At 40.0% G+C, this 72,089-nt stretch overlaps 1 protein-coding gene and 1 pseudogene across 1 annotated transcript; one reads left to right on the plus strand and one right to left on the minus strand.

Annotated features, from left to right (window-relative positions):
• Positions 1 to 4,908: 4,908 nt before the first annotated feature.
• LOC143638988 (small ribosomal subunit protein uS8 pseudogene) lies at positions 4,909 to 5,313 on the plus strand (annotated as a pseudogene).
• Positions 5,314 to 9,379: 4,066 nt separating this feature from the next.
• On the minus strand, positions 9,380 to 52,735 carry Dipk2b (divergent protein kinase domain 2B). The gene is made up of 5 exons (XM_077107685.1): positions 52,351 to 52,735; positions 43,861 to 44,125; positions 20,915 to 21,088; positions 17,940 to 18,228; positions 9,380 to 16,740 (listed from the first exon to the last, which is right to left on the minus strand). The coding sequence occupies exons 1-5, from the start codon at positions 52,584 to 52,586 to the stop codon at positions 16,400 to 16,402; spliced, it is 1,305 nt and encodes a 434-aa protein (XP_076963800.1). The 5' UTR covers positions 52,587 to 52,735; the 3' UTR covers positions 9,380 to 16,399.
• Between the last annotated feature and the right edge of the window lie 19,354 nt (positions 52,736 to 72,089).

Consider the following 72,089-nt stretch of genomic DNA (forward strand, 5'->3'; position numbering starts at 1 on the left):
GGTGTCCTGATCTTGGACATTCAGCCTCTAACACTGTCAGAAAATAAATTTCTGTTGTATAAATCAGTCTATGATGTATTGTTACTGTAGCCTGATCTAAAACACTTCTCTAAGTGTTAACTTCCTCACTACAAAAAGAATATAACATTTGCTTTCAAGGGCTTATGTGATGAGTAAATGGAGGCAAAAGAGAAAATAATCAAATGCCAGAACAGTTTCTGGTGGTGCTCAACAAATCTGTTAGGGGAAGTGAGGAAGAGTTCCAAGGACTAGAAATGAAAAGGCAGGGCAAATACCCAGGCACCACTATGACTGAAGGTACCCTCTTCAGCAACACAGATTCTGCAAAGTAGATCATTGCTCTCCTTAGTTTCCATGGTAAAGGGAGTAATCCGTTGTCCTTACTCCATACCCATCACAAAGACCCCACCTCAGGGCAGGTGAGAGATGAATGGATAAGGCAAAGTCATCCATGAAGGGGTTGGTTCAAATCCCACAGATGAAGTCCAAGTCATTCACACTAGACTTGTCAAGTGAGAGCCTGAACAATTTAAGGCAAAAACAAAGTTTTTAAAATAAAACTTAAACCCAATTGAAGCTCCCATTATCATTGAATTTCACTGCCATCTAATTTCATTGTGGGGGGGGGTGCTGGGGTTGTGGCTCAGTGGCAGAGCACTTGCCTAGCACGTGTGAGACCCTGGGTTCAATCCTTACCACCACATAACAATAAACAAATAAAATAAAGGTATTGTGTCCAACTACAACTAAAAAATAGATATTTAAAACAAAATTTCCTTGTCATTGGACCCAGCTACCTCTGGACTGTTAAAAGCATTGGATAGCTTACTTTATTGGGGCAAAGCAAAGCAGCTTCTATCTATGAGCTGGGCCTCTGGAGATAAGGCCATTCCCCCAAAGTCCTGGTGCTCTTGAGGAAGGTCTTAGACTCAAAATTAACTGCCTCAGTCTCCCCCAGGAGAAATGGAGTTTTCAGTAAAATAAGGTATGCTTATTTCACACCAAGACCTGTACAAGAGCATTTGTAACAGCTTTATTCATTATAGTTCCAAACTGACGACAACCCAAAAGTCCCTCAGTGGATGACTGGATAGATGATCTCTCCATACATCGGAATTTTACTCAGCAATAGAAATGAAGTACAGATACACACAACTGGGATAAACCTAAAAAACATGCTAAATGAAAGAAGCAAGATCCCAAAGAGCAAACAATGTATGATGCCATTTTATGTGAAGTCAAGAACAGGCAAAACTAATCTGTGGTAGGACAATCCAGAATTATAGGTTACAGGTTGTTGCAGGTGGGACGAGGCATGACATTCATTAGGAAGTTGCACAGAGAACACTCCTTGAGGAATAAAATGTTCTATATTTTGATGGTACCCATGTGTATACATACATACATGTATAATATATACATACACATATATCTATGAAAAATTCATCAGACGGTACACTGAAGATGTGTGCCTTGTATGCTAAATTATATTACAATTAAAGAAGAATAAAAGAAAGAACAGGAGTAAGAAGTGGGGAATGAAGTCATCAACGAACCCAACAAAGCACAAAATGAGGCCAGCAGGATCTGCCATGCAGGCATGTCCTTTGCAGAGGGGAGGTGGGCAGCTGCAGCATGGTACCCCTGTGAATGAAGCCAGTGTTCTGGCCCAGAGGCCCTGCCAGGCTGTAGTCTGCTGATGCCTGCTATGGAGTTCGTCCAATGTTGAGGGGGAGGGAGGTTTGACTTGATCTTAGGGCAGTGATTGGCTCTACCCGGCCACAGGCTCCTCATCCTCCAGAAATGCTTATTACACAGCCTTTCTGGGAAGACAGATAATTTTGTAAAAATGACATGAGCTTTTGCCAACTCCATTTCAGCCTCTTAACCTCTTGGCAGCTGCTTCAGGAGCATCACAGAGCTGGCTGAAACAGTTTCCAGAGCATAAGAGAGTGGGCATTGATCCCACAGATTGGCTGCCAAATAGGAAAGAAAAATGGCAGCTTCAATAAAGGCAAAGACATAGTAGGTGGAGGCTGAGACTGCTTTAATGATGAGCCAAAGTGTCTTCCAAAGCTGGGACTGAGTTCCATGTTGGGTGCAGTGTCCTCCTATCTCCAGAGGACTGGGTTCTTCTGGCATTCTAAACCACAGAGTGAAGAAAAACTGATTGTGAACACAGTTCCTGCTCTTTCTCCACTCACCCATCCCTCCACATTCCTAGCTCCCACCAACTGTGGCTTTACTTGGTTGTTCAGTCTACACTGAGCTGCATTTGCAATAAGCACAGGTCATTAGTTCCCTTTCCCTCAGCTTAGAATTATCCCAGTTTCTTTTGACTCATTCTGTTGGTCCTAACAGAGTCATGGCAAGCTGGATATCTCTTTCCCTCTCCCTCTTTCTTTCCCTCCTCTCCCATTTCATGCTTTCAATATGTGTTTTTCTATCCATGAAATCTATTTTGGGCATCTGGACAGACAATTACTCTTAATATAACAGTAAATCAATATTAAGTATGTGTAACCTAGACAAAAATTATCTTTAAAATTTTTTTAGATGGTCACAATATCTTTGTGTATTTATTTTTATGTGGTGCTGAGGATTGAACCCAGTGCCTCACATGTGTGAGGCAAGTGCTCTTCTATTGAGCCACAATCCCAGCCCCTAGACAAAAATTATTTATGAAGAAATATTGTCAGTCTTTCCCATCCCCCCATTTTAAAAAAGTAATTTTTAGTTGTCAATGGACCTTTACTTTATTTATCTATATGTTGTGCTGAGAATCGAACTCAGTGCTCCACACATGCTAGGTAAGGGCTTACCACTGAGCCACAACCCCAGCCCTCCCCCTCCCTATTTTTATATGTGTACATGAAGGCAATATAAGTTGTGGTTCCCCAAACAAATTATGAGCCTGAGAAGCCATATACTATCAAATAGAAACCCAAGCAAAACAGGCTGCAGATTGAGAACTGAAGCAAAAATAAAAAGAAATGATAAATGTGCAAATCATTATTTCCAACATTCAGTGTTTAGCCACCCAGCTTCTGAAATTTTGTGTTGGTTTTCTTAGTTCCTACCACTTAACTTGAATATAAATGATGACACTGGTGCATATTTTTAAAAACATATTTAGCCATCATGAAGGCATGCAAAACCATTCTATTGAGTTTTATTATTATTGAAAAAAATGATGCAGACTGTCTCAAACTTAAAACTAGGGATCAGGAATCTTGGCCAAGGTTCCAGTTGGCCACACTATCACACTGATGCTCACTCCCAGGCTGCTGGGCATACATAAGGGAGACATTCCCACATGTGGAAAATGCCTGCATTTTTTCATAATAAAAACAATACATCCATATGACTTTTATTTTCTTCTTAGTTCATGTTAAAAGATTCAATTTTTCTATAATGAACACAATATTATAAAAATATTTTTATTTTTATTATTTATTGGTACTGGGGATTTGAACCCAGAGGTGCTTTACCACTGAGCTACATAATCAGTCTTTTTATTTTTTATTTTGAGACAGGGTCTCTCTAAGTTGCTGAGGTTGGCCTTGAACTTGTGATCCTCCTGCCTCAGCCTCCTGAGTCACTGGGATTACAGGCATTCACCACCTCACTGGGCTCAAAAATATTTTTAAAGTTCCAAAAGAATACTTTTAAATATAGAAAAGTAAAAACTTTTTAAAAATTTTAATTTATATATGACAGCAGAATGCATTACAATTCTTATTACACATATAGAGCACAATTTTTCATATCTCTGGTTGTATAAATAGTATATTCATACCAATTTGTATCTTCATACATGTACTTTGGATAATAATGTCCATTTCATTCCACCATCATTAATAACCCCATGCCCCCTCCATTCCCCTCCAACCCTCTGCCCTATCTAGAGTTTGTCTATTCCTCCCTTACTCCTTCTCCCCATCCCACTATGAATCAGCCTCTTTATATCAAAGAAAACATTCAGCATTTGGTTTTGGGGGATTGGCTAATTTCACTTTGCATTATCTTCTCCAACTCCATCCATTTACCTGCAAATGCCATGATTTTATTCTCTTTTATATAATATTCCATTATATATATATGCCACAGTTTCTGTATCCATTCATCTATTGAAGGGCATCTAAGTTGGCTCCACAGTTTAGCTATTGTGGATTGTGCTGCTATAAACATTGATGTGGCTGTGTCCCTGTAGTATGCTGTTTTAAAGTCCTTTGGGTATACACCGAGGAGAGGGATAGCTGGGTCAAATGGTGGTTCCATTCCCAATTTTCCAAGAAATCTCCATACTGCTTTCCATATTGGCTGTACCAATTTGCAGTCCCACCAGCAATGTACAAGTGTACCTTTTCCCCCACATCCTCACCAACACTTATTGTTGTTTGTCTTCATAATAGCTGCCATTCTGACTGGAGTGAGATGATATCTTAGAATAGTTTTGATTTGTATTTCTCTAATTGTTAGTGATGATGAGCATTTTTTCATGTATTTGTTGACTGATTGTATATCCTCTTCTGAGAAGTATCTGTTCAGGTCCTTGACCCATTTATTGATTGGGTTATTTGTTTTTTTAGTATTTAACTTTTTAAGTTCTTTATATACCCTAGATGTGTGAGGGATAAAGATTTGCTCCCAGGATGTAGGCTCTCTGTTCACCTCACAGATTGTTTCTTTTGCTGAGAAGAAACTTTTTAGTTTGAGTCCATCCCATTTATTGAGTCTTGATTTTAATTCTTGTACCACAAGAATCTTATTAAGGAAATTGGCACCTAATCCCACATGATGGAGATTAAGGCCTACTTTAGAAAGGTAAAAATATTTTTAAAGAATATGAATCTGCTCTTTCTGACATCTTTCAGTGTCGCCAGAATGGTGCATGTGAATATCCTGGCTGATGTTCTAAAGAGCATCAACAATGCTGAAAATAGGCAAACACCAGGTCCTTATTAGACCGTGCTCCAAAATTATTGACCAGTTTCTAACTGTGATGATGAAGCATAGTTACATTGGCAAATTTTAAATCATTGATGATCACAGAGCTGGATAAATAGTTGTGAACCTCACAGGCAGGTTAAAAAAGTGTGGAGTGATCAACCCCAGATTGGATGTGCAGCTCAAAGACCTAGGAAAATGGCAGAATACTCTGCTCCCCTCCCAGGGTCAGTTTGGTTTCATTGTATTGACAATCTCAGCTGGCATCATGGACCATGAGGAAGCAAGATGAAAACATATGGGGGTGGGGGTGGGGGCAGAATCCTGCGATTCTTTTTCTAGGAATGTAAAACATACATACAAAGAATACCTCAATGGGGGAAAAACAATCTGAAACTGCATGATCTTAAACTGACTGTTAATATTTTATTCTTTACAGTCTTATTTCTATGCAAAACTTTATTAAAAAAGAAAAATAGCCAAACACAAGAAACAAAACAAAGTTCAACAAATATAGAATCTTTTATGACCTGTTAGTTTCCCTTAGCATTGGATCATGTTTTCTTATTGCCTTATAACTTCTAAACAGAATTTTGATTTTAGTTGCATATATAATCATGTGGGTATGAACCAAATTACTTAGCCATTTCTCTTGTGTATTTAAACAATTCTCTGATATTTAGAAGAATGTTGTGATTATCATTTCAATGAATAAACCTTATGTTTCTTTCAGTTAAATTTCTAGCATTGCATTTTTAAAAACAAAATTATAGAATATATATACATATATGTAAATATACATGAATATGCATATATGAAAATATATGTATATACATATTTGCAAATATATGTATATGCATATATGTAAATATATGTGTATATACATATATGCAAATATATGTGTAATTGTATATGAATATACATATATGTAACTATATATGTAATTGTATATGTATATACATATATGTAACTATAATGTATATACATATATGTATATGTACATATAATCTGGAAAGTCATATAGCTCTTCAGGGTTTGTTATAAGAATCAGCCTCCTCCTTCTCTTTCCCTCCATTTGCTTTGCTACACAGACAATGACATCATTTAACTAATTCTTTTGCCTACTTACTGCCACTTCTTTAAATAACACGTTCAAATGAAAACTTGTTGATTTTCTTTGTTTAGGCATTATGTATTGAATCTTCACCAAAATGATGATTCATTTTGCTTTTCTTCTCCCCAGCCCACTCTTCCCATGTATACTCTTCTTATACTCCCAATAAAGATATATAGTTATTTTGGTTAAATCAATATTTTGTGTCTCAATTACTATGGCTTTGTAAATGCCATTCAAAGTCATGAGGTATACAATGCCCACTTTTCTTCCTCTGCATAACTTTTTGTTTTCTCTGAAGTGAATTGTGTTAATGCCTTTGCTTGGTTTTCTATGTATTTATATTTAATTCAAATCCAAATTATTCACCAGTTTTCTAAATCTTCTCCCAAAACATTCAGACACATCAGGTTTGTGTTTCATATTCTGAAGGAATAGCTTCTGAAACCTTCTGACTTGTCCTCCTGTAGACTGGGTGAGTCTATTGGTGTCACTTGGAACCCCACTTCTACCAGCATCTTGGGATTTCTTTCCCCTTTCTGTTGTGCCCTTAAGAAGAAGATATCCTCCAAGAACTTTCTACCACAGGGTGCTTGGAAAAAAATTTGAGAACTTGAATATCTGAAGTTATTTTGCTTAGTTTGAATAGAAACAAAATTGACTGATTATTTGGATAATGAATTCAAGGTTGGAAGTAATTTCCCTTCAGAATTTGGAAGTCACCACCACCTCTGAAAAATTGTGAGCTTTTCCAACCTTTATCCCTAGGATTCTGAACTTTCATCTATTTGCAATGAGCACTGCAAAAGTCCTAATTGAAACACGAATGGACTTTAATTCTTGGAATGTTAATCTTTGTGTTGATGATTGCCTCCTGTGTGCAAGCATATGTTTATTTGCATGTTTGTGTCTCTGTCTGGCTATGTGTCTTTGAACTGCATGTCTTTGTGTGTGCTCCTATGTTACTATATGGTGCCTGCATTTATGTACTTTATCTGGGTCTCTGTGTGTCTGTCAACCTGTGTGTATGTACTCTTTGGAACTCTTATTTTTGGATATTGGACCTGCTGGACTAATTCTGTAATTCACTTTTTATTTCATAGTTTTTAATCTGACTTTTTGCTCTACTTCCTGGGAGTTTTCCCACTGGCCAAACATGGGAAAATTCAAAGCATCAAAATAAATATTAAATTATAACCCATTGAATGAGATAAGACTAACTCATACTTATACAAACATATTAATAAAACAGTAATTGGGGGAAAGAAAAAGTTCTTTTTTATAATAGGCTGGCAACTAATAAATGTAGAAGGAACAACAGAATTAGAAATCATCATTTAGCAACCATCAGAATAAAAGTTGATTCAGGCAAGAACCATCAATTGAAGTTAAATTGAGTAGGTAGAAGCTTGATGAATAGAGAATATTTATGTTGTCTAAAAGTATTTCCTCTTCAATTTTGTCTTAACTTTTAAATTGGAGGTTTACTAATAGACCCTATCTTAACCAAATGAATATCACTAGTAAGGGAACAAACTGACCTCATATGTCTTCAGATAGTCTATAGTGAAGAAGGTACAGCATCACCCAAAGTGAAAAGCCTAAATCACATCATAAGGAAACATCAGACAAACCCAGATTGAAGAACATTCTACAGAATAACTGGCTGTTCCACTTTGAAGACATCAAAATGATAAAATACACGCACATACACATATACATGCAAGGACTGAGAAACTATTCCAAATTGAAAAAGACCAGAGAGATACAACAGCTCAATGCAATATGTAGTCTTGGATTGGGTCCTGAGATGGGTTAAAAAAAAGTTTATTTGAAGGATATTTTTGGAGAAATTGACAAAATTTGAATAAGGGCTATAGTTAGACAATAGTGCTGTATCAATATTAGTCTCCTGATTTTGAGCATCATACTGTGGTTATGTAAGCCTTTATTTGTTTTTAGAATATAAATTCAAGTATTTAGAGGCACATCTGTAACTTTTCTAAAATGGCTTAGAAAAAAAGGGGGATGGAGAAGTGGGAAGAACAAGAGGCATTGGAGCAATAGAAGGAGGGAGGGAGAAAAATGGTATAGCAAATGTGAGAAAAAAAGGCAAACAAGTGGGAATACAGATGCAGGGCATATGGAAATTATTTGCACTTTTCTTTCAGCTTTTCTGAAGGCCTGAAATAATTTCAAAATAATGTAATGGGGAAAAATGAAAATAAAATGAGTAGGGAACTCAAACAGATGGATGAGTGCTCTGGAGAGCCAGTGGGGTTGGCCCAATGTGACCTTCACTCTGTGAACATGGCTGGTTTGGGGTGGCTGAGGAGCTTCTGATGTCAAGTCTTTTGGTCTTTTCCCATGGGGGTTCCCTCATCATTCTTCTGCCTGGAGGTGAAGGCCAGACTTCCAGTGCAGCAAAGGGTGGGGAGCTCACAACTACTGTGACCTTGATCCTTTGGTTTTCAGTGTGACCTACCACCCTAGTCTCTGCATGCTGCCCCTGAAGAACCTTTAATGGATTTTCAGGGAAGGGGCCTCTGATACTTGTTGGTCTTGGAGGGCCATTATTTGGCTGTACAGAGTGGGGGAGACTGACTGCTTCTGAAAATAGTCCTTCAAACCTTATCCATGTTTTAGCCACCTTGTCCCCCCTCACTTCCTGAACAATCTAAGGCCTCCAATTCCTCAACCTTTTGAGGGAGTTTGTGGTATAAATTGGGTTGGTTCTCAGCATTCTCTGCTGCCAGTTTAGGATTCAGTTCTTCTGGTCCTAAGTTATTTGCTTTCCAGCTTTCAAAACTGTGTTTCTATTTTTCTCCTCTCTCATTTCCCCCTGTCTTGTAGTTTATGCCTATTAAAAATTCCACTTACTCTTGTTCAGTGGGGGGTTACAAATGTTCAATCCATGATTTTTAACAACCAGTCTGTGCATAAATCTCTCTGCATTCTTGATTACTTCCTTTGGATACTGTCCCAGAAGTGGAATTACTGGGTAGAGTGTGCCATCCTTTCAGAGGCTCTTGATGAACTTTGCCAAATTGCTTTGCAATAGGATTATATTCTCACCAAGTTCCATGACTTGTCTCTTTTCCTGAAATTTTTCATGCTTTGGGTAGGATCATTAAAAAGATAAAATATTAAAATATTTGCTATTTTGACAAGTGAAATATGAACTCACTTTTGGCACGATTCCCTTAAAGAGTGATTTTTTGCAAGGAAGCTTCAGGTATGAGCAGGAGGCAGAAAGATTAATTTGGCTCAATGGTGGCAGGTGGGGATAGCAAGGTAGGGAGGTGGGGAGTGGTGGGTTTCCACTGGTGCTCCATGCCCCCTCTGTAAGAGGCACCATGGTTTGTGTGAGGAAGGAGGAAATCACAGGTAAGTATGAGGAAACTCTGGGTCTCTGCTGCCTTCCTGTGTAGATAAGGGCAGCCTTGGTCCAAGCATGGGCACATTCACCTAAGCAAATTAAATAAAAGAAAGGGAGAGAAAACATGGGAATAATGGAAATAATAATAATGGAAATGCTTCTACTCAGTGAACAGGACCCTAAAGTGCACCTCAAATGGGAGACCTGGATCTTCCTTTGAATCCAACTCAGTTTCCTTGTGTTTTTAGTTGGGACTGTCTTGTCACATAGGCAATATTTTGATGTTTTGAGATACTTATTTTTTTTATACAATATATTCCAAATATGCAGGCCAACCCCTGCAAATTAGTGCTGAACTAATTTTTGAGTTTTTTCTTTGTTTTAAAACTTTTTATTTTGGAATAATTTTATACTTACCAAAAAGTTCCAAAATTGTATACAGATTTCCTCTACACCCTTCACCCAACTTCTTCTCATGTTAGCACTGTATATAACCATAACACAATTATCGACACTAAGGAATTAACATTAATAAAATGCTATTTGCCAATATATAGACCTTACTTGAATTTTACCCACTGAGTTGCCCAACTGAGAAAGAGAACAGCACCTACAATATCTGGAAACTGGCATGGCATTATCAGTTAGGACTTGCCCTCAGTGTTGCTCATAGCTGACCTGGCCCTCACAGCTCAGCCTTCTTGTTCTCTTATAAACAATTTCTGAGATTGCCAGCATCAAAAAAGGCCACTCTGTGACCAAGAAGGATCAAGACTAAATAAGGGCACTCATATCTGAACACAAACAAAAACATGAACATCAAACAAAAATGACCGAACGTTCCAAAATATGGGATGTTCGCTGTCTTGCGAATTGTAGCTTTAGCCATGCCTCATTCCTTCTGAACTACCTTTAAGATTTCTTGAGATATGCAATCATAAAATTATCCACACTTCCTGAAAGCATCTAATTCAGAACATCAGAAGTGAACAGGAAAATAAATGTTTTTTTTTTTTAATCCCCTTCTTTCCTACATGAAAGGCAACATCCTGGAAATACCGTTTTGTGCTTTGCTTCTTTCCTATTTAGCACTGTATCCTGTGAATAACTCCATATCAGTTCATAGAGTGCTTCCTCATTCATTTATACAGCTACATCACACTCCATGGTGTACATGGACTAGTTCTTTCAAACCTATGTCCTATGTACAGAGATTTAGATTTTTTCCAATTTTTAAAATTACAATGAATAACTTTGCATATACATTGCAAATTTTTTGCTTATTCATTACTCAACTGCAGTGAACTCCATTGCTGCAATGAATAACTTGGATGCACTGACTTTTGACAGAGAGGCTGGTGCAGTATCCAAAGATGGACACATCTCCCTCTGTGATGCCACACTGGCCCTAGGGTCAAAGTCTAGGTTTGAGGCAATTCTCTGGTCACTCAAGTAGGTCAGGAGTGCTCTAGTCTCCTTATCTGTCTCTCTAAAGAGCTCTAGTGGGTGGGGGGCATACACAGGTTGCCTAAGCCCACCTTTGCTGGCTAGTTTCTCTGAGCTGCTTTCTTGGAGGGCCATTATGTCTGCAAATACAAGGGTTCTTGCCTGTGTGTTGGCCCTCCCACATGGCCTAAAACTAGTCTTAATATGCTGAAGAGCTGCAGACAGATCAGTGAGTATCCTTGTGTACATGCAAGCTCATATGTGCCAATATATGTGATGACAGGCTCAAAGTGGGGAAAAAAGCCATATCACCATGAACCGGTAGTGAGGCCAGAGCTTTCAATGGGTCAAGATGTGTTCCTCATTTCTCTTCCTACAGTAAGCATGGATAGACTTCTTCAAGCTCCCAATATTATCTGATGGAGGAGAATTCCCTTCTGAGCTTGGTGGAGGGCCAGGTTGGGGAGGTATGTATAATGGAGGTATGTATAATGGTATGTATAATGTATAATGGCTACCCACCTGCCTTTGATGATTGATGTGGGAAGTGAAAAAATGCAGTCTGATTATTGAGTATCCTGAGGCATCCTGGGGGCTTCTGGGGGCTGGGGCAGGGATCAGGGTCCTTTTCTTTTGCTTCTATGTTTGTGTTGGCTGCATAAGGAACCCTTCTGCTGGGAGACCCTTGGCTTTTGAGCTACATTTGCCTTCAAATATAGGATCTTGAGAGACATCACACTATTTAAACAAGGCAATGTCCCTGGAGTAAATATTTTTCTCCTCATTTTATAGATGTAGAAAGTAAGGCTCAGAAAGGTTCAGTAACCTGCCAAAGGTTACACAGTAACTACCATAGTCATGGGTTGATACTAGGTCTGTCTGATTCCAGAGCTCTAGATCTTCCCCAAAAGAACACAAATCCAACAAAATATTTATTTTAATTCTAGAGGAAATGTTCAGGTTTGTGGAATTGCTTATAGGCAGAAGTCAGATGCTATAGGAGAGGACTGGGAAAGCAAGAGACCTAAAAATTGTCACTTTTAGCAAATCACTGAAACTAGTTTCTTCCTGTGGAAAGAAGGACTTGCCCCTGGGCCTGTGGTTAAACCTTCCTGATGGTGGCAGCCATAGGTCTTTGCCATGGCAGTTGTTACATATTTATACATCATCCCTGGTCCCACCCCTGCTCCCCTTGGGTGTAGAAATCAAATGAGCTCCCAGAAAATGCCAAGAGCATTCAATGCCAAGTGTAATTCTGCAAACTGTACAGTTGTAGAGGGTCTGAGTTTAACTTCATGCTCTATTGTCTCATCTTGCAATTCTTATTTTTGAATAGGAGACCTTGCATTTTCATTTTCCTCTGGGTCCAACAAATCATGTAACCTGTTCTGTAGGCTAAAAGGTATTGACTGATCTAACTCAGAAATATACTCTAATGCCTCCAGTAAAATTCCAGGGGACTGAGAATACATGATGATATTTTTGTTCTGGCTGAAGTCACTTGAGTGTTGACTCACCTGTCTCCTAGCTGTTGAGGGGAAGGCACTGTTCCTGGGGAAGGGGCTCTGTCCTATATATAGCCAGTATGATGTATGAACACCACCAAGAAAATAGGGCAGAAGAACACAGTCATTGTCCTCAGTAGGGACATTTTCTCAGCATCTTCTGTGTCTAGCCTTGTGTTGCTATGAGGAATATGAAGTGCCCCACATTGCCACCATGCTCAGGAAGTTTCCAGGTGGATGGGAGGGTGAGACACAGATCTTTCTGGTATACTCTTGGGATTAGTCCCAAGTGGGACACAGAACTGTGGTCTAGGAGTTGAGATAAAGTTCAGAAAGTGACCTGTCAGGGCTGGTATGTAAGAAAAAGATTTGGGTCAAGAAAGCACCCACACGGGGTCTTCAGTGAACATTTGAACTTTGTAAGTTGGAGAAGGTCACCGTCAACCCTGAGTATGAAGGCATCACATACTTCTCCAGAATTTCCTTATGCTTGACATTGAGTGTTCTTGGCTTGCTTTTGAATCAATTACACTAGATTGGAGTTGATGTGTGTCATAAGATGGGTTCTCTAGAAGCAGATACTAAGATGGATTTAGGGGTTTATGTTGGTTTCCTGTGGGTGCTATAACAAATTACTGCAAAGTGGGTGGCTCAAAAAAATTTATTCTCTCACAATTCTAGAGGCCAGAAATCTGAAGTCAGTTTCACTGATCTGAAATCAATATGTCAGCAGGACCTCACTCTCTCTGGAGACTCTGGAGGTGAATCTATTCCTTGCCTTTTCTAGCTTCTGGTGGCTGCCAGAGTTCCTTGGCTTGTGGTCACATTGCCCTAGACTTGGCCTCAGTTTTCACATTTCCCCTCTTCAGTCTCAAAACTCTCTTTGTCTTTCTCTTATAATGGGATGGTGTTTAGGGTCTAACTGGATAATCCTAGATAATCCCCTCCATTCAAGATCTTTTACTTAATCATATCTTTTCCATGTAAAGTCACCATCACAGGTTCTCAGGATTAGGAATGTGGACATATTTTTCTGGGGGCCACCATTCAACTCACTACAGGGTACAAGATGTTTAAGAGGGACAGATATCTGTAAAAAGAATACAGGGGAAGTGGGATGGGCAGAGGGAAGTTAGACTGTGATATAGATTCCTGACCAGCTCAGTGGGGAGTTCTGGAATGAGAATTGCCTGTCAGAGTTGTTACTCAGTGAACCAATATGGCTGGGCTATCACACCTCACCAAACCCAGTCACTGGACATGAATATGCCCTAGGAAGGGTGTAACTCTGAAGCTGCAGGGTAGCTGAGGCAGAGCCAAAAGGGGTCAACAGCTAGGCAGACAGTTGTTCCCTGAAGTAGGGAAGGGATCCAGACAACTCTGCTCTGTTTCTGCCATAGGGAGGGAGTGGCAGAGATGGTCTGTAGATTGTATGGGGTGTGGGTGGGACACATCTCCTGAAGGCAATGCCTGAGTGGGGCCTGTGATTTTTAGGCCTGTTGACAAGAGTGACACATCTGCTCTGTCCTGAAAGCATATGAGAAAAGGGACTCTGTGACCTCCTGAACCTGCAAAAATTAATTGTTGGAGAATCATTTCTAGGCCATTCCAAAGCATACATAGCTTCTGCCTAACATCTATCTGTCCTGCCTTCATTAGCTCTTGGCCTGTACTGCGGATGTGAGCACAGCTGCACAAATACAGAACTTGATTATAATTTGCACTAAAAACAATCTCTCAATAGCCCCCTGAGGGTGCTTGGGCGGTTTGGTTCTTTGCTCTCTCCTGGGACTCAGTCAAGTAGGGCACCAAGATCTCTTTCTCCTAATTCAGGAGGGATCTGAGTCTGTATTTCCTGCCTAACAGTCAGCAGCTCCAGGGATTATGTGATGGTTTTGAAGGAACATTTCTCAGAGTCTCAAGAGACTGGTCTGAAGGAAGGGTCTGGAGGTCTGTGCAGGTGGGCAGAATTGTGATAGAAGGGTTAGAGGAAGGTTTCTTCATCCCCATGAAAGGGTCCATTTCTGTACTCCCTGGGGACCTCACTCAAAGTCACTCATCATATGGAACAATCTTGCAATGGAAAAACACCTGCAACTAGAGAGATGGGCTGAGTGTTGGAGGGTCTCTGTGACCACCCTTATTCTTCAGTGGAATTCTGGAAAGTCTAGAGGCTGTGACTTTTCTCTGGACTCTGGACAGGATAATGTCCAGGCTAGGAGGACACAGTGCATTCAGGTCAGCAGGGAGAGGGGTGGCTGTGCAGGTGGGAAGGGTGGTCAGACTTCACCTTCCAGAACAAGCTGGAAGGCAGTTTCAGATTCTCAGGCAACTGAAGCTTGCTATTCCACAAGCTTGGCCTGTCATCCTCACTATCATGGTTGCCATGGGGCTGTGTCTGGAGCAGTCAAAAGCAAACCCAAAGGGCAACATAGCACATGACAAAAAATAAGACTTTTGGGGGCCCATCGTTAAATGTAAGTGAAAGGACTAGATTTGAATAGCACAGGGTGAGAGTCAGAAGCTGATGGGGAAGACAAGAGGAGCATGGGTTGGTAGCATGGGTTCTGGAACTATCCCAGCAAATCATTCTCCAACCCTGGGCCTCAGTTTCTCCATCTTCATAGTGAGTCATGTTAAGCCAAGTGTTCTGACCTTAAAGGTGCTGATTTAGAGGTAGAAAAGAAGAGGTAGACTGAAAGGTCCCTGGGGAAAGAGGGTTGACAGGAGACTGGGAGAAGATCTAGAAGAACCCCACTACTGTTGCATACATGGAGGTTCACATCTCATGTGGCTAAATATTTAATTTAAAAGGTATAAAGCAGACTGACTGTTAACTAAACTGTGTTCTAATGACTGACTTTGAAAAATATAATTTTGTAATGGCCTGTGAAGCCAAGTTTGAATGAAAACTCTGACTCTTTAGAGTTGTACTCTGGAGCACACGGTATGGAGAGAGCCCACCCTGGTTCCCAGTTGTGGCTACATTAAAAATGTTCTAGAAAGCAGTAGCTACTTGGTACCCCAGCTGCTGTGCTGTGAAGTCCATCTTTGTGATTGGACTGAGGTTACACTTTCATAGCCTGCTTTTGCCAATGACTGAGTACAGCAGAGATAATAAGAGAGGTCCACTGTGGGAGACATGGGATTTGTCTGGTGGCTGGCTTTGTTTTTGCTCTCAGCTCTTTGCTTCCTCCTCTTTGCCTTTCCCATAGGCACTTTCCCTAAGAAAATTCTCACCCATAGAATCTTGTCCCGGCACCCACTTCTTAGAGGAATGAAACTAACACACTGACTCTGGCTGTCCCCTTCTCTTCTTAGTCCTAGTTTCTCCCCACACTACGAGGTGCCTCAAATGTAGAAGTAGGGAGTTCCAGGTACCTGAAGTGTGGCTCAGGAGCAGACAATGGTGGGTATGTCCCCTTGGCCTGCAGTCTGCTCCCCCACAGTGGTGTGAGAAGCATGGAAGGAAGAACAGGGAACAGGAAGTTGGTCTCTTTGTCTGAATCTAAAATTCCAGTAGTCCAGAGATTCACTTTCACCCTGCCTTCCCTCTACACCAGCCTTGTGACCTGCATGGCTCTTTCTCAGCCCACCTGTGTGTGCTTCTGGAACATGCTTTGTTACCACCTGGACTGGGGCTAGTGAGCATGTGTCCCAGATCTCTTACATCTCTGTATTCTTTCACCTTTATGAAACTCTGGTGGAGAAGAGAAGAAACCAAGGCTCAAACACATTGAGTGAGTGTCCATACCCAGGTTCGCTGATGCCCATCCCTGGGCTCTGCCATGACATCTCAGTTCTGCCATGACATTGCCAGGAGGGGCAATCACATGATTTGTTACAACTGTCCTCCTTAGTTTGCGTGTTCTTGAGCCCCTGGGAAGTGAATATGCATTTCTACTAATGTTTAACATAGAGATGCTTTGTTCGACCTGGCAGCCAAGTGTGTCATCCCTTCTAAGTCAGCTGGGATCCAGCTCCTCAGAACTTATCATTGTACTTGCAGTCTGGGTAGCGGTAGGCAAATCTGGGGTCACAGGTTCTCAGGGGCCTCAAGATGTCCTTCAGCCGGGTGGCAGCCCCAAGGACTTCTAGATCTGGGCTGGCCTCCTCGCCACACTGAACAAGAGCAGTGTCTATCTCCTCTTGTACTGGGGAGGGGAACCTCCCCTGGAGAAGTCGAGGCAGCAACTGCTGACAGACCAGCACAAGGCTCTGCTTCTCAGGAACCATATTGCAGGAGGGCAGCTGGGCCTGGCAGCCAGAAACCAGGCAGCTAAAAATGTCTTGATCTTCTCCTGCCCTGGTGGCTACTTGGCTACCTAGAAAAGAGAAGGGGAAGATCACACACTCTACAGCCTGTTCTCCTTGATGGAGGACACCACTAATTATAATTTCTGGGTGAAGTGGTTTGCTCTCCCAGCAATTCCCTGTCACCAGGAATTTAAAGCTCAGGGATACAATGGCCTCTTTTGAAAACAACATGGGAGGAACTCTCTCTGTTACAATAGGTTGAGACCTGAACATGAAAATCCCACTTATCCCTACCAGAAGTTGGGATAGGCTCTATTTCTGGTAGGGATAAGGGGTCATATCCATATTGTTATTTTTCCATTACTACTGAACTAGGGAACTCAAGAAATTATTAGGACTGCTTTCACTTGCCTTTTTAAGATACAAAGTTAGGATAAAAAACAGGTAATCCAAAATATGAATTCAACAGGTTGTAATGGGGTGGATACCAGTCCAGTGATTTATGTATCTTGAATATTCTAGAATCAGCCTTGTTTCGATTTTTACCAATAAAGGCACATCAGAAAATGAGTAAGTCTGTTTAAATTTTTCTATCTTTGTAGACTTCCTCATATAAACAAAATCAGAAGTTGGAAAAGAAAATTTTTGTTCTATTATTGGATTCAAAAAATGTGGTCACCATGGGAAATTGGGATGTTTAAAGGGCTCTAGACTGCTGGATGAGCCTTTGCACATAGTGAAGAACATGAGTCACTCATACACCTCATTCAGTTCCATGCTTTTTAATTTGAAAACTTTATAAAAAGCAGATGTGCCAATATGGATTGCCAAATGCGCCAGTGAACCAGCCAGATATTTAAGTTTTAGATAAAGGCTAAAAGCATCTGCTAAAAAGGGCTCTGAGAGGAAGATGAGCCCTGGAAGTCTATGTGTGAGGAGGGCAGGGCAGGTTGCTGGGCTTCATAAACCCAATTGGACGATAGCACTGCCCTGGAAGGGTGCAGTTGGGGCTGAGCTACTGTGGACAATGCCCCTTGTGGACAAGGTCAAATTCATTTCCGCTTTGGAGCTGGAGCTAGAGGCAAAATCTGAACGGGGTTAAGGGACATTTTACACAACATCTAATATGCCCCAAACTTGGCTTGCTCTCACTGTGACACATGGACACTGGAAAGGCCCAATTGTGTGACCCCAGGTCACCCCTCCTTAGCTTCTGTCACCCTGACATCCCCCTTGACAGCTGCTCAGCCAGGCCCATGCTGGGTACCTTCCTGCTTGTCGATGACGCCCAGTGCTCTGGCATCCCGGATGAACAGATGCCCGTTGTTAAAGATGCCAAACATGCCTGCATCAACATGGGTGAAGTAGAAGAAATAGTTCAAATCATTGCTTCTCAGGGACTCCAGGACACCAAGGAGCTGGTAGGCGAGGTCAGCTGCCTGGTCTGGGGGTGCACCATAGAATTCCTGCAGTGGCCTGGTGCTGGTGCTGACAAGGAATCTGCCACAGGAGCCCAGGTACTTGGGCAGCGGCCATCCCTCCGCCCCAGGGAAGATCTGCCAAGCCGGAAGGAACAGGCATTAGAGAATGAGAGAAAAATCTCATGGAGACAGCTCTCTACCTCTCACTGAGAGAACACAGAAAAATCAGCCTCACACAGGCATCCCTGGTCTCAAAATACACCAGCAAAGGGTTTCTTCATCATTTTTATATTTCTTGGAACATGGCAATACCCCTACACTCCCCGCTCCAACTGGCCACCCCTTTTATATTCTGTCATTGAAGGGAAGACTTTAGAAGGAGGGTCTTCTCATTTCTGTGCAGTGGATTGTATTTTAACTGTGTCTTCCGAGCAGGGTATGAGAATGCTAATGGACCTGCAAAATTTTTTGATGGTATCCAGGATTCAGAGAAATATGTCTAACAGTTGTATTGTTGGAAAAATATGGGTAGGACTTGAGATTTCACAAGGACTTGAGATATCACTACTTACGAAGAGACTGTGGGAAAACAATGAAGGGTGAACTTAAAGCTGATTCAAAGAAAAATATTTTTTAAAATATCAGTGCAAGCTGGGTTTGACAACAGTTTAGAACCTGTCATCCCAGCTACTTGGGAGGCTGAGGCAGGAGGATCACGTGAGCTTAAGAGTTTGAGGTCAGCCTGGCAAGAGTGAGATATCTAAAAAATAAATAAAAATAACAGTGCAGGACAAAAATCATGATTGTAGCCCTTGGGAAATTCAGATTTGGGGAACCCTTGCACTGACCTTAACTTTCTTTCCAGACAGCCCTGGGTGAATCTGCCTAGCTGAGGTAACTACATACTCACAGATGCTTCTCAACTAACTGGACCCTTATAGATATCCTAACACTGGCCTAAGGAAGCATAGCACAGCCTGACTCCTGTTAAGAACTCCCAACTTGCACATTTGTGAGGTGAAAAAGAGGGGAGGGAGTCCTAGCTTGTTTTTTTCTTGACAGTTTATTAAAGCAGCTATATTTAGAAGGGTGTTTCTTTAAACTATGGAATAAATAACAAAAAAACCACCTTTTCCTTCTTTAAAAAAAAAAAAAAGTTGGGCTGGGGGTGCAGCTCAGTTGGTAGAGTGCTTGCCTAGCATGCACAAGGCCCTGGGTTTGATCCCCAGCTCTAAACAAAACAAAACAAAAAAACTCAAACAAACAACAATCATCCTCAGTGTCATAATTTTCTGTCCCTTTTGCTCATTTTATTTCATGTTATGAAAATCCCATGCCCATTTACTCTTTGAGTTTCACCTGACTGGAGGGGACCTTTCTCACTATGTGCTTTTTTTTAAAGAATTTTTTTTAGTGGTGCTGAGAATCAAACCCAGTGCCTCACACATGCCAGGCAAGTGCTCTACTGCTGAGCCACAATCCCAGCCTTCACTATGTGCTTTTGTAGGAGGTCCTGGGCCTACTGTCATTGTTTAATGTGCAGCCACAAACGCATTATTAGTTCCATGCTCTGCTCTTTCTTGGAGGAGCTCAGGGTTGAGTAGAAAGTCCTAGTCCCCATGGTCTTAGCCAGGCCTCTCAGAAGCCAAGCCCAGGTATAGACAGGGTCTGCTGCTGTCACCAACCAAGATTAGAACAATGGGATAAAAGAGCGCAGGACAGCCAGCAATTCCTTCTCTGCCCCTAATATTTTTAAATGCCAATGTTACCAGGCAGGTTTTAGCAGAAAAGGCATGGCCTCTGACATCAGAGAGTTCTGGGTTTGGATTCCATTGATGACACTGTCTAAGTGACTTTGCCAAATCACTTCATATCTCTGGGACTCACTTAACCTCATCTAGAAAAGGAGACAATAAAGAAATTCTTGGAAGGTTGTTGTGAGCATCAACTGACTTAATTATATCAAACATTCAACACGATGCCTGGCAAAGTTGGGCTGGGGGTGCAGCTCAGTGATAGAGTAGTGATCAGTAAAGCAGGTACTCAATAAAGGAGAGTCATTATTAGGTATTCAGATATCCATCATTCCTTTGGCCAATATTTATGAACTGTCTTTGCTGTAGTGCCTTTCTCCTCTACCTGTATTTTCTCCCCCTCCTCTTCCTTCATGTCTTCTCTCTCTTTCTTTTCTCTTTCTCTGTCTTTTATTCTTCTTCCTCCTTTTCCTCCTCTTCCTCCTTCCTAGTTTCCTCTCTGTTCATTATGCAACTTCTATATCCTGACTTTTGGGGTCAGGGAGATTGGGCTCCACATGTTCTGTGGGTGTTTGTTTACAGTTAAGTGTTTGTCTTTGCCATTAGATTAGAAGTTCCCAAAGGCAAGAGCCACCATACCTGTCTCTTTAACCAGTGTATCCCCAGGCCCTAATGCATCCTTATTTATTTGAGTATCCTCCTAATTGATGGAAGTTAGTTTACTTTCATTTATTTCTCCTTTCTAAGCTTAGCTGCAGGGGTAAGCCACACTTTGACTATTTCCCAACCCTCTGTGTTTGCTCAAATTTTACTGATATTTGCAGCACAGGTCAAAGTTTCTCTCTTTCACAAAACCCTTCATGGCTGCCTCAAGCAGCAAAGATGCCTACAATCACCTCCTCCTCACAATGCCAGCCTTGCACTCCCACACCTCTTTCCTCTACAGCAGCTGCAGCACTTTTACACTCAGAAGCCAAACAGTAATTACCAAATGTCACAAAAGGACTAACATGGGCTGGTGGCCCCAAAGCAGGCTATAAAGGGGGTTGAACATCAACCTAGCATACCTGTAGGAGGATGGGGTGAGCGTTGACAGAGAGTGTGTAGAGCAGACGCAGCTTGTCACGGTCGGTAAAGTGGTCCATGAAGATGCTGCCAGCATCAGCTACCTCAGCATAGCGCCGGACCACACGGTCTAGGAGTCTCTGTGAAGGGCATCGCAGGAAGGGGCTGGGTAGTCCCTGCAGGTATGTGGGAGAGAGAAGTAAAAGGATTCTGAATGCTTCTAGGGCACAGGCAGGTTCTGCTGGTCCAGGAGACCTTGGGGTTGATTGGCTGGGCTGATGGTGGGGTAGAGATCCCCAGGACATAGGAGAGGGTGCTGAGCAGAAGGAGGACAGGGTGACCTCTGGGATGGGGGTTAAGGTACAGGGGAAAGAGTACTCCTGGGGGAGCTGGTGGGAGAGGGATGAGCAGGCTACACAGGATTGTGGAGGCTTGGAGGTCAGGAGTAAAAGATGGCATATATAGAGGCCAGAATGTGACAGAAAGAGTCCAGACTTTGGAGTTGACCACTTGTTGTTGCAGCATATTGTACAAAGGTATCTCACTGCCAGTAGTCCTGTATGTTGGTGAGTCTGTAGAGTAGCATTGGAACTGTGTGTAGAGGGCTGGTGCAAAAGCTTCTTATTATGGTTTGGATCTGAAAATGCCCTCCAAAGAGATCAATACAGGAAAGTTCAGAATGTTCAGATTAGATTATGAGAAACTGTAACCTCATCAGTGGCTTAATTCATTTGATGGATTAATAATTTGAATTGACTATTGGGTGGTAACTGTAGGCATGTGGGGTGGGGCATGGCTAGAGGAAGAAGATCACTGGGCGTGTGGCAAAGTGACCTGGACTATATCTGTCCATGACCCCTTTCTCTCTCTCTCTCTCTCTCTCTCTCCCTCCCTCCCTCCCTCCCTCCCTCCTGGATGCTACAAGCTGAGCAGTGTTCCTCTGCCATGATGTTCTGCCTCATCTTGGCCTCACAGCAATGGATCTGGCCTTCTATGGACTGAACCTCCAAAACTGTGAACTCAAGTAAATTTTTTCTTCTCTAAGTTGTCCTTGTCAGGTATTTTGGTCACAGGGATGCATAGAAGAATAGCACAACTCTGTAGGGATTGCCATTTGAAAACATGGTTGGCATGACACAGTTGGGAGAAGAATGCTAATACCTTCTGGAAGTTCTCATTATTAGGCCCTGTGCTAGGCCTCTTCACAGGTGTTATCTCAGTAAACACAAGAACTCAAGAGCCTTTTGTGCTCTCTTGCCCTGGTGACTCTCCTGGAAGTTTACAGTGGTTGATTGGAAAAAGGCTTCAAAAAATGTGTTGAAAACATTGTGACATTAATTTTCATAGTTCATACTGACAAATGCAAATGGTAGACTGCATTATCAAATGATCTAGTAGAACACTCCCATTTTCCAGATGAGAATAAAGACCAGGAAAGGGACGTGGCTTAGTAAAGATTATGCTGCTTATTGGTGCCCAGGCTTCCTTTCATACCCAAACCCTGGTAGGCAGAGAGAGGGGAAAAAATCAGTGATTTTGGAATGGGCAGTATGTCCCAAAGCTAACCGATGGTTGAAGCCTTCAGAGTATATAAAAACAAAGATTGTGGGGCTGGGGAAGTGGCTCAGTGGTAGAGCATTTGTCTAGCACATTCGAGGCCCTGGGTTCAATCTGCAGCATCATATAAAACAATAAATAAATAAAATAAAGGTAAAAATACAGATCACTAGGCCCTTGTGTAAAAATTTTGGATAAATAGGTCTGGCAGGGGTGTAGGACTCTATATTTTGACAGGTGTCCTGGGTTTTGCTATTAGGCACATCTGAGGAACACAAACAGGGAGCATAGAGATAAAGAATTAAATGTGATTCAGCCTGCCTGTATTAGGAACCTTGGAAGAAGTCTCTGGACAGACCTCTCCCATTACCTTGGATGCAAATACAAATGGTTGTGCAATCTTGATAGTAGAGTAAGGATACTTGGTGATAGCTTCCTCATCATTCCTCAAACAGCTGTCATCTTTCCCTGGAAGGGTTTGGCTAACAAAACTCAATGAGTTATCTTTTAAAAGGGGATATGCACACTATAATAATGTTGATCTAGAAACCTAGGTAACCTTCAAAATCTAGGAACAGCTGGCATGGTAGGGCACACATGTAGTCCCAGCTACTTGGGAGGCTGTGGCAGGAAGATCACTTGAGGCCAGGAGTTCCAAGGACAGCCTGGGAAACACAGTGAGATACCATTTAAAATAATAAAATAAAATAAAATCTCAGGGCAGGGAGGGGACATGGGGGTAGGAAAGATGGTGGAATGAGATGGACATCGTTACCCTAAGTACATGTATGAAGACACAAATGCGGTGACTCTACTTTGTGTACAACCAGGGATATGAAAAATTGTGCTCTATGTGTGTAATATGAATTATAATGCATCCTTCTGTAATACATAACAAATTAGAATAATAAATTAAAAAATTTTAAAAAATAAGATAAAATCTCTCAGGAGGGAATCATAGATGCTTAGAGGAGAGATGGAATTACTGACACTCAAATCACACCAAGGAGCCAGCTCTGCCTTCTCAGAGGTTTGAAGCTCTATTCCAGACAGCAATGATGCCTTCAAGAAGAATCAGTGCCAGGTTGCCTCTGGACAGGCATTGACCACCCAAGGCTTATCTATATATTGAATCCATTTAACCATTATCCCAATACTGCATCTCAGGGTGACAAGAACAAAAGAGAGCTGGAATCCTATATGACTCCCTTTAGGACTTCATATGTTGGGAAGGGATGGGGAAAGATATTAGGATTATCCTTTTGGTGATTTTGACTAGGAAAAGATGTGAGAAGTTACACTAATGAATAGTTCACTTTAAAATGTGGAAGGACAGAAGTTGTTAGAATTCTCTACTACTGCCTATCTTGCTATCTCTTTGAGACTTGAACACAGACTCAGTTTTTAAGCCTTATGTGTACAGAAAGCTTGGCATGGTGAGAGTCATGTGCTCTGCACTCAATATATGGCACATATCATTGTCACCATCATGGTCATCAGCATGAGCACCATCACTGCCATGTTATAGATGAATCATCCATAACCAGCTATGCCACTCTCCATGCCCTTCTAGCTGAAGCTCCCCTCCCATAACCACCTGCTTGGGTGAGGTCATTTTTGATGAATAGGAAGTACCTGATATGAAAGACTCTAACTAATGGTCTATTGGTAAAGAGTTAAGTCAATTATTTTGACTCCTTTTTGGAATTTAGATTTGAGATCCATCTGGGAAAAGATAGAGATATGGAAAGAAGTAGAGATGCCATGAGCCAAGTGACTGTGGTCCATGAAAGAGGGGCTGAAGCAACAGATACTTGGTTGCTAATGCCAAAGCTCAGGAAGCTGGCATGCCTGGAAGCTTCTGTGCCAGATTTTGGGCTAGGGATGGTGCTAGGGTTTGGATATATCCCTCAAAAGTTTGTAGTTAAAAACTTAACCCTCAAATTCATTTGGAGGTGGGCCTTTGGAAGGGATTAGGATTTGATAATGTCATGAGATTGGGACCCTATGATGGCATTATTCTTATAAAGAGGAAGAGAGACCTGATCTATCTATCACACTTGCTCTGTCTCACCACGTGATATCTCCCACCATGTCATGTTGAGGCATGGAGGCCCTCACCAGATGCTAGTACCATGCTCTTGGATTTCCCAACTTCCATAACTGTGAACTAAATAAATCTCCATTCTTTTTAAATTGGTCTATGATATTTAGATATAACAACAGAAAACAGGCCAGGATAGATGGTATTATCACAGATTCCTTTTCCAGATAGTAGGCTCTCTTGTTTTTCAAGAAGCCACCAGCCCAGAGAAATGTGATTTTATCAAGTCATGGAGAAGGGCAGTGGGTTAGGATTACAAGTCCTGAACCAACTGAAATTCAACTTCTGTCTCTGTAAAAGGGGAATGATGGTGCTTCCCCCGCCCCCCACTTCACAGGAATAGTAGGGAAGATAATGTGTATGAACCTTCTTTTAAAGCATTCAATATTCTGGGCCTCTGTATAGTCACATTATGCTCAAGCTCATTTCCCAAATTAATCATTTGAACTTGGTTGTTTTCAAAAGCAGATATTCAAAAAAGAGAGATTCATCACCATTGAACATATTTGAATATTTGCTCCTTTGGAAATAAATGTGTGGAAGGAAAGAATAAAACTGCTATTAAGAAATCAAAAATTAGAAGGATGGTTTTGCCCTCTAAGACAGGAAGTCAGCTCTTCTCCGTAGGAAGATCATCTTCACTGACTAGATTTGGAAAGCCAAGGGAAATCTCAAACAAAGTTTTACTTTGAGTGAGCTGAACTGTTCTCAAGCTCTCCTAGTAACCAGGGAGAAGAAGAGAAAGTTCTAGTGCTAATAAAACTACTTTCCGATTACAAGCCTGAACACTTTTTTGCATGATTTAGTTGTTAAATATGCTGTGAGACAGAGCTGAGGTTAATCATGTATCATAATTAATCATCATGCCGTAATTAAAACAATGACAGTTCAATAACTGTCTCAGTTGTTATGGATAATTAAACCAAAAGTTACTGAACATTTCTACAAGCTGTGTTGTATTCAAAATTTCAAAAACTCCCATTTTGTGTGATATTAAGGGGAAGATCTTATAGTTCTTTTTCCTATTCCAATAGAAGATATTTTCCTTTTATGAAAGTACTTTTTGATTATTTTTTCCTCTGAAACTCAGACACAACGTGAGGTGTTTTGGTGTGTTAAATTCCATTCTACAAGTGTCTGCCCACCACAGTGATTATTTTGGAGAAACCACGTGGATGATTTAGATAGTTTAGACATCCAAAAATGTCTTTGCAACTCTCAGTCATGTTATTTTGCAAGCAGAGCTCACTTATTAAGCCCACTGTTTCAGGTACTCAAGGAGGGAGGGGAAGCTGTAAAGTAGACAGTTCCTAAATCATTTCAATTTTGCATGGAAGTCTTTAAGATCTGGCAAGTTTATGATAGGTCCCCGCCAAGGAAGTTTTTCAGTGCTACCATTTACCTGGGTTGATCAATTTGAGTTCCCTGATACTCAAGTATTCAGTCAACAATGGAAAGTCAAGTGCAAAGAAAGAGTAGAAGCAGAGAGAGAGAGGGGGAATGAGCCAGGAGTGAATGTAGAATTTGGAATTTGCCTCAGATCATGTCAGAGTGCATAGCATACTCAGGAGTGTTGAATAGATGTCAAAACCACTTAAAATTAAAAACTAAACATCTCTTGTGGGGTGAGAGATATGGAAAGTTTCCCTTGCACTGGAAGTTCCATTTCTCACAGAGTTCATTTCTGTGTATGAAAGATTCTCTAACTTTGGGTGACATCCTTTCTATTTGTATAGATTCTGGGTGCTCTGCCAAGGTTCTGGGTGAGCCCTGATGGAATGGTCTCTCAGGAACAGAGGTGTTGAGAGAAGTTTTTTTTTGTAATAGCTGGGGAGGGTTCCCAGGAGAGGAATAATGAAGAGCCACCCTGAATGTGTGGAGTTCCATATGTGGCCTTATCCATTCTCCTGCGTCTATGAGTACCTTCTGGCACAGCTCTGTGTTTTACTTCTCCAAGAGGATTGCCTGCTTCCCTTCATTCTGCCTTGTATTGTGTTGGCCTGGATGGGTGGATAGCCCTCACCCCTGATTTCAAAGGCAAAACATTGGTTTTCACACCAGCTTCAGGAGGCAGTATGATGAAGTAGTTACAAGCACATCCTTTACCAATCAAGCTGCCTGGGTTCAAATCCTATCCCTGTCACTTGACAACTGAATGTCTGGGGGTAAGTTTAATTTTTCTGTGCCTCAGTTTCCTTATGTGCATTTGAAGGATAATAATTAAGGGGACCCTATGGCTCATCTTCTGAACCAGAATATTTTTGAAAGGGAAACAGGTGATTTTTAAAAAAAACATTTATTTTTTAGTTGTAGTTGGACACAATACCTTTATTCTGTTTATTTATTTTTATGTGGTGCTGAGGATCAAACCCAGGGCCTCGCACATGCTAGGCAAGTGCTCTACTGCTGAGCCACAACCCCAGCCCCTGAAACAGGTGATTTTTAATAATTAAATCAGCACAGCAGGCCTAGGGCCCACGTTAGGCAAACCTGAACAGATTGTCACCTTAATAATTGTGATCCTTACTCATGAGAGTGTTGAGAGGGTCAAATGTGTGAAGAGATGACTTTTGACACAATGATAATAAAACAATAGCTAATATTACTGCATGCTTGCTCTGGGCATGGTGCTCTGTGCCTGGTGTATGTTGCCATGTTAATTTTCACTTTCATGGGGGGAGGCACTGTGACAGCCCACAGTGAGGATTCTGATTGCCAAGGAGTTGAGGAACACATTCAGGGTTATTTATATAGTGGTGGAGCCAGCACTCAAACTCAGGCCCTACTACCTCCTTACCTTGAACATGCAACATCCTTATTGGGCTTTCTCTCTCCAATACTGACAGGTAGTCCATGCCTCAAGTGCAGGAATTGGATCCTATGGACCTTACTCTTATATCTCCAGGAAACCTGAGCAGTGTCTGGATTATGGCAGATGCCATATCTCTTGGATGAGTCCTCCTCAATCTGTTTTCTCCATCAGCCTGTGTGGGTGTGGCCCTGCCCTACTTTTGCCACCAAACCTCCCTGATCCCTCTCTGGATCTTTGTCTGTCCACTTTTAAGCCCATATGTAGAAAGGTCCACTCTCCTCAAGTCACTTTTTTTTTTTTTTAAGAAATACAAATTCTCAGACCCTGTCCCAAACCTATTGAATGAGATCTTCTGGGGCTGGGGTCCAGTGATGTGTGGGTTAAGAATCTCCCCAGGGGATTCTGATACATGCTCAAGCTTGAGAACCACTGTTTTATAGAATGAAGTTTGGACCCCCATCCCCAGCCCCAGTCCTGCCATTGCAACTTTTACCCAGTGTTCTCTGACGCTATAATGAATGGTCATGACATTCACTACTTCCCACAATCATACCATGTTCTCACTTCCACATCTTTGCCCTGCCTATGGAAATCTGCGATTGACACTTTCCCAATCCTATCCTCTTCAGGGTCAGGCCGCACCTCCTCCAAGCAGCTTTCCTGGCCCTCCCATTTCTTATTTTCTTCCCTTTCCTACAATCTGTGATATACAGGCCTCATGCTCTATGCACATCAGATCTGTCCTTAGCTGTTCAGTGCCTTGTGGACAGGAACTTTGAGTAATTACATTTTAACCTTCACAGCAATTAGTAGGTAGTGGCATCTAAGAGGTCTCTAAGAATCAAACTGTTAAACACAGATTGATTGATATGTTGCAGCATTCTTAATTGGGGTGTCTGTCCCAACCCCCAATTCCTGAGAAGCTGAGTAAGGGAGCTGCTGTTTGGTCCAGGAACCTGTAACTTCAGGTAATGTTGGAATAGCAAGGAGCATGACTAACAGAGAGATCCAGTCTTCCCAGAGGTAATGGAGCAGACTTCCAGATAGGAGTAGAGCTGGGAAGCAATGTGGCTCTGGAGTTGGAGGTGGACTGATGAGGTGCCTTGCAATTTCCTACTCCCCAGGAGTCCTGGATGAATGTACTTCCAGCACAATAACCCCCCTTTTTTACTTTAATTGATCTGAGGAGGTTTCTGATCCTTGTAACTACTGAGTCTTAATTATTAGAAAGTGGTTGCTTTGGAGACATGTCTTGCCATGGTTAAGTAGGGGGCCCCTCAGTGTTATACATGGCGTCTGTGTAGCAGTATCTCTGGTCAGGGTTATTTTCCCTTGTTTTCCTGTACCCGTGCTTGCCAAACCTTTGACATCCAGAGGCTCACATGGTAGTGATCATGGCCACCTCTTCCATGGAAGTGGTAGTTGTCTTTCCCCTCCTATTGGAGGCTCTATCTTTCCTCCCACCTCCAACTTTAATCTCTGTCTTCTCCCATTCCTGGGCCCCTGGGGTTTTGCCACTGAAGCATTTGTGGGATGCTCAAAGATTTTCACCCTGGTAGATGAAATAATCATTGTGGCAGGCAATTCAGCTGACAGTTGGGGTAGGCAGGGCAGTTGATGCAGAGTAAAACAAATTATTTCATGGCCTGTCATTTTGATTCAGGTATGCTAAAGCTGGTCATAATTCTCCAATGGGCTAGTTCTTTCTATGGGCTGCTGGTTTTCCCTTTTGTTTTTCTAATCAAAAGCTAAGAAGCCAAGTGCTTCTGACAACATATTTGTGCATCCAAGCTTGCAAAACCATCCATAGGAGCTCAGCGACTTCTGCTGTGCAAAGGTCCTGGAGTCCAGGAGGCTCAGAGAGAATTTTGATTGCCAGGAAAACCCTCCTGCTGGCCTGGGAGAGAAGCTTCTAGGCTTCTTCATTCCCCTGACTCTTTTGTTGAGGTAGCACCGCCTGTATTAGTCAGATTTCAATCAGAGAAGTAGAATCACCAGATCTTTTTTTTGTGTGTGTGGTGCTGGAGGTGGAATCCAGGGCCTCGCTTATGCTAAGCACATACTCTACCACTGAACTACACCTCCAGCCCCCAACATCATCATCATTATAATTATCATCATTATTTTTCAGTGCTGGGGATTAAACCTAGGTTTTCACACATGCTAAGCATATGTTCTACCACTGAGTTACACCCCCAGCCCAGGATATTTAAAAATTTTGTACAGGGTTTTGACTTTATGCCAGCCTTGGGAACTAGTTAAGCAGTCTCTATAAGGCTGCTCTCCTCCTGATGCTGGAGGCTTGAAGTTCACAGGGCAGACAGCAGGAAAAGGAATGTGGAAAAAATGTAGGGGAAGATCAAGGACAAGATTGAACCCATAAACACAAGCCAGAGTGTATAAGAACTGACGGAAACCCATGTCAGTTCTTATTGCTCCTGACCTTGATGGTGCAGTATCCTGCTGAACATGGGCTTCTCCAGTATGGAGCTAACCCTGGCCTAGGAGTCAAAAAAGTTGGAGGAGCCAGGTGTGTGGGAATTATCAAAGGACCCATTGTTCCATTTCTGCCCTCCCCAATTCCCAACAGAATCTCTCTGTGGCCCACCCAGACAGAAAGCACAGAAGAGAATTTGGGGAAATGAAGTTCAACCTGACCATGCCTTTGGCTTTCTTTACATCTTTCATTTCTTTTCTTTGACCTGACTGAGATATCTCACTGGGGTAAAACCTCTCTGAGAGTATATTTGGGGCATGGAATTTCACTGTCTTGAGACAAGCTTGGACCAAAGAATAGACTTGGGTAGGTGGCTTCTGTGTTAGAATCATAGGTGCAGAGATCTTTAGCAGGGAGATAGTGTAGATGAAACTCAGAGAGGAGCCAGTAATGCATTCTCTGGATACCTGGTGGGCTAACTTTCTCTTCCTTTATCTCTCCTCCTCCCTTTCTTCTTTCTGTGCTGGGAATTGAACCCAGGACTTTGTGCACACTCTGTGGGCATTCTACCACTGAGCTACATCCCCAGCCCCTGTAACTTCTTTCTATTTGCCACTCCAACATTTGTTCTGCCCTGCTTCACTTCGTTTATTTCCCTGAACCCTGGGTGGCTATCTACCAGGTCCTTTCTGTGGTGACAATAAGGGTCAACAGAGACAGAAAAGCAGGCAATTTCTTGGGTGGGAGAAAGTAGCACCAGAGGCACTGGAGAGAGAGAGAGAGAGAGAGAGAGAGAGAGAGAGAGAGAGAGAGAGAGAGGTCACAAAGCCCTGAATGGCATAAGCTGGATTTTTTCCCTGAGGAAGAAATGCTAGCAGTTCGAATTCAGGTCTGCCATTCGGCTCAATAGCCCTTTTGGACGTCTTTGCAGGGAAAACCAAAAAGAATTTGAGAACTCTTTCCCCAACCCAAATATACTTCTGCAAATGTGAACCTGAGCTGGGAAACTTGTAGAAGCTCCCCCTGAAGTTGTTGCAAGTCATTTATTCAACAAAAGTTAGTCAAAATTTATATCAAGTGTCTTATATAAAGTTAAGGTCACAAAGATAAATAAGAGAGGGGCCCTAATTCCAAGGAAATGGCCCTCTTGTGAGCCAGAGTGACATAATATATGTCACCACATAGTATTTACACAGAACCTACACACTTTCTCTTTTAAATTTTAATAATCTCTAGATGATGTATAATACCTAATTAAATATAATTGCTACTTGCATGGTTGTTATGCTATATTGCTCAGGCAATAATGACAAGAAAAGATACTGTTTTAGGGGAGGGTAGCAGGTGGCCAAGTAGAGGACGTGTTTGATAAAGGAAAGGTGAGAGGCAAGGAGACAGGTCACAAGGCTCTTTGAAGTAGGCTAATAATGGTGGCTTTCTACCTTGCAATGAATGAGACAATACCAAGGATGCTGTGTAGGAGGAGTGTTTGGTTAGGAGAATTCCTCATGTACAGTCAGGAGGTGCAATCAGAGGAAAATAGGTCTGTAATGGGGACTGAGAGGAGATATATATATATATATAATATATATACCTGAGAAGAACTTCGTTATGGTTTGGATGTGAGGTGTCCCCCAAAAGCTCACATGTGAGATAATGCAAGAAGGTTTGGAGGAGAAATGATTGGGTTATAGCCTTAACCCAATCAGTGAAATAATCCCTGATGGGATTAACTGAGTTGTAGCTGGGGGCAGGTGGGGTGTGACTGGAGAAAGTGGCTCATTGGGGGGCGTGGCTATAGGGTAATATATTTTGTATCTGAAGAGTGGAGTCTCTCTCTGCTTTCTAATCATCATGTGAGCTGCTTCCTTCTGCCACATTCTTCCACCATAATGTCCAGCCTCACCTTGAGCCCTGAGGAATGAAGCCTGCTGTCAATGGATTGAGACCTGTGAAACTGTGAGCCCCCAAATAAATTTTTCCTCCTCTATAATTGTTCTGTTTTGGTCTTTTAGTCACAGCAGCAAAATAGCTAACTAAAACAAACTTATATCCAGAAGATGAGTATAACTTGTACAAATCAATAATATAGAAGGCAACCCAATAAAAAATGGACAAAAGAAAGCCAGCACTTTACCAAAGATGAGATAAAAGAAACTAATATACATGAAAAGGAACCTGTAACAAAGATTTCAGAAAAATGAGAATGAGACTACACAAGATACTGCTAAACACCCACCAAAATAACAAAATTTATAACTAACAATGGTAATTGTTGAAGAAGATAGGAAACAACAGAATTTTCTCTTTCATTGCATATAGGAGAAAATTAGTACAAAAACTTTAAAAAACTGTTTGGTAGTAATTACTAAATCTGTCAATTTGTATATGCTATGACCCAGAATTTCCACTTCTGTGAGCTTATGTTCAACAATAGACATATACAATAATGTTGGTAGTAATTTAAATTCATAATAATTCAAACTAAATGCAATCTAAATATACAAAAACAATAGGGTACATAAATTATGGTATCATCATATACTAGAATATTATATTGTGATGAAAAAGAAAACAAACTACAGATTTATGCAGCAGCAAGGATAGATAGCATGACTTGTTGATAATATGGTATGATTCCACTTAAATGAAATTCAAAACTAGGTAAAACTAATCCATGGTGATTTATTCTAGAATAATTGTTACCATCAGGAGGGTATAGGGTGACTTACTGCTTTGGTTGGCCTTGGACTGAGAGGTTTCCTTGGATGGGATTTTCAGTGATAAAATCAGGATATTCCCAATTAAACTGGGATGGTTGTTCCCCTAGGAGGGGGATGAACCCCCTTTTTAGGAAGGGACATAAAAAAAACCTTCTGAAGAGCCAGAATCTTGCTATAGGTGGTATCCAGTATCTTGCTATAGGTGGTGACTATAAATGAACACATATGTGAAATTTTTATCTGCCTATACACTTAAGATTTATGTATATAATTTATAATTTTATAAATCCTTAAAAATAGCTATATTTCACAAAGCAGAGATCACAAAGAAAGCAGACTTGTTGAATAGGGTCATGGGGAGAACTTTGATGGGTAACAAAGTAAAGGCCCAATTTTCATTTCTAATATTTGCTTGTGGTCTTTGTCAGGTGTTGGAGTTTGATCTGAAAAGAGTGAGGCAAAATGTGGCAAACAGGAATGGAAAGCAAGATAGAAAAAGGAAGACGTTATTGTTCTGAGTTCTTCAGCCTGAAGGATTCACAGAGACCTTGCAAACAATGTTGGTGAATCACAGGCAGTGAATGCAGAGGACAGAAAAGACATGAAAGTCCATTTCAGATATTTGAAAGGGGCAAGGGGGCAGATTTGACAAATTGGTGATTCGTGGGATCATAACAAATAGTCTGAAACAGGTTATTAGCAGAATGATTTGTAAGCCTCTAGAAGGAGGAAGCGATGATCCTACGGAGCCACTGAGGATTCTTTTAATCAAGTCATCCCACACTAACCGCATTTTTCTTTGACCTGGTAATTTGATTTTTAAATCAGAGAAATGAAATAGACTGAGAATACATGAACTTCAGAGAGGCATTCAACAGTGATTCTCATAATAACACTGTAAAGGAGACTAGGGAAGCAAGACTTTGGTTGCTAGGAAATTAAAGTATTTAAAAATTGATGAACTGAGTTTGCTTAACAATTAATGTATTACCGAGGCTTTTTCTTTGGTCCTATTCATATATATATATTATATATATATAATATATATTATATATATTTTTTAATTTTAATTTTTATTTATTTATTTTTCTTGTACCAGGGATTGAACTCAGGGGCACTCGACCACTGAGCCACATCCCCAGCCCTATGTTTTATTTTATTTAGAGACAGGGTTTCACTGAGTTGCTTAGCACCTGCTTTTGCTGTGTCTAGCTTTGAACTTGCAATCCTCCTGCCTCAGCCTCTTGAGCTGCTGGGATTACAGTACAGGCATCTGCCACTGTGCCTGGCTCCATTGAATATTTTTATTAACAACAAAGGGCAGAGATTAAATTTGTGTTCATTGAAACTGAAGATGATTCATACTTGGGGTTATAGAGGCTATGAAAAGTATCAGCACAGCATTAAGCTAACAGGCTGGAGTAAGATTTAATCTAAGGCCATATTTTTTTCCATTTTTATTTTTTTAATTTGTTTTAATTAGTTACACATGACAGTACAATGACCTTGACATATCATACATTTGAATCAGATGGGATATAATATCTCATTTTTCTGAGTATTTAATGGGATAAATAAAATATTCTGTTTTTATAAACTAAAATCTAGCCACATATAGGGTTTTAATTGACATAGTGTTTAATATGCTTAAATATGAAGGGAATGACCATATGGGAAAGAAAATTGGGGATGTTTAGACTGAGGAAGACAGGATTTAGGAGGCAAAGGTATGAGAGGCAGAAATGTCATGTGTAATCTGTACAACTTCAAGGGGTAAAAGTAATTTAAAGGAATGAAAGTTACAAGAAGGCAGATTTGAAGCCAGATGTGATGGTTCACACCAATAATCCCAACTACTCTGGAGGCTGAGTCAGGAGGATTGTGAGTTTGAGAACTGACTGGGCAGCAAAGAGTCCACTTCTAAATAAATAAACAAACAAACAAGCAAGCAAACAAATAACTAAATAAAAATAAATAGATAAAAATAAAAAAAAGACAGATTTGAGATGAATTTTCTAAAGAGCTCATCTGTCCAAAGAAGGCAAAAGCTCTTTCTGAAGGTAGTGAGTTTCTGGTCACTCTATGGTCATATATTATTTATTTTATACAAAGGATGCGAATATTTTGAAAGTTTGAGCTGGCAAGATTTCAAGTTATTTCAGAAATCTATGAAGTATATGGTTCAGTGAGTAGAGATTTATTTTTAAGTGTTTTATTGCTGCATTATAGTTATACATTATAGTGGGGTAGAAATCTATTTTTATCTTTAACAAATTGGTATATTGCTCTATATTCTGCTCTCATATATAAAGCAGGAATAAATATTCTTATTAATCCACATAAAAGGTTTACAAATCATGCTTTCCATAGAACTCTTGATAATCCTTAGAGAGAAGAGCCAACACAATTGGAAAAATTATGACTGCTTTAAGTGGCCCTGAGTAGGACCAAATTAACATAAATTTTTATATTTTTTTATTATTTCTCCACATTAATGACCAATCTTGTATTGACAGCTGCCTAACAAAATACTAGATTGATTTCTAATTTCCTCTAAGCAATGTTTTGGCAAAGGCTAAATCATAGATTTGGGGAATATAGAGTTTTCTTCATTTTGATTTTCTTGATATTATTACAACTTATTTGCTCTATGATTCAAAAGATAATCTTTTAAAATTCCTGATTTAGTAAGTTTTTTCTTTGTCTTTTTGTTATTGATAATATCTAATGTTATTGCCTTTTGATTACAGACTGTTCTTTACAGTTTATACTTTAAAAAACTATTGAGTGGTTTTGTGGTCTAATATTTTTGGAACTTAACATTTTCTCATTAATTCTTCCAAGTGAATTTTTTTATAGATACATTTTATATAATTATATAGTTTAATTTATGCTTACTTCATCTTATGTGGACATACATAGAGGCATAGCCAATTTCAGAGGTCTCTGAACCAAATTCCATTTACAGCAAAAGTATTTGTTTTTTAGAGACTAGTAGTCCTCCTTTATCTGCAAAAGGTACATTCCAAGATGTTCCTTGGATGCCTAAAACCATAGATAGTACCAAATTCTATATATTTTTTTCTTTTCTTTTATCTTTTAGTACTGAGGATTGAACTCAGGAGTATTCTACCTCTGAGCTACACCCTGGTCTATTTTTTTTGGGGGGGGGATGTACCAGAGATTGAACTCAGGGGCACTCTTCCAATAGGCCACATCCCAGCCCTATTTTGTATTTTTATTTAGAGACAGGATCTCACTTAGTTGCTTAGTGCCTCGCAAAGTTGCTGTGGTTGGCTTTGAACTCATGATCTTCCTGCCTCGGCTTCCAGAGCTGCTGGGATTACAGGTGTGTACCACCATGCCCGGCCCCCCAGTCCTTTTAAAACAAATTTTATATTGAAACAGGGTCTCCCTAAGTTGATGAGTCTGGCCTTTAACTTGGGATCCTCCTACTGCAGCCTTCTGAGTTATTATGATTACAGGCATGTGCCACTGTGCCCAGCTTTATGTTTTTTTCCTTATACATATACAACTATGATAAATTTTAATTTATAAATTAGGCATAATAAAAGATTAATAGAATAAGTAACAATAAATACAACAATTATTACAATGTAGTATAATAAAAGTTATTTAAAACTTATGAATTGCTTATTTCTGGAATTTTCCATTTAGTATGTTTAGATTATGGTTGACTGTGGGTAACTGAAACTGAAACTGTGGTAAGTGAAACTGCAAATAAAGGGAGACTGCTATCCATCGGAACAGGAATAGTTAGATATCAAAGGAAAAATTTCATAGTGAGTTTTTAAAAAGAGGCCTGGTTCACTAAGTTCAGGGAAAGCTGAGAGTCTAAAGATGAAACCTGCCTTGAATGGTCTGTCTTGATGATTGTTCAGGCTTCACTTATGTTTTTGCCAGGGGACTGCTTTTACTCTGCATTTAAGCATCATCTGGAAGGGGCCCCCTGGCGACCTGTCTCATGTCGACATTTCCCCTATTATTCTCTTGTCTTGTTTTTTTTTTTTTTTTTCTTTCTCTACTTTTTTTTTTGTGTGTCAAGACGGGGGAAGCTTTTCACTGTCTCCTTTTTTTTCATGAGATCCATCAAGAATAATTTAGAAGTTTTTTTAGTGGACAGACTGGGTGATCTATTAGTCCTTTTTCTGTGAGTCTATGACAATGGAGGCCTGGGAATGAATATGTTAAGTTCCAAATAACCCCTTTGCCACAAATGAGAGGTGATAAGTCTCAATGGTTTTAACCCTAAACAAATTCCATTCAAAATCTTAATTGTTTCAACTCTCAGCAATTCCACTATTGGAGGGAGTAAGTTGGCAGTGGGGATACTTGCAACCATCCCATAATAGCTCTCCAAGTCTATCTCAAAACTTCTATGGGCAACAAACACAGCACAGTGACTGTGTTACAAGAGTTACTGGGAGTGAGGTCTCATGATTTCATAGTCACCATGTACCTCTGATGGGGCTCCAATCCTGAAGGCCATTCACTAGATGATGTGCTGGGAATATTGCCCCACGTGCTCCTGGGGATGCACTTTTGATCTCCTAGATTTCCTTTGCCCCAATAGGCATTTCATCTTCGATTCAACATTAGATGGGTGTGAAAATGATACAGCCACCAGTGACTTTTTTTTCTTTGTCAGCATCGTTACAGTCATGCTGTTGTTTTAAAAAAACAAATGCAATATTTCTGAAGGGTCCTGACTTGGTAGCCTGAGAGAAATTAAAATATTTATAGTATGAAAAGTAGCTGTGAATCCAATATAAAATTTTCATCTTCATTAAAACACTTTATCATAACCTGTTTTGTGCCAGAATGAGTCTAGTATGGTGTTATCTTCAGAGTGCAAAGACCTTGTCTTGTCACCCTTATGCCTTTCTAGTGCCTAGTATAGGTTCTGTAAATGCCCCTGAAGTGTTTTTGAGTTAAATTTAAGCAAAAATTAATTTCCTTTGTTTTGTAATTACATATAAGCCTATATTTTGATTGAATTACTAAAGTGCATTTTAGTTAATTTGTTTATTTCCCCGATTCTATTTAAAGAAATAATGGAGACATAGGAAATAAAATTGCCAACGGTCCTTGTTTAAACAAAGCTGTTGAACGCTCTACACTGCCATCTAGTGGTAGGAAAGGCTCCGGCGCCTTGAAGTCCATTCCCGCAGGAGGGAGTAACAGGGTCTGTGTTTAGCACAAGGTCAAAAGCGGATCAGATCGTACTGGAGGGGATGGAAGGCGGGCATGATGGAGGATGTGTGTTTTCCCCTCATTAGCCACGGACTGCCTAGGGTGGTTACCCCTTTGCGATTGGCATAATAGCAGAGGAAGCCTTCTTTGTGGTTTTGCAAACAAGCACATCATGAAAATCTCTTGAGTGGTTTTCTTGACTGTGGTTCTATTTGTGAACTAGTAATTTAGGCTGTGGGATATTCCCATCCGAACAATGCAGCTTTTAGAGGAGAAAAGTCCTGGTTTTATTAGCATAAGTGCTGCCCACATACGGACACATACCCTGCATTATTTCATCTCCTTCTTGATTCTTGGTCCTGCTGTCCTTGTCAGTCCCTGATGTAGCTTACCCCGTCTGCAGCTCAAGACAAAGTGCTCTTAAGACAAAGTTGCATTTGGAACCGCAGGAGGGGAGACCCAGACTCCCCGACTCAGCTGCTCATGAAGACTACTGGGCTTTTTTTTTTTTTAAATCCTAGTTGACTTTATTCATAACTGGACTGATAGTCAGAGTTCCAAGGCCCCTGAATCAGTCAGATGCTTCCTCCCTCTGATTTATTTTCATTTCTTTGATTTTTTTTCTCTTCTTATCTCTGCCTTGTCAGTACTCTGAGAAAAGCTGGTTAGTTTCCTCCTCACAACAAGACACACACGCACACACACGCAGATACACACAATTGATGGCTTTGGCCTAGATCCCTGTTGGAAAGTGACTCTTGAGGAAATCATAGAAAACCCACTTAAGTCAAGTGCCAACAGAATCCCAGGGGTTGTCCCGACTGGTTGGCTGAGCTGGCATTGGGCCATTTGGTGTAAGTTGAAGGGTGAGGCACATCTCCCTACCATCTATCCTATAATGGTTAGTGCCTGAAACTCCCATATAAGTATAAAATACTTATACTCCAATATAAGTATAAAATGATCATGACTTCTATAACTTCCTAACTAGGAGTTAGGACTCATGTCTGATGGATTATCAGAAAAGTAAGGTAGAGCTGTTCAGACAAATCTGGGATGAATGGTTATTCAGAGATTTCTTTATATTCTAGCTGAGATAAAAAACAGAGGCTGCTTACTTGGAATACCACAGAGAAGAATTCTGAGGCCACATTTGGGCTTAGTAGGGGCTCAGTATCTGCAGGGACTTGAATCCAGGATGCTCTATGAATACCAAAATCCACAGGCTCTCAAATTCTTCATCAAAATGATGTAGTGTTTGCATAGAACCTATAGGTTCATCCACCTGTATACTTTAAATCATTTCTAGATATATATAAGTATATGATAATGCAAATGATATGCAAATAGTTGTACTATATTGTTTAAGGAATAATGATAATGAAAATATGTGTTTAGAACAGACATAATATTTTTCGGAATATTTTTGTTCTGTGGTTGGTTGAATTTGCATGTATGGAGCTCAGGGATATAGAGAGTCAACAGTATTAGGAAGATTTGAAATAGTCGTGGATGGACTGGTAGAAATACTGCAATATTGGCTCTCAAATGGAGAGAAATGCTATCAGCTGTTAACATCTTGACATTGATTGAATTATTTGGTTAGCTGCCTTCACATGGCTCTAAGAGAATATAGTCACAGGATAGGCTAGTATGTTAAATGATGTTTTTTTTCCTTTGCTGTTGAGCTAAAATTGACATAAAATTCATCAATTTAACCATTTTAAAATGTACAATTCGGTGGCTTTCAGTACATTCACAAGTTTGTGCAACTGTCACTACTGTATCCCAGAGCTTTTTAATCACCCTCTAAAGAATCCCTGTATCCATTAAACAGTCACTCTCAATTCTCTCCTCCTTTCAGGTACCAGTGATCACTAATCTGACTTTTTTTTTATCACTATGGATTTACCTGTTCTGGACATTTCGTAGAAATGGAATTGTGTGTGGCCTTTTGTACCTGGATCATTTTACTGAGCATGTTTTCAAGGTTCACTATGTTGCAGTATGTGTCAGTACCCCTTTCCTTTTAATGGTGGGATAATATTCCATTGTATTGATAAAACATTTCATTTATCTATTCATCATTTGATGGACATTTGGATTGTTCCCACTTTTGGGTTATTATGGATAATGTTATTATGAGTATTCAGTTATGAGTTTATGTTTGATCACTTTCTTTCAATTCTCTTGGGTAGATAGATGAAATTCCCCGCCAACACACCTTTGGTGAAGACAGATCTATTCAAAACAGTCTAATGGGCAAATTTTGCTAAGAAGAAAAAAGCAAGAGTTTGGGTGTTGCCTGGATAAGAACTGGGAGTAGAAAAGACTGTGACAGAGCACTCTGGGAAGGCTGTGGAATCCTAAGGGTAAAAAGTCTGGGGGAAAAGAAAGGCAGGAGAAGGAAAAGATGGTGCCACAAAAAAAAAAAAAAAAAAAAAGAAAAGAAAAGAAAAAAAAACAGATGGGGAGGGCTGTGGCTGTGACTCAGTGGCAGAGTGCTTGCCTGGCACGTGTGAGGCATTAGGTTTGATCCTCAGTAACACACACACACACACACACACACACACACGCAAATAAAATAACGTCATGCTATCCATCTACCACTACAAAAAAAAAAAATTTTTAAAGACATGTTTAAAAAAAAAACAGATGGGAAGGATCTTGAACTTGTTGGATAGATGAAGAAAGGAGTTTTTCAGAACTTATAAAATGGCTGCTGATTTTTCTGTTTTTAATAAGGAAGGGGGAAATCTGATGGAGATAAAAAGATGCCTTAGAGGAGGGCCAAAGTAAAGTAAAAATTGTTTTATAGTTTAGATTGTCTTAACAGGGTGTTGTAAATGGATGATTTTGGGGCAGAAAGAAGGAAAACTTAAGATGGCAAAATAGGTAGAGCAAATTTTAATTAAAGAAAGGGGCTCACTTATTATAAGAATGCTGATGTGCATTTTTATAGTGATGGACTTTTTCTAAGGCATTATATTCATTAGGATGAATGAATGAGGCAGAGGAGGTACCATTTGTTGCCATTTGAGGAACAAAAAAAAATCCAAGTGTCTAGCACAGCATCTGGTGATGGTAGGAATTCAGTCAGTATTTGTAAAATAAATGAAACAGAGTCATAGCAAGTCAAAGACTGTCAGAGCTGCCAGAGGCTTTGAGACCATCCACAAGTCTTCCTCCCTTATCATTTTTTTCAGAGTAGGAATGTTAGAACAGAATGAGAAGGTCCTGGGCTTAAATCCAAGGTCGTGTGGTCAGTGAATGAAGAACCCAAGTCAGTAGTCTTATTCCCTCCCTCCATAACATCAACTACATTGTTTTGTGATGATTTGCACTCTTGTCTGTTTCTGCCACTGAGCCATAAGCTCCTGGAGATAGAGTTTGTGTCTGATTCATCTTAGATTCCCCAGAATATAGCACAGTTGTTGAAACTTGTTGAATGGATGAACAGGAACCCGAAGCTCTCTGTTCTTTCATGTCTCTGCTCCTTCTCAATTCTGCTACAGGTTTTAGTGGCAGATGCAGGACCCAACTATAGGGTTCCCTCTTCCTTTCTTTGCTATGTTGTCCAGGTCATCTTGGGGAATTGTGCTCTTCAGTGTGGGACTTGGTAATATGGAGGAAGAAGAAGTGATGGGATTTTTAAGAGGTTTTGAAATAATTCCTTATCTACCTGTTTTGACCTTCCTGGGGACTTGTATTTGCTCCTAAGCCCATATTAGTTACGGTGTCTCTGATTGGTATTAATTGTGGCCAGCCTGTGAATGGCATAGGTTGGGTACCCAGGCCAGTCCATGGGGCCTGTCTGCAGGGCAGAAAGAGAGGCATGGAGGGATTATGTCTAGATTATTGATCATGTTATAGGCTTTGGTATCTGACCTCTGTCCTTTGATTCTGCTTCATATTAAGTAGCCCCCATGAGGTTCTTCTACCTGAATTTCCAGTTCTTGCCTCCTATACCAACTCTATGCTGAATCCTATCACCATCCCCTTGGACTGAGGACAGCTTGACATCCTTTGGTTTGTTCTCTCCCACCCCAGTGCCAGTAAATTCATACAGTGCAGACTGCAAAAGGACCCCATTGGAAAGCTCAGTTTTATTTGTGTCAAATGATGGCCCTAATACCAGCAACCTGACTCCTCCTTATTTCAAAACAGTTTCCACAAATATTAGGGTTCTCCAGAGAAACAGAACCAATGGTGTGTGTGTGTGTGTGTGTGTGTGTGTGTGTGTGTGTGTGTGTATGAAAGTGGCTCACATGATTATAGACACTGAAAAGTCCCAAGAGGTAAAGTTAACAAGCTAAGGACCCAAGAGAGCAGGTGGTGTAGTTTCAGTTCAAAGGCTACCAGGCTTGAGGCCCAGGAAGAGCCTATGTTTTAGTTCAAATCTGCAGACAGGAGAAAAACAATGTCCCTGTTTAAATGCAGTCAGTTAGGCAGTAGGGAGTCCCACTTATTTGGGAGAGGGCCAGCCATTTTGTTCTATCTGGCTTTAGAAGAGGCCCACTCATGTTAGGGAGGACAACCTGCAGCCTGTTTTATCTAGTCTGCTGATTCCAATGCAGATCCCATCCCAAAACACCTTCACAGAAATGCTCAGAACACTGTTTGACTGAATATCTGGGTATCCCATACCCTAATCAAGTTAACACATAATATTAACCATTATGCCACAAAACTTAAGAGCAAAGCCAGGTGCTTTTATTACATGGATGAAATATCCAGAAGCCAGTGAATATTCTTTGCTCCTTGTCCTTCATCTTGAAGAAGGCAAAGAAGGATCTGTTAGTTCTCAGAATTCACCCAGGCAGTCTTAGGTGTCCATGTAAAAAACTTAGTGGCCCAGGGAGAGTGGGAAGCATTCTTAGCATCGCCATGAGAAGGTCAGTTCAAGTCCTCTAGCCTTGTGACCCATTTTAAATCCTCCAGCCTTGTGATGGCAGGGAGGTTGGAGTGAGCCTCTTCTTTCCATCTTTGATGGAGGTAAGCCACTTCTCAATCCTTGGAGGTGGCATCTTCTGCCCAAAGGGGACTCAGCTTGCTGTGTGTGAAGGTCCATGGGTATGTCAGTTTGAACAAAGAAGGTTGATACTTAAGGTGATAGTGCGGGAAGGAACCAATATAGGACATGATGGCACCAGCTACATGTTGAAGTTCGCAGGGCAGCATACTTGTGGGGAGCTCTCAGAGGGGAAAAGGGTGTTGCATTATCAGAATTTGCTCCTGTGATGATAGAGATTTGCGTCTTCTTTACAAGAAGAAATACAAGAGGAGGTTGGTTTTCAAAATGCACTCTCTGATTGTGAAAGAGGATACATGCAAGAGCTTCTACAGGTGAATGCTCACCTAGCCTGGGGGATGCTGGAGGCTCTCAGAGGATAGTTGCAGGTGAGTTAAACCCTGCTGGAGGGGGAGAGTTGGTGCTATAGTTTGGATCTGGAATGTCCCAAAGGCTTATGTGTTTAATATTTGATCCCTAGCTGATAGTGTTATTGGAGGTGGACCTTAGGTAGAAAAGGTGGGTGATTTGGCGTGTGCTCTGGAAGGGAATGTCTTGTCCCTGTCCCATCCTTTTACCTCTCTCTTTTTCTCTCTCTCCCTCCTGCCTTCCTAGCCACCATGAGGTGAGCCCATCTGCTCTGTCACATGCTCCTCACCATGACATTTTGCCTCACCCTGGACCCATAGTGATGGGGCAAGTAACTATGGACTGAAACCTCTGAAATTATGAACCCAAATAAATCTTTCATTATTTAAGCTGTTTTTCTCACGGTGATGGAAAGCTGATAAGAGTCATCCTGTCAGATGTTTAGATCAGAGGTGGCAGCTAGGAACTGTTTCTCAAATAATCACTGAAGGCCATTTCAGAGAGAATGGTGCATGACAATGGGATAAGAGACTTACAAGTAAATCATGTTTTGTATCTGTCTTGTCACAAGCCAGGAACAAGGTTTTGTTGTACTTTACAAAGATCACAACTTTTCCTTTTTTTTTTTTTTCAGGCTGAGATGTGTGAGATGGGAATGGATCTCGCTTTTTCTCTGCCTCAGTTTCCCCAACCCCATCCTGCCCATGGTCTACACACTCACCTGCACCAAGTCTGGTGTGAGGCGCTTGGCTTGCAGCCATTTCTGGAATCTCCCTGTTTTCCGCAAGACACGCTCAATGCTGCAGGTCTTTGGAGCTGATGCTGACACACAGATTCTCCTGTCTGAGATCTCATTTTGGTATTTGCTGGCCAGCCTCAAGATCTCCACAGGGCGCCAGGTTTTGGAATCATCTGAGTAATTTGCAGAGTAAGAAGGCAAGTCACCAGGAGGCAGTCCAAGGTGGGAAGCCCACGTGTTGTCAAACCTGTCAGAAGAATAGTCTTTTTAGGATTGGAGGCTAGTGGAACCAAAGACAGAGAGACTGGGGACAACAGCCTGTATGATCCATTTCTCTTCCTTAGATTAAGTGTTCCAAATTCTTTCAATGAGAAGACTACTTCTATTTCCTCAAACTTAGGGAAGTGTATATGTTATTGTCAGTAAAAGGTTAGGAAGGTATGGGTCAGACAGAATATCCTCCTCAATTCACTGGTACAATAACTAGCTATGGTCCTCTGAACATCTAATCCATGTAAAGATAGTAGTTTGACATGTGCAAACACTTTTGATTTTCTTCACACTCCATCCCCACTTTATAAATGCAGAAACTGAGGGTCATGGAGTTTAAGTATTTTGTTGAAGGTAGACAATATGTTGCCAAGCCGTGATGCAAACTCTGGGCTATTCATCAGCAAACTATCATGCTTACCTCTCCCCATACTCATTGCTCAATACACCACCCTCTGACCAGTGCCTGGTTCTTGGAACGATAGTTCTTAAAGAGGTTCGTGGGCCTGCTCTAGGGAAACAGCTGATCCTCCATATCCAACCCCAAGGAACTCATCAATTTTGCTTTTTTTCCCATGGGTTTAAGTAATTAGCACCAACCAAGACTTAGGCAACTTTGGCTACTAAATATTAGGTTACCAAATTGGAAGCTATTAGGCCTCCAGGAGGTATGAAATTATGCAATGGTATGGTCATTCTTTAATCCTCCTCAGGGGAGAGGCACAGGCTTATTATCATCTACTGATTTCCTAGGCCCGACATTTACCCTTTTCTCCATAATCATTTCTCCAGCTGTGTGCTGACATTTCCATCAGGGAAGAATGTTAAATCTCCTTTTGATTTATGTATGAAAAATCACTCAGAAAAAGTTTACCTTCATTATTATTAATAACTGAGGGTCATACTTCAAGTAAAAAGCAGGTTATGTGTTATGTATTTAACTTAAATGAAAATCTTTAAATTCTTATTATTGGGCATTATTGGATATCCCTATGATAATGAGTTTTAGATAATGTATTTTGGAAGAATTGGCATTTCAGTGAACCCTGAACCCTAGATTATTTTATTTTCTCATTTATATGATGCAGCATTATCCTAAGAGACTACTGTTTTGATGGTGAAGAAAGACAAACAAAAACTCCCAAAGGCAAGGAAGTCAGGAGATTTGTCCAGGGAGCTGGAGAGCCCAGGACTCTGTGTCCCTGAGGATTACAGTTGAGCTGTAGGCCTCTCTCATTTGGAATGGTGCTCCAACAGAACGTGTCAGTAAGCAACTTCTGTAATTCAAAAATGCAAATTGCAGTGGAAATAGACATCAATAATTTTATTCAAGCTGAGCCCCAGTGGCTCAAGGGGCTGAGGCAAGTGGATTGCAAGTTCAAAGCCAACTTCAGCCAAAGAACTAAAAAAACTTAACACCAAAAAACCAAACAACCCAATCAATAAATGGGCTAAGCAGTTGAACAGACACTTTTCAGAAGAAGATATACAAATATATGAAAAATATATGAAAAAATGTTCAATATCTCTAGTAATACAGAAATGCAAAACAAAACTACTCTAAGATTTCATCTCACTCCAGTCACAATGTCAGTTATCAAGAATACAGGCAACCATAAGTGTTAGAGAGGATGTGGGGGAAAAGGCACACTCATACACTGCTGGTGGGACTGCAAATTGGTGCAGCCAATCTGGAAAGCATATGGAGATTCCTTGGAAAACTGGGAATGGAACCACCATTTGACCCAGGTATCCTACTCTTTGGTCTATACCCAAAAGACTTAGAATCATCATACCACAGTGATGCAGCCACATCAATGTTTATAGCAGCTCAATTCACAACAGCCAAACTGTGGAACTAACCTAGATGCCTTTCAGTAGATGAATGAAGAAAGAAACTGTGGTATATATACACAATGGAATATTACTCAGCATTAAAAGAGGATAAAATTATGGCATTTGCAGGTAAATGGATGGCATTAGAGAATATCATGCTAAGTGAAGTAAGCCCATCCTCCAAAACCAAAGGCAGAATGTTTTCTCTGATAAGTGGGTGCTAATCCATAATGGGGGGGCATGGGATGAGTAGTGGAACTTTGGATTGGCCAAAGGGGAGGGAACAGGCATGGGGATAGAAAAGAAGGTGGAATGAGAAGGACATCATTACCCTAGGTATGTGTATAATTGCATGAATGGTGTGACCCTACTTTGTGTACAACCAGAGAAGTGAAAAACTGTGCTCCCTTTGTGTACAATGAATAATAATAATAATAAAAAGCCAACCTCAGCAACTTAGTGAGGTCCTAAACAACTTAGTGAGATTATGTCTCTAAATAAAAATAAATAAATAAATAAAAATAAAAAGGGTTGGGGATGTGGCTCAGTGTTTACGCACACCTGGGTTCAATTTCTAGTACCAAAAAAATCTATTCAAGAGCATTACCACAAAGATATTTTAAAAAGACAAAACATTGTAAACTTGTAATGAGTTGATTTTACTGGAAGGTTTAGGACAACCTTGGGAAATGATCATCCCCTCTGGGAGGATCAGGGCCCAGAGGCAGGGCTATTGGCCTGTTTCTTGCTGCTTTTCTTGTTTGAAACCTGCAAAAGTCCTGGGACTAAGGATTTACAATTCAGTGGCTCTTTCAGATAATGTTGACATATCCGAGGAAAAAATCTAAATAAGCCCTCTATTTTCACTTGCTTAGTTGACTTAAAAATCATTGGTTTTGGAGGTCACACAGCTGGGCAATGCATTCTTAGTATCTCACTAGCTTTGTTGTAGATAACATCTCTGACATGTGGCTTATGATGATAACAGTTACCTAGGTTACTTTTCAGGGATATGAAGGCCACTTCTGCTGAAAACATTGACTCTTCACTTGACCCTGCAGACATCAAATGGGAAACTGGAATGGGAGGAAAAGGCTTGGCAACTCTGCCTTAATATTGTGTCTATCTTCTTTGCTGCCTTAACCTTGGGTCGGATTCTACTCAGATGTGTTGATGACTTGAGAAATATTTTATCCAGAACTATAATCCAGGGTTAACCTAGCCTGGATTTACTTAGTCTCCCTTCAAGGCTAAAGATACTTAACAATCTCCATGACCAGAAACACCAGATCATGAATGGAATGAAAAAAGGAGGCAGTCTAGTTTCTGGAAGATTTCTGCCTATTCCTAGAAAGAACATGACTATTCCTCCCCTTTATTAATCTCTCTCCCTCCCTCATTATTCTCATTCTATATTTATAACCCTTCAATTCCCTGGAGTTGAGAAGATGTTTTGTGAGCAGAGCTCCCTCTTCTCCATCTTTTGGCCAGCAAATAAGGCTCTTTCTTCTCTTGACACTCTGTCTCTTGAGTCATTGACTTTATTAAGCAGCAACAGAATTGGACTTTTTCAGTCACAATAATAGTAACACAACCTTATGAGACACAAACACTCCAGTGGTAGAGGTAGGCAGATCCCAGGGCTCCTGTTCATCCAGTTGGGTGATTTCCTGCCTGCCCTGTGGGACTAGATCATTGTCCTCTTTTTCTGCCTTATCTCTGAGTAGGCTCTGCTTAGATGACAGCATGCCTGACAGTAACCTTCAATAAATGCCTGTGCAAGGTCAGCAATGGCTCAGGTGACTCCGTGAGGATGAATTGAGACAAAATAACAGGTTCCCAGGCCTCATTTCTCCCTTATTCAAAATAGTAATACATTTATTGCATCAAGTGAGAAAAATGTATATTCTTACAATATTGAGCACCTACTTTATTGAATAGAAGAACTCAAGTGAGAAAACAGGTCTTTCTTTTTGGTCACTACAATATTAATATCCTGGAATTTGGAAAACCTCAAAACTGTGACAGCTTTCCAATCTTCCCTCTGCAATGAGATCATGGGCATGATTGAGGTGGCTTGCCAGGTTCCTCGTTGTGTTAAAAGTTTGACAAGCAGGATCATAGCGTCTCAGAGCTGGAAGGAAGCAGAAAGGTCATGGATGTGTAGGGGAGGGAGATGGCATTAGAATTAGAATGAGATGCCCTCTTCCTTCATATGTAGACGTGCTTTTCTAAATATTTATTGCCTCTTTTCTCTCTTCTTCACCCTACAGCTCTTCACCACACATTTAAACCATCCAGCATCTTCCCAAAACTCTCAGGATAGTCATAGCACAGTTGATAATTCTCTTTCTAGTCCTATTATCTACTGTTTTCTTTACAGGCTTGCTTTGATCTTATCAAACTACTGGCAACCCTTGGGAAAACCACATTCCTTTTTTAAAAATATATTTTAGTTTTAGATAAACACAATAATTTTATTTATTTAATTAATTTATTTTTGTGTGGTGCTGAGAATGGAACCCAGTGCCTCATACATGATAGGCAAGTACTCTACCACTGAGCCACAACACCAGTACAAGCACATTCTTTTGGGCCTCCTAAATATTTCTAAACTACTGCCACTAAAAGCACCCACCCTCATACACAGTACTGATCAACTTGATCCTGGTAGATCCTCCTCATTGATGGAATCACTCAGGGGTTCACAGAGTCGTATTTTCAGTAGGAAATGTATGCCACCTAGGCTTACTCAATTTCCTAGCTTTCCTCAACTTTTAAGTCAGGAGGTAAAAGTCAACATGGAATGCATGAGAAAATGGGTATAGGAAACATTCAAACTTTCAAAGATTGATGGTTCAGTATATGAATCCTCTCATTTGTCACTAGAATTTTTGCCAAATATAAGGGAAACAAGGAAAGGTGCTATTCAACTACCAGTCATAGGTCTTCAGCATACCTAGCTGAATTTGGAAGCCCATGTATCATTTGATCATCATCCAGTCCTTCATGAGGCGCAGGGCTACAGTGCTCATGCTGGTCTGGCTAGAACATTGCAGCCAAATATCTGAGAGTTTGGGATGGGTTTTCTCTTGAGGTTATGGTAATCATTTTTTAAAATGGAGAAATGTTTGGAGATCAACAAGATTAAAACGAACAAACATATCATTAGAAACAAAGGCAAAGAGGGGGCTGAGAATGTAGTTCAGTGGTAGAGCTTGTGCTTAGCGTGAGCAAGGCCCTGGCTTTGATTCCCAGTGTAAGAGAATGAAAGAGAGATTGCAAGAGACAGGCAAAAGGTATGAATTTATAGATAATTTAGCAAAGAAGAAACACAAATGGTCAATAAACCTGAAGAAAAAACTCAGAAGAAATAAAAACAAAAATAAATAGTGCTGGCCATAGTGGTACATGTCTGTAATCCCAGCAGCTCAGGAGCCAGAGGCAAGTTCAAAGTCAGCCTCAGCAACTTAGCAAGGCCCTAAGCAACTAAGAGAGACCCTGTCTCTAAATAAAATATTAAAAAGGGCTGGGATGTGGCTCAGTGGTTAAGTGCCCCTGGGTTCAATCTTTGGTACAAAAAAAAAGTAATATTAAATACTGTGAGTGTGCAAGAAATGGGCTCTTCATGTAGAAGTCTCCATTTATGTATACACACACACAAATACATATGCCCTTTGTATAATACAGTAGTAATATAATATTATATTAATTAATATATAGTATATTAGAATACTGTAGATTATATATTACATATTATACATAATATATATCTCCTAAAAATTTACCATATTTTTTTGATCCAGAAATCCCACTTTTAAGAGTTTTTCACATGGAATGAATTAAGAATGAGCACAAAATTTCACCACAGGAATGTTCAACATAATGCTGCATATAATACTGAAAAATTTAAAAAAAATCCTAGTTGTCTCATGGTAGTGAATTAGCTAAGTAAATTATAGTTAGTTGATGTAATTAACTATTGTAAAGCCATTAGAAGTCAAAATGGTGAAGAGAAATATTCAATAATGTAGAAAGGTGTTTCTCATACATGGTTAAATAAATTCCCAAAAAGAGTTATACATAACATGATCATAGTTTTGTTGCAAATATTTCCTGATTCATACTTAGAAAAAGGTAGTGATATACAACAAAATGTTTGCTCTAAGGGGCCATTTCTTGAGAGAGGAATTATATGTGATTTTTATTTTGTATTTTCCTTAATCAATAGTTACAACAAATATTTTAAAGTAAACAGATGCTACTTTTACAACCAGAAAAAATTTACAATGTAGAGAAGAAGACTATAAACAAATTCACATTCTCAGATCCACTCACTTCCTTTTTTCTGCCTCACTGAGGTTGAAGTATGGAGAACTATAACCCCAAACCTGCCCTGTCTGATGTTTTCCTGCATGTATCTGCACACTTCCCTTTTAGGAGCACATGGAAAATGAATTCTAAGGGAGGTGAAGTAATATCCTGAACTCTATGAACACAAACCCATTTAGGAACATGCCTTCTGAATTAGGCTAGTACTTGCCTGGTGAGAAAATCTCATTTATTGCCACTTGGTGAATAAGGAGGATGGGAACCTAGAGCTCATCTTCAGTTGAATCCCTTAATTTTACTCTCTTCTCTCTTAGAATATATCCATATTCTCATTGCCTTTTTTTCTCAAAAGAATCAGCACCACTTCACCTGAATTCTTGTTCTTTTTCATCCCATTTCCTACATAGAAAAACCTTGAGCTCATGTTCAGTATCTCCATCTTTATTTCACATGGAGTTGGTCAAAACATGACTCTAGCTGAATTGACTCTTATTTCTCAAACTGCCCTCATATGTCTTGATGACTTCTCTTCTGGACTATGTGAACTCGTCTCAGAGCTCCTGCCAGTAACCCCAGTCTATCCTACATGCTGCTTTCCATGAGATCTTCCCAAAACACAAATCTCATTTTCCCCTCACTAGTGCCAGCTACAGAGTTGCCCCAGTTGTGGCTCTTTCAATTTTCAGTATTTGAAAATGTCTTTTAAAAGGTTTAATAGGAAACCTTCACATGAACTTCCTAAAATATCTGTGGTCTCTGAAAAGAAGTTAAACATTTTTGATCAGTAGTTTTTCAATATATCCGTTTAATGATTTAATTGACTAATCAAACATTTTTTGGTTAATACAGGTTGGTAATAAAATTATTGTTTATGCCTTTAGTTTGGTCACTGAATCTTATGAGCATAAAGTAGGGCCTTGGGGGAGGGTAGAGGAAAAGGGGTATATGACAAGGGTCTTTGGTACTGAAAAGGTTGGGAACCACTAACCCCCAGGTTAAAGTTTCAGTTCCTTGGCATGGCATTCAAGTCCCGTGCCCCATCCAATCTCCTGTCTGCCACACCTCCATATAGGCTTTGTGCTTCAGTCCTTAAGAACCTCTAACCCCTTCCCACCTTCTGGTCCTCTTCTTGAGCTGTTTCTTCTGCCTTCTGCCTTTCCCCTTCCAGGAAATTTCAGCTCAGTTTTAAAGATGTTGCTCAAAATCCCCCACCCCCAGAACTGCTTTCACAGTCTCCATTTTGAATCAATGTCTCCTCCCTGGACCTCCTGGAGGACTCCTGAAATTCTCTATACTGGCCTGCATCGTATCACATCTTATAATTATCTGTAACATGGCTCCCTTTTCCTGACCCAATAGAGTGCAGGGACCAGTTATAGTGGCAGTTACCATAGCACCTGCTAGATCTTGCCTTGGTACCTGGGCATTGACTGTGTTAATAGGCTCAAATTCCAGATACCATTCTTTGGTGAGAGCCAAAAGTGTATCACAAAAAAATCCAATTTTACTCTCATCAAGAAAACACCTCAAAAGAGGAAACTGGCTCTAAAACTTTGGAACAAATTGTCCAGGCTTAAATCCCAGATCTGCCACTTATTAGATGGTGCCCTTGAGCAAGTCACTTAATCTTGCTCTCTCAGTTCACTATCTGAATAATGGGTGCAAATCAGTAACACCCAGGGTGGTTTAAAATGTTTGCCACATAGTAGGTTTTCTATAAATTTTATTTCCCCCACTATGAGAAATGAATTTGGCAAACTCAATAGCCCCAGGCTACTGCAGTCATAGAAAAAGGAACTTTAAGCTTTTATTTTAAAAGGAACTTTTGGAATGAGCATTCCTGGCTGCTATTTGGCTTCAGCCCTTGCTCTCCTACCCACCTCAACTTTGAACAATTACCATTATCATTAAATGGCTTCATTTTAGCTCCCACCCATAAATCACATCCCAGTTCATATTCAACAAACTCCTGGCCATCTTTACATGAAGGGAACAGAATTTTCCCCCTCCGAGTTATTTGATTGAGATTCTGACCTTATTTCTTCTTTAAAGAACTTCTTGCAAATAGATGTCCCGATGCAGGCATTGCACTTATCAAGACCGAGGAATGTCCTTCCCAAATTGTAGCTGGTTCGGACTCTGGGCACCGGAGAAGGAGGGAGAGAAGCTGGTGAGGAGAAAGAATAGCTCAGGGCTGAGATCCACAACAGCAGCAGGGCCAGCCAGCCCAGATGGAGAGCGGCAGCCTCGGGCCCTGGCCGGGATTCCATCCTGGGCTCTGGGCTGTGCCTGCAGCCTCAGCTGCCCACTCTGGGCTGTACAGAGGCAAGGCTTGGCCAGAGAGGAAGCTGTCAGAGGCAGCTGGTTTCAGGGTGCTGACCCCATCCTGGCTTCCCAGGTTTCTGTTTGAGGATGCTAAGGAGCATGGGGCTAATGAGGCTGGGGAGAGGGTGAGGAAGTCCATGGAGGATGCTGATAACATGTTTCCAGAGCTACTCTTCCTCTGCTTGCGGTGGCTGCCTCAGCCTAGGGAGGGGCTCACTGGCAGATTTCGGGAAGGACAATGGTCACAGTTTCCCCGTGTGGTCCTTTCGACAAACACAGGATATCCCAGCTGGGCAGGAAAGGTTAATGCAGGATGTCTGTCCGACCTAGGTTCCACCTGGGAGTTTCAAAGAGTCCTGATGGCCCCCGCCCTCTACTGCTTTAAATCTGGTTACATCTGCCCCTAAGGATTACACACACACCACACACACACACACACACACACACACACACACACACATCAATTTTTGTTCTCTTCTGTACAGGAAAATCTGTCCTTTCCTTTAACCAGTCATATTTTCCCTACCTTTACTATATTTAGCTGTGAAATAACTAGAGGTTAATTTGCTGGCCATAAAGTGGCACTTTTAAACTGATACGAAAGGTCAAGGCTTTTTGCTGCTTAGGAAATGGAAAAACCTTAGCTTAGTCCATTTTCTCTTGCTGACGTAAGAATAATAGTGGGGAACAGAATCTCATGGACTCTATAGGCTGATGAGGGAAGTGCCAGAAAGAGCCCCCTGCCTACACCCACCTGTGCTGGTCCCTCTTCCCGAGGTCTGAAAGCCCCTCTTTACTTTGCCACCCTGCCTCACTTCTCAGCACCTGGCCTGACTTGGGAAGATTGAACTGCCCTGGGATTGCCTTCCTCTGGATACCAAGATAAGGTTCACAGCATGGAGTAGATGAGAGAGCTAATTTGGAACCAGAGTGAGCCTACAAGCACTAAATTAGGGAAGGTAGGTTGCCTGACCTCCTGCTAGGGGTTGCAGCTTGATTACCTGGTCAGTTTAAGAATATAAGAGAGTGCACAGAAAGATGGGGCTCGGAAAGGTGAAAAGAGAGGTGACAGGGGACCAGAATGGCCTCAAGAGAAGTGATGAGATTTGCTAGACATCAGTGGGAAGAACAGGGTAAAAGCAGCTCTCTGTGATTAAAAATGTGCTTATTAGCCATCTGTGTACCCTCTTTGGCAAAATGTCTGCTCAGATTATTATTATTATTTCTGTGTGTTGCTAGGGTTTGAACGCAGGACTTCAACCTACATGCTAGGCAAGAGCTCCTCTCCTGAGCCACAGCCTCAGTTCACATTTGTTTTTTTTTTTTATTGTTGATTTTTGAGATTTTAATATATATTCTAGATCTTATTTTGTTGGATACATAGTGCTATAGTTTGGATCTGAAAGGCCCATGTGTTAAAAGCTTGATCCCCAGTCTTTGACACTATTGGATAATGATGGAAAACTTAAGAGGTAAGGCTTTAGAGAGAGATTTTAGGTCACTGGAGTTGAACCCTTGAAGGAGATTGTGGGATGGCAGGTTTCTTCTTCTTCCTCTCTCTTTTGCTTCCCCACTCTGAGGTTTTGTTCCACCATGTGCTCCCTGCCATGATGTGCTGCCTCATCACAGGCCCCAAACCATGGGGCCAATTGATCATGGGCTGAAACCTCCAAAACTTTAAGCCCAAAGAAACCTTTTCTCAGAATAAAAGATTATTTTCTCAGGTATTTTCTACAGCAACAAAAAGTTCACACACACATGTAGTTTGCACATATTTTCTCCTAGGCAGTAACTAGTCTCATTCTCTTGAATATTTAGCAGAGAAAAAGTTATGAATTGCATTCAGCAATTCATTGATCAATGTAGAACCAGATCTCAGATATCTAGCACTTTTCCAGGAAGGGCCAAAGGGAAACTTTGATAAAGTGTTTGCAAGAGAAAGGAAAAAAAATTTTGCTTAGTTACAGTGGCAAGTTGCTTGTTATAGGTTAGTTTGTGATTTCTGATTAATACAGATTCTAATTTCAATTTACTGTTTATGTTGAACTTCGGTTTGTTCATGTAGAAAGTTAAAGTGCCAGAGCTACCACAGTCTAATGTCCTCCCAATTATATATTTTTAAACAAGTTCATGAACTAGGGCTAGCTCTATGCCTTGAGGATTTTCTTCAATAGTTTCTTATAAAAGCTTAATGATTTTATATTTTACATTTAAATCTATGATGATTTGGAGTTAATTTTTGTATGAGGTTAGGTCAAAGTTCATTTGTTGCTTCAGCACCATTTGTTGAAAAGGCTATTCTTCCTCCATTGATATTGCTTTTGTACCTCTGTCATAAGTCAGTTGTCTGTACTTGTATGTGGCTATGTCTGGGTTCTCATTGATCTATGTATCTATTTCTCTCTCAACACCATAGTCTTAATTATCATACCTATTTTTTTATTTGTTCTTTTCAGATATATACAACATTAGAGTGTATTTTCACATATTATACATAATGGAATATAACTTTTCCTAATTAGGATCCCATTCTTTAGGCTGTACATAATGTGGAGTTTCACTGGTCGTGTATTCATATATGAACATAAGAAAGTTCTGTCCAATTCATTCTACTGTCTTTCCTATTCCCATCCACCTCCCTTACCTTCATTCCCCTTTGTCTAATCCAATGATCTTCTATTATTCCCTCTCCCACTTATTATATGTTAGCATCCACATATCAGAGGAAATATTCAGCCTTTGGTTTTTAGGGATTGGCTTATTTTGTTTAGCATGACAGTCTCTAGTTCCATCCATTCACCAGCAAATGCCATAATTTCACTTTTCTTTATGGTAGAGTAACTTTCCATTGTGTGTATATACCACATCTTCTTTATCCCTTAATTTGTTGAAGGACACCTTGGGTGGTTCCATAACTTAGCTATTGGGAATTAAGCTTCAATAAACATTGATGTGGCTGCATCACTATAGTATGCTGATTTTAAGTCCTTTGGGTATAAACGAGGCGTGGGATAACTGGGTCATATGGTAGTTCCATTCCAAGTTTTTTGAGGAATCTCCATACTGCTTTCCAAATCAGCTGCTCCAATTTGCAGTCCCACCAGCAATGTATGAGTGTGTCTTTTCCCCCCAACACCCTTGCCAACATTTTCTGTTGCTTGTATTCTTTTTTTTCTTTTTTTATTGGTTGTTCAAAACATTACAAAGCTCATGATAAATCATCTTTCATACATTTGACTCAATTGGATTATGAACTCCCATTTTTACCCCAAATACATATTGCAGAATCACATCGGTTACACACTCACCTTTTTACATAATGGCATATTAGTGACTGTTATATTCTGCTACCTTTCCTATCCCCTACTATCCCCCCTCCCCTCCCCTCCCATCTTCCCTCTCTACCTCTTGTGCTGTTGTTCAATTCTCTCCCTTGTTTCCCCCCTTTCCCCTCACAACCTCTTCTATGTATTTTGTGTAACATTGAGGGTCTCCTACCATTTCCATATGTTTTCCCTTCTCTCTCCCTCTCTCTCCCCCCAATCGTCTTTGTTTAATGTTAATCTTTTCCTCATGCTCTTCCTCCCTGTTCTGTTCTTAGTTGCTCTCTTTATATCAAAGAAGACATTTGGCATTTGTTTTTTAAGAATTGGCTAGCTTCGCTTAGCATAATCTGCTCTAATGCCATCCATTTCCCTGCAAATTCTATGATTTTATCATTTTTTAGTGCTGCGTAGTACTCCATTGTGTATAGATGCCACATTTTTTTTATCCATTCATCTATTGAAGGGCATCTAGGCTGGTTCCACAGTCTAGCTATTGTGAATTGTGCCGCTATGATCATTGATGTGGCAGTATCCCTAGAGTATGCTCTTTTAAGATCCTCGGGGAATAGTCTGAGGAGGGCGATAGCTGGGTCAAATGGTGGATCCATTCCCAGCTTTCCCAGGAATCTCCATACTGCTTTCCATATTGGCCGCACCAATTTACAGTCCCACCAGTAGTGTACAAGTGTACCCTTTTCCCCACATCCTCGCCAACACTTATTGTTGTTTGACTTCATAATGGCTGCCAATCTTACTGGAGTGAGATGGTATCTTAAGGTGGTTTTGATTTGCATTTCTCTGACTGCTAGGGATGGTGAGCATTTTTTCATGTACTTGTTGATTGATTGTATGTCCTCCTCTGTGAATTGCCTGTTCAGGTCCTTGGCCCATTTGTTGATTGGGTTATTGTTTAATTTTTTGAGTTCTTTGTATATTCTAGATATCAGGGCTCTATCTGAAGTGTGAGGGGTAAAAATTTGTTCCCAGGATGTAGGCTCTCTATTTACCTCTCTTATTGTTTCTCTTGATGAGAAAAAACTTTTTAATTTAAGTAAGTCCCATTTATTTATTCTTGTTATTAACACTTGGGCTATGGGTGTCCTATTAAGGAATTTGGAGCCCGACCCCACAGTATGTAGATCGTAGCCAACTTTTTCTTCTATCATACGCAGTGTCTCTGATTTGATATCTAGCTCCTTGATCCATGTTGAGTTAACTTTTGTGCATGGCGAGAGAAAGGGGTTCAGCTTCATTTTGTTGCATATGGATTTCCAGTTTTCCCAGCACCATTTGTTGAAGATGCTGTCCTTCCTCCATTGCATGCTTTTAGCCCCTTTATCAAATATAAGATAGTTGTAATTTTTTGGATTGGTCTCTGTGTCCTCTATTCTGTACCATTGGTCCACCCGCCTGTTTTGGTACCAGTACCATGCTGTTTTTGTTACTATTGCTCTGTAGTATAGTTTGAACTCTGGTATCGCTATACCTCCCAATTCACACTTCCTGCTTAGAATTGCTTTTGCTATTCTGGGTCTTTTGTTTTTCCATATGAATTTCATGATTGCTTTATCTATTTCTATAAGAAATGCAGTTGGGATTTTATTTTTTTTTATTTTTTTATTTTTTTAAATTAATTTTTATTGTTGGTTGTTCAAAACATAGTTCTTGATATATCATATTTCACACTTTGATTCAAGTGGGATATGAACTCCCATTTTTACCCCGTATACAGATTGCAGAATCACATCAGTTGCAGAACCATTGATTTACATATTGCCATTCTGGTGTCTGTTGTATTCTGCTGCCTTTCCTATCCTCTAGTATCCCCCCTCCCCCCTCCCCTCCCTTCTTCTCTCTCTAACCCCTCTACTGTAATTCATTTCTCCCCCTTATATTTTCCCCCTTTCCCCTCACTTCCTCTTGTATGTAATTTTGTATACCCCTGAGGGTCTCCTTCCATTTCCATGCAATTTCCCTTCTCTCTCCCTTTCCCTCCCAACTCTCATCCCTGTTTAATGTTAATCTTCTTCTCATGCTCTTCGTCCCTACTCTGTTCTTAGTTACTCGCCTTATATCAAAGAAGACATTTGGCATTTGTTTTTAAGGGACTGGCTAGCTTCACTTAGCATAATCTGCTCTAATGCCATCCATTTCCCTCCAAATTCTATGATTTTGTCATTTTTTAATGCAGAGTAATACTCCATTGTGTATAAATGCCACATTTTTTTTATCCATTCGTCTATTGAAGGGCATCTAGGTTGGTTCCACAGTCTTGCTATTGTGAATTGTGCTGCTATGAACATGGATGTAGCAGTGTCCCTATAGTGTGCTCTTTTTAGGTCTTTAGGGAATAGACCGAGTAGGGGAATAGCTGGATCAAATGGTGGTTCCATTCCGAGCTTTCCAAGAAATCTCCATACTGCTTTCCAAATTGGCCACACCAATTTGCAGTCCCACCAGCAATGTACAAGAGTACCCTTTTCCCCACATCCTCGCCAGCACTTGTTGTTGTTTGACTTCCTAAAGGCTGCCAATCTTACTGGAGTGAGATGGTATCTTAGGGTGGTTTTGATTTGCATTTCTCTGACTGCTAGAGATGGTGAGCATTTTTTCATGTACTTGTTGATTGATTGTATGTCCTCCTCTGAGAAGTGTCTGTTCAGGTCCTTGGCCCATTTGTTGATTGGGTTATTTGTTATCTTATTGTCTAATTTTTTTTAGTTCTTTGTATATTCTGGATATTAGGGCTCTGTCTGAAGTGTGAGGAGTAAAGATTTGTTCCCAGGACTTAGGCTCCCTATTTACCTCTCTTATTGTTTCTTTTGCTGAGAAAAAACTTTTAAGTTTGAGTAAGTCCCATTTGTTGATTCTAGTTATTAACACTTGGGCTATGGGTGTCCTATTGAGGAATTTGGAGCCCGACCCCACAGTATGTAGATCATAGCCAACTTTTTCTTCTATCAAACGCCATGTCTCTGATTTGATATCAAGTTCCTTGATCCACTTTGAGTTAACTTTTGTGCATGGCGATAGAAAGGGATTCAGTTTCATTTTGTTGCATATGGATTTCCAGTTTTCCCAGCACCATTTGTTGAAGATGCTATCCTTCCTCCATTGCATGCTTTTAGCCCCTTTATCAAATATAAGATAGTTGTAATTTTGTGGATTTGTTTCTGTGTCCTCTATTCTGTACCATTGGTCCACCCGCCTGTTTTGGTACCAGTACCATGCTGTTTTTGTTACTATTGCTCTGTAGTATAGTTTGAAGTCTGGTATAGCTATACCGCCTGATTCACACTTCCTGCTTAGCATTGTTTTTGCTATTCTGGGTCTTTTATTTTTCCATATGAATTTCATGATTGCTTTCTCTATTTCTACAAGAAATGCTGTTGGGATTTTGATTGGCATTGCATTAAACCTATAGAGAACTTTTGGTAATATCACCATTTTGATGATGTTAGTTCTACCTATCCATGAACAGGGTATATTTTTCCATCTTCTAAGATCTTCTTCTATTTCTCTCTTTAGGGTTCTGTAGTTTTCATTGTATACGTCTTTCACCTCTTTTGTTAGGTTGATTCCCAAGTATTTTATTTTTTTTGAGGATATTGTGAATGGAGTGGTTGTCCTCCTTTCCATTTCAGAGGATTTGTCGCTGATATACAGGAATGCCTTTGATTTATGCGTGTTGATTTTATATCCTGCCACTTTGCTGAATTCATTTATTAGCTCTAATAGTTTCTTTGTAGACCCTTTTGGATCTGCTAGGTATAGAATCATGTCATCTGCAAACAGTGATAATTTGAGTTCTTCTTTTCCTATTTTTATGCCTTTAATTTCTTTCATCTGTCTAATTGCTCTGGCTAGTGATTCGAGAGCTATGTTGAACAGAAGTGGTGAGAGAGGGCATCCCTGTCTTGTTCCAGATTTTAGAGGGAATGCCTTCAATTTTTCTCCATTCAGAATGATGCTAGCCTGAGGCTTAGCACAGATTGCTTTTACAATATTGAGGTATGTTCCTGTTATCCCTAGTTTTTCTAGAGTTTTGAACATAAAGGGATGCTGTACTTTGTCAAATGCTTTTTTTGCATCTATAGAGATGATCATATGGTTCTTATTTTTAAGCCTATTGATGTGGTGAATAACATTTATTGATTTCCATATACTGAACCAACCTTGCATCCCAGGGATAAATCCTACCTGATCATGGTGCACAATTTTTTTGATATGTTTTTGTATCCGGTTCGCCCGAATTTTATTGAGGATTTTTGCATCTAGGTTCATTAGAGATATTGGTCTGTAGTTTTCTTTCTTTGAAGTGTCTTTGTCTGGTTTAGGAATCAGGGTGATGTTGGCCTCATAGAATGAATTTGGAAGTTCTCCCTCTTTTTCTATTTCCTGAAATAGCATGAAAAGTATTGGTATTAGTTCCTCTTTAAAGGTTTTGTAAAACTCTGCTGTATACCCATCCGGTCCTGGCTTTTCTTAGTTGGTAGTCTTTTGATGGTTTCTTCTATTTCCTCAATTGATATTGGTCTGTTTAGGTTGTCAATATCCTCCTGACTCAATCTGGGCAGATCATATGACTTAAGAAATTTATCGATGCCTTCACTATCTTCTATTTTGTTGGGGTATAAGGATTCAAAATAATTTCTGATTATCTTGTGTATTTCTGAAGTGTCTGTTGTGATATTGCCTTTTTCATCCCTTATGCTAGTAATTTGAGTTCTCTCTCTTCTTCTCTTTGTTAGTGTGGCTAAGGGTCTGTTGATTTTATTTGTTTTTTCAAAGAACCAACTTTTAGTTTTGTCAATTTTTTCAATTGTTTCTTTTGTTTTGATTTCGTTAATTTCAGCTCTGATTTTAATTATTTCTTGTCTTCTACTTCTTTTGCTGTTGTTTTGCTCTTCTTTTTCTAGGATTTTGAGATGAAGTATTAGATCATTTATTTTTTGGTTTTTTCTTTTTTTAAGGAATGAACTCCAAGCAATGAATTTTCCTCTTAGAACTGCTTTCAATGTGTCCCATAGATTCCATTATGTTGTGTCTGTGTTTTCATTTATCTCTAAGAATTTTTTAATTTCCTCCTTGATGTCTTCTATAACCCATTGATCATTCAGTAACCTATTGTTCATTCTCCAAGTGATGCATGATTTTTCCTTACTTCTTTTATCATTGATTTTCAATTTCATTCCATTATGATCAGATAAGATGCATGGTATTATCTCTACTCCTTTATATTGTCTAAGAGTTGCCCTGTGACATAATATATGATCTATTTTTGAGAAGGATCCATGTGCTGCTGAGAAAAAAGTGTAACTGCTTGATCTTGGGTGGTATATTTTATATATGTCAATTAAGTCTAGGTTATTAATTATGTTATTGAGTTCTATAGTTTCCCTATTCAACTTTTGTTTGGAAGATCTGTCCAGTGGAGAGAGGTGTGTTGAAGTCTCCCATGATTATTGTGTGGTGGTCTATTAAACTCTTGAACTTGAGAAGAGTTTGTTTGATGAACATAGCTGCACCATTGTTTGGGGCATATATATTTATGATTGTTATGTCTTGTTGGTGTATGGTTCCCTTGAGCAGTATGTAGTGTCCCTCTTCATCCCTTTTGATTTACCTTGGCTTGAAATCTATTTTATTTGATATGAGTATGGACACTCCTGCTTGTTTCCGAAGTCCATATGAGTGATATGATTTTTCCCAACCTTTCACCTTCAGTCTATGTATGTCTTTTCCTATCAAATGCGTCTCCTGAAGGCAGCATATTGTTGGGTCTTGTTTTGTGATCCATTCTACTAGCCTGTGTCTCTTAATTGGTGAGTTTAAGCCATTAACATTTAGGGTTATTATTGAGATATGGGTTGTTCTTCCAGCCATATTTGTTTATTTATGTTTACTAAACATGGTTTGTTTTCCTCTTTGATTATTCCCCCCCCTTTACTGTACTACCTCCCGCTGTTGGTTTTCAGTGATATTTTCCATTTTCTCTTCCTGTAATATTTTGCCGAGGATGTTTTGAAGAGATGGTTTTCTAGCTGCAAATTCTTTTAACTTTTGTTTATCATGGAAGGTTTTAATTTCATCTTCCATCCTGAAGCTTAATTTCGCTGGATACACAATTCTTGGTTGGAACCCATTTTCTTTCAGTGTTCGAAGTATGTTATTCCAGGATCTTCTAGCTTTCAGAGTCTGTGTTGAAAGATCAGCTGTTATCCTGATTGGTTTACCCCTAAATGTAATCTGCTTCCTTTCTCTTGTAGCTTGTAAAATTCTCTCCTTATTCTGTATGTTGGGCATCTTCATTATAATGTGTCTAGTTGTGGATCTCTTATGATTTTGCACATTCGGCATCCTGTAGGCTTCTAGGATTTGGGATTTTGTCTCATTCTTCAAGTCTGGGAAGTTTTCTCGTATTATTTCATTGAATAGATTGCTCATTCCTTTGGTTTGGACCTCTATACCTTCCTGTATCCCAATGACTCTTAAGTTTGGTCTCTTTATGTTATCCCATATTTCTTGAATGTTCTGCTCATGGTTTCTTAACAGCTTTGCTGAGCTGTCTATGTTCTTCTCCAGTTGAAATACTTTGTCTTCATTGTCTGATGTTCTATCTTCTAAGTGTTCTACTCTGCTGGTAGTATTCTCAATTGAGTTTTTAAGTTGGTTTATTGCTTCCTGCATTTCCAGGATTTCTGTTTGTTTGTTTTTTATAACCTCTATCTTCCTGTATAATTGATCTTTTGCTTCTTGGATTTGTTTATGTAATTCATTGTCAAAGTGGTCGAAGTGGTCTTTCATTGTCTGATTTTGCTGTCTAATGTCTTCCTTGAGACTCCAGATCATCTGAAGCATGTATATCCTGAATTCTTTATCTGACATTCCATCTGCTGCAGATATTACCTCTTCTAAATTTGAGTTGACCTGCATTGCTTGTGGTCCTTTCTTTCCTTGTCTTTTCATACTGATCGTGTTTCTTTCTGCTTGGTGAAACTGTTGTGTTATTGATTTTTCCCCCTATATATTTATATTGCTCTTATATAGTTGCAAAGTCTCCCTTGCAGGCTTTGGCGGTGGTTCTGCCCCTCCTCCAATTGGGGCAATGTGCCTACCACGCCGGCAGGCCGCTGGGCCTGTACTTTCGGTGGGCCTGTTCTTTCAGTGGTCGCAGGTCCGCCTACCTTGCAGGCGCGAGCAGCGGCTCTGCCCCTCTGCTGGCCGCTATGCCTGTTCTGTCTGTCGGTTGCAGGTCTGTCTACCTAGCAGGCGCTGGTGGTGGCTCTGCCCCTCCCCCACCCGGGGCGATGTGTCTGGCGGGCCACTGGGCCTGTTTTGTCAGTGGTCACGGTTCTGCCTACCTTGCAGGCGCGTGGGGCAGCTCTGCCCCTCTGCGGGTTTCTGGGCCTGACCTGCTGGTGGGTCGTAGGTCCGCCTACCTTGCAGGCATGGGGGTGGCTCTGCCGCTCCACGGGTCGCTGGGCCTGATCTGCTGGTGAGTCGCAGGTCTGCCTACCTTGCAGGCGCCCGGCGGCTCTGCCCCTCCCCCAACCGGGGCGGGGCGATGTGTCTGGCCGGCCGCTGGGCCTGTTTTGTTGGTGGTCACAGTTCTGCCTACCTAGCAGGCGGGTGGGGTAGCTGTGCCCCTCCTCGGGTTGCTGGGCCTGACCTGCCGGTGGGTGTCAGGTGCGCCTACCTTGCAGGCGTGGGGGGTGGCTCTGCCGCCCTGCGGATTGCTGTGCTTCTTCTGCTGGTGGGTTGCGGGTCCGCCTACCTTGCAGGCGCCCGGCGGCTCTGCCCCTCCCCCAACCGAGGCGATGTGTCTGGCGGTCCACTGGGCCTGTTTTTTCAGTGGTCACGTTTCCGCCTACCTTGCATGCGCGTGGGGCAGCTGTGCCCCTCCTCGGGTTGCTGGGCCTGACCTGCCAGTGGGTGTCAGGTGCACCTACCTTGCAGGCTCCGGGGGTGGCTCTGCTGCTCCGGGGGTCGCTGGGCCTGATCTGCTGGTGAGTCGCAGGTCTGCCTACCTTGCAGGCGTCCGGCGGCTCTGCCCCTCCCCTAACCGGGGCGATGTGTCTGGCCGGCCGCTGGGCCTGTTCTCCCGTTGGGATTTTTATTGGCATTTTATAAAAACCTGTAGAGAACTTTGGGTAATATCGCCATTTTGATGATGTTAGTTCTGCCTATCCACGAACAGGGTACATTTTTCCATCTTCTAAGATGTTCTTCTATTTCTCTCTTTAGGGTTCTGTAGTTTTCATTGTATAGATCTTTCACCTCTTTTGTTAGGTTGATTCCCAAGTATTTTATTTTCTTTGAGGATATTGTGAATGGAGTGGTTTTCCTCATTTCCATTTCAGAAGTTTTGTTGCTGATATACAGGAATGCCTTTGATTTATGCGTGTTGATTTTATATCCTGTTGCTTGTATTCTTGATAATTGCCATTCTGACTGGAATAAGATGGAATCTCAGTATAGTTTTAATTTGCATTTCTCTAATTGCTAGAGATGTTGTACATTTTTTTCATATACTTGTTGACTGATTGTATTTCTTCTTCTATGAAGTGTCTGTCCTGTTCCTTAGCCCATTTATTGATTAGGTTATTTGGATTTTTGGTGTTAAGCATTTTGAGCTCTTTATATATCCTGAAGATTAATGCTCTATCTGAGGTACAGTTGGCAAAGATTTTCTCCCATTCTGTAGGCTCTCTCTTTACATTCTTGATTATTTTCTTTGCTGTTAAGAACCTTTTTATTTTGATACCATCCCTTTTATTAATTCTTTTTAACTTTTTTAGTTGTTGATGGACCTTTGTTTTTTTAAAAAAATTATTTATATGTGGTGCTAATAATCAAACCCAGTGCCTCACACATGCTAGGCAAGTGCTCTACCAATGAGCCACAACCCCAGGCCAGGCTTCATTTATTGATTCTTGATTTAACTTCTTACAGTTTTGGAATCTTGTTGAGGAATTTTGTTCCTAAGCTGACATGATGGAGATTTGGGCCTTTTTTTTCTTCAAGTTGTCATAGGGGTCTCTAGTCTAATGCCTAAATCCTTGATCCACTTTGAATTGAGTTTTATGCTGAGTGAGAGATAGGGGTTAAATTTCATTCTACTACATATAGATTTCCAGTTTTCCCAGCACCACTTGTTGAAGAGACTATTTTTTCTTCAATGTATGTTTATGGTGCCTTTGTCTAGTATGAGGTAACTGTATTTATGTGGGTTTGTCTCCATGTCTTCTATTCTGTACCGTTGGTCTTCATTTCTGTTTTTGTGCCAATTTCAGGCTGCTTTGGTTACTATGGCTCTGTAGTATAATTTAAAGTCTGCAATTGTGATGCCTCCTGTTTCTCTTTTCTTGCTAAGGGTTGCTTTGGCTATTCTGGGCCTTTTATTTTTTGAAATTCATTTTATGACTGCTTTTTCTATTTTTATGAAGAACGTCATTGGAATTTTAATAGGAATTGCATTAAATCTGTATAATCTGTATAGCACTTTTGGTAGTATAGTATACATATATTAATAAATCTTGAAACTGAATAGATGATTATTCCCATTTTCTTTTTCAAAATTGTTAGATTTTTTTTAGTTCATTTGAATTTCTATATACATTTTAGAATAATCTTGTCTACATCTATAAAAAAACTTCCATACATTTTGATAGGAATTGTATATTGTATATCAATTTTGAGGAGAATTTACCTCTGTTGTGGTTTTAATGTGAGGCATCCCTCAAAAGCTCATGTGTGAGATAATGCAAGAAGGTTTAGAGGAGAAATGATTGGGTTATGAGAACTTTAACACGATCAGTAAATTAATCACCTGATGGGATTGAGTGGTAATTTAAGGTAGGTGGGATGTAGCTATAAGACGTGGGGGCACTGGAGGTGTAGCTTTGGGGGCATATATTTTGTATCTGGTGAGTGGAGTCTCTTTCTCTCTGCTTTCTGATCATCATGTGAGCTGCTTCCCTCTGCCATACTCTTCCATCATGTTGTCCTGCCTCACCTGGAGCCTCAAGGAATGGAGCCAGCTATCTATGGACTGAGACCTCTGAAATTGTGAGCACCCAAATAAACTTTTCCTCCTCTACAATTGTTCTGCTCAGGTCTTTCAGTCACAGTGACAAAAAAGCCTCTTTAGTAGGCCTCTTTAGTTGTTTAGTCAAAACAACCTCTTTAGTATGTTGAGTCTTGAAATTCATAAAGTGTCTCTCCACTTAGGTTGTGTTTGATTTTTTTAAGTGGGGGGAACCAGGTGCTTAACAACTGAGCCACATCCCCAGCCCTTTAAAAAATTTTTTTATTTTGAGATAGGTTTTGCCAAGTTGTTTATGGCCTGGCTAAGCTGCTGAGGCTGGTCTTGAACTTCCAATCCTGCTGCCTCAGCCTTGCTGCCACCAATTTTTTTAAATAAGTGTTTTGTGGATTTCAGCATTCTAGTCTTATAAATGATATTGTATTTGCAAAAATGCATTTAAATTGAGAAATAAAAATTAAATATATTTGTTGGGTACCACACAATGATTTGAAATATGTATACATTGTGAAATGTCTAAATTAAGCTAATTAATATGTGAATACTTATATTTTGGGGATGAAAACACTTCAAGTCTACTCTCTTAGCTATTTTTCAAGAGTACAATACATTGTTATTAACTATAATCATTATGCTGTACAATAGATCTCTTGAACTCATTCCTGCTAACTAACTGAAAATCTGTATTATTTGACCAATATCTCTCCAACCACATACACCTCTGGTAACTGCCATTCTACTTTCTGCTTAAATAAGTTAAACTTTTTTAGATTCCACATATAAGTGAGTTTTTTTTAACCTTCATTTTATTTATTTATTTATTTATTTTTACATGGTGCTGAGGATCGAACCCAGTGCCTCACACATGCTAGACAAGCACTCTACCACTGAGCCACATTCCTAGCCCCCATAAGTGAGATCTTGCAGTATTTGTATTTCTGTGCCTGGATTACTTAACTTAGCAAAATATCCATATTGCCACAAATGTTGTCAACCTTTTAATGGTTGAGTAGTATTCTATTGTATATGTGAATGTCTTTGTCTATCTAACATCTATCTATCTCACATTTTCTTTATCTAATATTCATTTATCTAAAAAATATCTATACTTTTTTCAATATCTTCGCTATAGTGAATACTGCTGCAATATATATGGGATGCAGATGCCTCTTTGATGTACTGAAATCCTTATCTTTAGACATTTACCCAGAACTGGGTTTGCTGGATCATATGGTAGTTATTTTTCATTTTTTTAGCTTGAGGAACCCTATGCTGTTTTTTAAAAATTTTTTATTTATATACAACAGCAGAATGCACTGCAATTCTTATTACATATATAGAGCACAATTTTCATATCTCTGGTTGTAAATGTAATATATTAAATTTTTTGAGTTCTTTATATATCCTGGAGATTAATGCTCCATCTGATGTGTATGTGGTAAAGATTTTTTTTCCATTCTGTAGGCTGGCTCTCTCTTCACATTATTGATTGTTTCCTTTGCTGAGAAGAGGCTATTTAGTTTGAAACCATTCCATTTATTGATTATTGATTTTACATCTTACACTTTAGGAGTCTTGTTAAGGAAGTCAGGTACTAAGCCAACACAGTGAAGATTTTTGCCCTACTTTTTCTTCTATTAGGTGCAGGATCTCTGTTCTAGTGCCTAAGTCTTTGATCCACTTTGAGTTGAAGTTTGTGCAGGGTGAGAGAGAGAGGTTTAATTTCATTTTGGTACATATGAATTTCCAGTTTTCCAAGAACTATTTGTTAAAGAGGCTATCTTTTCTCCAGTAAATGCTTTTGGTGCCTTTAAAAATATTTATTTTTTTAGTTTTAAGTGGACACAATATCTTTATTTCATTTTTATGTGGTGCTGATAATCGAACCCAGTGCCTCTCGCATGCTAGATGAGTGCACTAACACTTGAGCCACATCCCCAGCCCATGGTGCCTTTGTCTAGCATGAGATAACCATTTTCACGTGGATTTGTCTCTGTGTCTCCTATTCTATATCATTGGTCTCTATGTCGATTTTGTTGCCAATACCACACCATTTTTGTTACTATAGCTCTGTAATATAGTGGTCTGGTATTATGATGCCCCCTGTTTGAAATTTTTCTCACTGAAGATTGCTTTGGCTATTCTGGGTCTCTTATTTTTTCCAGATGAACTTCATGATTGCCTTTTCTATTTCTCTGCAGAATGTCATTGGGATTTTAATAGGAATTGCTTTAAATATGTATAATGCTTTTGGTAGTAGGCATTTTGACAATATTAATTCTGCCTATGCAAGAACATGAGAGATCCTTCCATCTTCTAAGGTCTTCTTTAATTTCTTTATTTAGTCTTCTTTTGTTTTCACTGTAGAGGTCTCTCACCTCTTTTGTTTGGTTGATTCCCAAGTATTTTATTTTTTAAGCTAATGTGAATGGGTTAGTTTTCCTAGTTTCTCTTTCAAAGGATTTATCACTGATGTATAGAAATTCATTTGATTTATAAGTATTGATTTTATATCCTGCTACTTTGCTGAATTCATTTATAGTTCTAGAAGATTTCTGGTGAATTATTTTTGGATCCTCTAAGTATAGAATCATGTCATTGGCAAATAGTTATTGTTTGAGTTCTTCTTTTCCTATTTGTATCCCTTTAATTTCTTTCTTCTGTCTATGTGCTCTGGCTAGAGTTTCAAGGACTATGTTGAATAGAAGCGGTGAAAGAGGGAATCCCTGCCTTGTTCCAGTTTTTATTTTTTTTTCTGTTTTTCACCACCTTACTTTTATTTTTTTATTGGTTGTTCAAAATATTACAAATCTCTTGACATATCATATTTCATACATTAGATTCAAGTGGATTATGAACTCCCATTTTTACCCCAAATACAGATTGCAGAATCTGTTCGAGTTTTTAGAGGGAATGCTTTCAATTTTTCTCTATTTAGAATCATGTCAACCTTGGACTTAGCATATATAGCTTTTACAATGTTGAGATATGTTCCTATTATACGTAGTTTTTCTTGTGTTTTGAACATGAAGGGATGCTGTATTTTGTTAAATGCTTTTTATGCATCTATTGAGATGATAATATGGTTCTTTAAGTCTATTGAGGTGATTAATTAAGTTTATTGATTTCCATACATTGAACCAACCTTGCATCCCTGGGATTATCCCCACTTGATTGTGATTCACTATCTTTTAAATATGTTTTTGTATGTAATTTGCCAGAATTTTATTTATTTATTTGCATTTATCTTCATCAGAGATATTGGTCTGAAATTTTCCTTCCTTGTGTTTTTGTCTGGTTTGGTGTCAGGGCTATACTAGCCCTCATAGATGAGTTCGGAAGGATTCTCTTGCTTTCCATTTCATGGAATAATTTGGGAAATATTGGTATTAGATCTACTTTGAAGGTCTTGTAGAACTTGGCTGAGAATCCGTCTGGTCCTGGGCTTTTCTTTGTTGGTAGGCTGTTGATGCATCTTCTATTTCATTGCTTGAAATTCATCCGTTTAAATTGTGTTTGTCCTCCTGATTCATTTTGGGTAGATCATGTGTCTCTAGAAATTTGTCAATGTCTTTGAAGTCTATTTTATTGAAATATAAATTTTCAAAATAGTTTTTAATTTTCTTCTGTAATTTAATAGTGTCCATTGTGATATTTTCTTTTTCATCACAATTTTTTTTTATTATTAGTTGTTCAAAACATTACAAAGCTCTTGACATATCATATTTCATACATTAGCTTCAAGCGGATTATGAACTCCCATTTTTACCCCGTATACAGATTGCAGAATCACATCGGTTACACATCCACTTTTTTACATACTGCCATACTAGTAACTGTTGTGTTCTGCTACCTTTCTCATCCTCTAATATCCCCCTCCCCTCCCCTCCCATCTTCTCTCTCTATCCCATTTACTGTAATTCATTTCTCTCCTTGTTTATTTTCCCATTCCCCTCACAACCTCTTATATGTAATTTTGTAAAACAGTGAGGGTCTCCCTCCATTTCGACGCAATTCCCCTTTTCTCTCCCTTTCCCTCCCACCTCATGTCTCTGTTTAATGTTAATCTTTTCTTCCTGCTCTTCCTCCCTGCTCTATTCTTAGTTGCTCTCATTATATCAAAGAAGACATTTGGTATTTGTTTTTTAGGGATTAATGCCACATTTTTAAATCCATTCATCTATTGAAGGGCATCTAGGTTGGTTCCACAGTCTAGCTATTGTGAATTGTGCTGCTATGAACATTGATGTAGCAGTATCCCTTTAGTATGCTCTTTTAAGGCCTTTAGGGAATAGTCCGAGAAGGGGAATAGCTGGGTCAAATGGTGGTTCCATTCCAAGCTTTCCCAGGAATCTCCATACTGCTTTCCAAATTGGCTGCACCAATTTGCAGTCCCACCACCAATATACAAGAGTACCCTTTTCCCCACATCTTCACCAGCACTTGTTGTTGTTTGACTTCATAATGGCTGCCAATCTTACTGGAGTGAGATGGTATCTTAGGGTGGTTTTGATTTGCATTTCTCTGACTGCTAGAGATGGTGAGCATTTTTTCATGTACTTGTTGATTGATTGTATGTCCTCCTCTGAGAAGTTTCTGTTCAGGTCCTTGGCCCATTTGTTGATTGGGTTATTTGTTTTCTTATTGTTTATTTTTTTTTGAGTTCTTTGTATAGTCTGGATATTAGGGCTCTATCTGAAGTGTGAGGAGTAAAAATTTGTTCCAAGGATGTAGGCCCCCTATTTACCTCTCTTATTTTTCTCTTTCTGAGAAAAAACTTTTTAGTTTGAGAAAGTCCCATTTGTTGATTCTTGTTTTTAACTCTTGTGCTATGGGTGTCCTGTTAAGGAATTTGGAGCCCAACCCCACTATATGTAGATTGGAGCCAACTTTTTCTTTTATCAGACACAGAGTCTCTGTTTTGATATCAAGCTCCTTGATCCATTTTGAGTTAACTTTTGTGCATGGCGAGAGAAAGGGATTCAGTTTCATTTTGTTGCATATGGATTTCCAGTTTTCCTATAACCATTTGTTGAAGACGCTATCCTTTTTCCATTGCATGCTTTTAGCCTCTTTGTCAAATATAAGATAATTCTAATTTTGAGGATTGGTCTCTGTGTCCTCTATTCTGTACCATTGGTCCACCCGCCTGTTTTGGTACCAGTACCATGCTGTTTTTGTTACTATTGCTCTGTAGTATAGTTTGAAGTCTGGTATCGCTATACCGCCTGATTCACTCTTCCTGCTTAGAATTGCTTTTGCTATTCTGGGTCTTTTGTTTTTCCATATGAATTTCATGATTGTTTTATCTATTTCTACAAGAAATGCCACTGGGATTTTGATTGGCATTGCATTAAACCTATAGAGAACTTTTGGTAATGTCACCATTTTGATGATGTTAGTTCTGCCTATCCATGAAACAGGGTATATTTTTCCATCTTCTAAGATCTTCTTCCATTTCTCTCTTTAGGATTCTGTAGTTTTCATTGTATAAATCTTTCACCTCTTTTGTTAGGTTGATTCCCAAGTATTTTATTTTTTTTGAGGATATTATGAATGGGGTGGTTGTCCTCATTTCCATTTCAGAAGATTTGTCGCTGACATACAGGAATGCCTTTGATTTATGCGTGTTGATTTTATATCCTGCCCCTTTGCTGAATTCATTTATTAGTTCTAGTAGTTTTTTTGTAGACCCTTTTGGGTCTGCTAGGTATAAGATCATGTCAACCACAAATAGTGATAATTTAAGTTCTTCTTTTCCTATCTTTATGCCTTTAATTTCTTTTGTCTGTCTAATTGCTCAGGCCAGTATTTCGAGAACTATATTGAATAGAAGTGGTGATAGAGGGCATCCCTATCTTGTTCCAGATTTTAATGGAATGCCTTCAATTTTTCTCCATTCAGAATGATGCTAGCCTGAGGTTTAGCATAGATAGCTTTTACAATGTTGAGGTAAGTTCCTGTTATCCCTAGTTTTTCTAGTGTTTTGAACATAAAGGGATGCTGTACTTTGTTGAATGCTTTTTCTGTGTCTATCGAGATGATCATATGGTTCTTATCTTTAAGTCTATTGA

Source organism: Callospermophilus lateralis, chromosome X, assembly GCF_048772815.1.
Source record: "Callospermophilus lateralis isolate mCalLat2 chromosome X, mCalLat2.hap1, whole genome shotgun sequence".
Taxonomy (NCBI): domain Eukaryota; kingdom Metazoa; phylum Chordata; class Mammalia; order Rodentia; family Sciuridae; genus Callospermophilus; species Callospermophilus lateralis.

What these genes read in the sequence shown, in the direction of transcription:
- Dipk2b (XM_077107685.1), bottom strand. Translation starts at nt 52,586, where the DNA reads ATGGAATCCCGGCCAGGGCCCGAGGCTGCCGCTCTCCATCTGGGCTGG. An exon ending in TTCTTTAAAGAAGAAATAAG is followed by an intron (nt 44,126 to 52,350) that starts GTCAGAATCTCA and finishes TTCTTCTGACAG; the next exon opens with GTTTGACAACACGTGGGCTT. An exon ending in CGTCATCGACAAGCAGGAAG is followed by an intron (nt 16,741 to 17,939) that starts GTACCCAGCATG and finishes TCTCTTTTCTAG; the next exon opens with GTAGCCAAGTAGCCACCAGG.